The following is a 62,134-nucleotide window of genomic DNA, read 5'->3' on the forward strand; positions in this document are numbered from 1 at the left end:
AGTAGTTCTGTGAAGTTGGTTGAATGTTGCTCATAAACAACGTTACGCATAGAAAGTATTTGTGTATTACATCGAGAATGTGTCCTACGCTACATCTCGAAGAAAAAGCAACTGTGATATCTTGTCTCTTGGAGTGTCGCTTCCAAATTAGGTAGAGCAATTTCATCATTTGCTTCTCATAGTACGATTATCTACTTTGATTTAATTTCTTGATTGATGGATAAATCTCGTTGCTCGTTTTGCTACGCGCTTTCTTCAATTTTCCATATTTGAATGACGTTTATATCAAACAAAAATATTCATACGTTAAAACTAAGTTATGTTATAAAATATAGATGTTTTAAGGAAAACGAAAGCTATATCCACAGTACCTTGCACAAGTCACTCAACTCGAGTGCAAGCGCGCCGCTATTCCCTCGCTGGACAATTCCCACGATGATCCCACGACGATGTTTGACCTACCTTTTGCTGGAACTGCATTTGTCCTTGTTTGATGACGACGCTCGAACCAATATCCGTTTTATCCTCTAGCTTCCGCAACTAATGTTCTTTTCTCACTAGGCTTATGTAAACAAGCAACGGTTTCCTTATATAATCTCTTTTGGATTTATTTTCTTACACAAAAATAATTTCTCTGACCTAAGGAAAACTAGCTGATAAATATTTATTCTAACATTCGTATGCTTCCTGTTTTAACAAAATCAAATGATGAAACGCATCTACTTAATTGACAACACATAGTGTAAAAATATCACAGTCTTTTCCATTTGATGCTAAGTTTGATCAAATAACTGTATGTTTGTTTATTCTTTTAGAAATTTTAATATTAGGTTATGCTAGATCAGCAATTGCTTCTAATCTGCCGCAAATGTTCGTAAACTGGAAAGGGTAAAACAACATTATCGATCAACGAAAAATGATAATAAACAAAATGGTGTTAAGATTCGAGTTTGAATATATTAAAATTGTGATTTGAAAAACCTAAAAACTGCGATCGGATACATGCCTTCTACCTAAGACAAACCAATTGGAAAACAAATTCTCTTCTTCGTTTTTGTAATTTAAACCTAATCGCATTTCATAACTTATTTTTATCTAAAAAAAATATAGGTTTTTTAGTAAAACCTACTGAAAATTGATATTTTTTAGATGCACTGAATTGTAGTGCACGTATTTAAGCATCCTCGGAAGGAGGGACTGAATCTTCTACTGCGGGAGCGACAGGATCAGCATTCGAAGGGGCTTCCATTTGGGGTGGAGGCTCCGAAACTGGAGCTGCTGGTTCTGGTGCGGGTTCAGGATTCGGAGCAGGGGCTTCATAGACGGGCTCTGGGGCATTAACCGCTGCCGGTGGTGGAGACGGCGAATACAATTGTGGCCTTTGTGGTTCCGGTGAGGGCTGTCTTGGTTCCGGTTCTGGTTCCCGAACAACTGGAGGAGGACTTGGATTCCGCATAGTTTCCAGTTGCTGGTCTTGCAGTCGGTGTTCCGGTGAGTGATGCTGCGGTGGTGGATTTTGCTGTTCACCGGAATGCGTTTCATCGAACAGTGGGGTTCCACCACCGCCATGCTTTTTGCCACCTTCGTTCCGTTCTTCTCGTGGCTCATCCCATTCTCCACCTTCATCAATACGTGATTCGGACGGATTACTCTTTTGACCACTATTATCATTCCCGTGTGATTCATTGCCATGTTCCTTTTGGGGCACCTGCTGTTGCTCTTGGTGTTGCTCCTGGTGTTGGTCCTGGTGTTGCTCATGCTGCGGCTCCTGTCTGTTTTCTTTTGGTGGATCAACATTACGCTTCTGAACCACAGGAACCTCGTCATCCCAGTTTTCATCATTTTCATCCCACCGCAATCCTTGCTTATTTTGTGCTTGTTCATTGCGATTCTGTTGCGGTGGTTGTTGTTGCTGCTGCTGCTGCTGCTGCTGTTGCTGTTGCTGATGATGATCATCCTGGTTACCTCCGAAATCATTGTTTCTCGGATTTCTTTGATCATTGCGTCTGTTCCCGAAGCGTCCTCCATCGCCCTCCTCATTATTATCCCTCCAATTGCCACGACCACCGCGGTTACCACGGTTTCCGCCACGATCCATACCTTCGTTCCAGTTGTTCTGACGACGATTATTGAAATTACCACCATCGTTGCCACGGTCGAAAAAGCGCTGCTGCTGCTGTTGTTGATCGTCATCCCCACCACCACCTTGATCATTGTTGTTGTTGTTGTTGTTACCGCCAAAGAACGGATCGATGTTGAGTAGCGACATGATGTTCATGGCTTGCATATTATCGCCATCTACGACACATGAAATAGAAAAATGGAAGAAAAATTCAAGGTCAAATACATGCTCAAACAGTTAAACAAGGCCGGAACATACTTCATTTTCTTCAAATCCTCCTTTTTTTAATATTTCAGGAGGGAAATTCCGACTTTTATTTTATATAATAAATTTGTGGTCTACCAAATGGTCATTATGCCAAATGGTAGCACAATGGCGTGAACCCGGACAAAACCTCAATTTTTTTTTCGTTCGTTACGCGAAACTCGTATTTTTTTAATTTCACACATATATTAAATGAACTGATTCCAAAACTTGATGATTGTAGCTTGTAATTTTTTGGTGGCATGTTGAACACTTGTCATAAGACGAGTTAATACCATCCCATTGAATTCCACCACTTAATTGTATCTTGACAGATACGTATTTCGACCTCAAAGGTAAGGCCGTCTTCAGTGTCTCGTACTTGACTCGACTTGTCGACTTGTCGAGTCAAGTACGAGACACTGAAGACGGCCTTACCTTTGAGGTCGAAATACGTATCTGTCAAGATACAATTAAGTGGTGGAATTCAATGGGATGGTATTAACTCGTCTTATGACAAGTGAAGACATTCCACTAAAAAGCTCAAAATAATTTTCTTATCAAAATGGCATGTTGAAGTTAATGCTGTAAAGCATCTCCCGAAATAAAATGTGTATGGAAAAAGAAAATTTGACTAAAATTTTTTCGGGAAAGATTCGGAACGAACTGGTATCATGTATTGAAACCTATAAACCTAAACCAAAGCTGAAAATTGGCTGCTTCAATGTTAGAATGAGGACGCTGTTAATGCTTTAGACCTTAAGACTTGCGCCTCCAGGAGTACTCGAGTAGCATAGTATATGTTGGATAACAATTCTAACCTCAAAATGAATTTGGCGTCCCAAAATTACTCTTTGGTGAAAGATTCGAGCAACATATTAGGTTTTGTCCGGCATTTGTATGGGGCCCGCCACTGTGGGTCGTTATGCCAAATGACCCTAGAATCATTATGACTATTTTTCTTTATTATGCCAAACGGTCGTAATGCCAAATGACCTCTGGCGGGTCTGCCATTTGGCATAAAGGTCATTTGGCATAACGGCCCAGACAACCACACATCGCATAAGAATGTACGATTAAAATCGTTTACCGATCCAAATTTCATCAAAATCGCATTGTGGTGCAAAGCTCATCAGTTTATTTATAAACTTTCCCGCACAGTAGGCTATTTTGCGAGTTTATTCCAGCTTCATATGTTGACATCGCATATTCCGGCAAACAAACTCAAATGAAATCGGATTATCTGTCAAACAGAGTTTGTTATCACAAACTACATCGCAATGTATAACGAACAAACTCGCATACAAATCGTGCATATCGCATACACTGCCGTGCAACGTCGGATAAGAAATACACATATATCGCCTCCACTTGTGTACGCAAAAAGCGTTTTCGCGACTGGTAAGCGATAAAATTTGTGTGCATAGGCATCGCCTAACAGAAAAACAATTCTCGCTTAACTTTTCAAAAGGACCTAAGTAACATTTTTTTCATGAATAATTATTAATTTAAATACTGCAATCAATAGCTTTCATGTTGTTATGTTGATTGCGCTACTCAAATTAATTCATGAAAAAAATGTTACTTAGGCCCTTTTGAAAAGTTAAGCGAGAATTCTATTATGCATGCATTCTGGTTGTCTGGGGGACATTTGGCATAATTTTAAACTGCAATAAAGAGTGGGTCATTTGGCATAATTTGGAACTTTGTAGGAGAAAGGGTTATTCGATATATTTTTTCTCAAAGATGAAGTAGAACGAGGATATGTTATGGTACGACTAGACTGATGGTAGACATTTTACGAAAGGACGGACAAATGAAACAGCAGAATTACTTCCGAGGAAAAGATCACATCCATCAATCCAGGCAAACGGCTACTTCAAAAATATAAATTTAATATCTCTTTGTTTGATGTCGGACCTACTTTTGAACTAGGATAGGATGTGACAATAGAATTGCAACTGCCTTGTTGTTTCCTCAGTCGATTGCTTTGACGAGGTGGTGGCCAGTGCTTCCGAATATTTTTTATGCAAAATCCGCCTAATAGTACATGTGAAAAAAACATGTTTTCTCGTTATCTTCTTCCATAATTCGTTATAAAGGATGCTACGTACTATCAGAAAAAAGTTTTTACATGGAGATGAAAGAGTTTTACAGTGGAATGGGTAAAAAGTTGGTCAATAATGCGTCTCATCGAGTGTTTTAAATTAGCATAACTCTTAATAATCATGCATACATCATTTGCAGCCTAGCATAAATTAATTTTACCCAAAATATAAGAAAACAAACTTTTCAATTTTGTCAAAAATTTCAATTTAATTACCCAGCAACACGGCCAAGGTAACAACAAACTGCCCTTTTGAAAATGTGATATCGCCGATCGAAGTAATCGATTGTCATTTTCACCCAATCAGCAACCGGTACGATTTTGACAGAAAATCGGTACGATTTTTAATGACTAATTGGCACATCCTATCCTAGCTTTTGAAGAAGGTATTTAAAACCAACATTGCATTGCCTCAATCCAGTCAAACGCCTACTAAGAAGCAATCACATCCACCATTCCCTTATTCTGAGCAAACTCCTACTTTTAAAGAAGATACCACATCCAGCATTGCCTTATACCGAGAAAGCGTCCACGTTTAAAGAAGGAAATACATCCACCAATTATTGCCATAATGTGGGGAAAGGCTTATATTTTAAAAAGAAATCGCATCCGCCTTTGTTATAATACGGCCAAACGCCTATTCTATAAGAATGGATCACTCAACCATTGCCTTAATCCGGGAAAGCGCATACTTTTAAAGAAGGGATCACATCCACAATTACCTTAACTTGGGCAAGGTCCTACTTTTAAAGAAGGGAACACATTCACGATTGCCTACTTGACTGTGAGGACGTGGCCGGCATCGTTATTGGTCTTGAATTAAAGAAACTCCGAAGCATGTACAGCGAGAATAGCTTTCTAGTCCCGAGGAAACTATTCAATTGGTTGTTTCTCGGACAATCACGACTAGCAACTAGGATGGGAACAGTCAATCAAGCTAAGCTAAGCTAATTAATATTCGGCAAATTAAAGAAAAAATACGGCAAATTAATGCTTTCTACGAAATGATTATATCTTTTTAATATTATTATCGACCGGTGTTATTCCGGTTTTTTTCCGCACCACTTAGTCAAGCAATTGATTTAGTGGACACAAAATAAAATTATGCCGTATGTCTGTTATGCCAAACGATCCTTACTTTTGACGCTGTTCACAATTATGCCAAGTGTTTTGCCAATTATTTTTCCGCACCACTTAGTCAAGCAACTAATTTAGTGGGCACAAAAAGAATTATGCCATGTGTCCGTTATCCCAAATGATCCTCACTTTTGAAACCCTGTTCACAATTATGCCAAATGTCCGTTATTTCAATTTCACGCTTAAAATGTTGGATTGTGTACTTTTTCCATGATCTTTGTTCGCTTGAAAAAAAATACAATGCGCGCCGCAGTACTTCCTGTTTCGACGGCATGTTGTAAGCAATGTTGGAGTGAAAGTGTGTGTGCGACAATTCTAAGGATTCATTATAAGGATTTATTCACATAAAGTCATATTTCTGTGAAAGCTTTATTATTCTGATGAGAAAGTATTATAGTCATTCCAATTTTTTAGTTGCCACCCGTTAGATTTTTTTAACAAAAATTACTTTGTTATGGTCCCCTAAAATGTCAAAGATCGCCTTTTGAAGGGATGGTTTAATTGCTTTTTGTAATTTTCAAATTTTCAGATTTTTAAAAGTTTTGGATGATTTTTTTTTGACTCGTTAGTTCACGAATTCATGAACACTTTTTTTGCGGTTCCCCAGATTAGTTTGTTTATCAATTAAACCCACTTTCACTTTAAGTTTAGTTTGAGCTTAATTCGATAAATTAGATGTATCTTAGAAGCAGATAGACGAAACATATGGGAAACACGGTTGAAAATAGATCGTTCATATTGGATGTGTCATTTCAGGTCAGGTTTTTTCTCAAAATATTTAACTTTGATTAGGGAAGCACGAACAATTATCAACTCGTCATAATTTACATTATTGAATGCTTAACTTTTTTTCTACAACAAATATAATTTAAAAAAAAGTATCACCGGCGCGTGCTTACTCGTAATTTTAATGCTGATACATTGACAGCTACATCAAACAACTGAACACCGAAATACACCGCTCGGTGGACAGGTTGAAGAATTGACCACGCGACGCCTCTGCCAAAACGTGTTCAGATCGATTTTGGAAAGCAAAATACAGTGAACTCTCCCTAACTCTATGTTCTGTAACTCGAAATTTTCCCTCGCTCTATGAAATGCCCTTCGATATTCTCTAATTACCCAATTAATTTCCCAATGCATTTTCACCTCGCTAACTCGATGTTGCCAGAATCATTTCACATGCACAATACAGTATTGACCCGATTTATCACGTTTTCAACCCGATTTTAAAACAAGAAAATTTTGAAAATCCTAGTCGTTTTTATTTCTGTAAATAATGCCGCATCAACAATAATTTTAATAACTCAACAATAATAAAAATAACTTTCACCAACTGTGGTTTATTATGAATCATTTCTAAGTTCCTGTTCGACAAGAAATTACGGGTTTCGTTCACGTATAAAACTACACTCTGAAAAATCTTCACGCCATATTTACCTGAAAATAAATGTGGTTCTCATCCACCATACTTTTCACGTAAGAGTGACCTGAATGACAAGTAACCTGAACAAATTTTAGTTCCCTTGAGTTACGTGATTTATCCGGTGACTCTGACTGGATCTTCCAGTACTAATGACGTGAAGCTTGAAGGTAGTTACGTGTTTGATCAGGTGAACCTGACGTGATTTGGTCGTACTGGTTACGTGAAATTTTAGTGAAAGCTACAAGACAGCAGGTAACCACTACATGTTTTGAAATGTATTGAAATATAGTGATTTTGGAATGAACGCAAACATGAACAGGGACTTCCTATAAAAGGGAATCTTTTTCACGTTGTTGATGCATTGATACATTGAAATGCCGTCATTTGGTCATTGCGCTTTGGAGTTATTGCAGAAACACTGTTGAAGAAAAAACAAAGTTATCGGCGGATGTTGAATGGAATTTATCAGATTTATTGAGAAATGATGTCAATGAGAATCGCTGAGGATTTTAAAACCAGTTTTTTGCTCGAAAATTGCTAATATTGCCGCTCGTAATTAACCAAAAAGTAGTGGAAACTATACTACAAATGTTATACTAACGCGACCGGAAAACTGTAGCTCTTGACATCCATGCAGTTTCCTTTTCTTTCACATCATTTTACAACGAATCTAATAAATTTTATCCAAACTCCTTTGATTTTTTTTCCAATGAGGAAAAATACCGGTACGGAAATATCACTTACCTCCGCGAAGCCTCATTATGTTTAGGTTATGTATCATTCATTCTTGTTTACAATGCAGGTCTTCCGCAAATGCCGAAGCTGCAATCACACTAACACAATCTCACTTAAATTGTTTACGTGGGTATACAGTCATATTCACCAAGATTTTTAGTGAAAGTTACGTGAATTTCCTTCCGGTGAGCATTACTAACATCACGTAACAATCGTCGTTTGTTCAAGACAGACGAGTTACGTGATTTTTCACGTGAATATGACGTGATGATTTTTTAGAGTGTAGTCAATGTTGGAAAGCAACCTAATATAGAGAATATTTTTATTTTTGATAGGGTTTCTTACCCCATTCCCGGCCTAACATGCATGCGACTGCATTATTTAATTGATATTTATGACAGGAAGCAACTTTTCCTAAATTTCGTGTTCCGTGCAATACTGCAATGGGGTTCACTTCTGCTTAAAAATAGCTTTTCTTGGTAAACATCGTTTGAAAGAGCTTTTATTTGATTTAAATTAACGAGGTCCAGCACTAATTTCAGTCATAGCGATTTCATTTCCGGCCCACTTACAAACCGGTTCCCGGCCTAAGCAAAATTTCGCTCAATCTCTCAACATCTTACTCTCATTTTCTCTCGGGACGGTAGAAAATGCGACGTAAACAAAAATAAGCACGTTCAACGCCGACATGATGCCAGATGGTACTATTTATAATAATTTTTATTTGGTTGAAAAGATATATTCACTCATCCAAATTACTTCCAAACGCTTAAAAACTATATTTTTGTCACTTTTTGAAATCGAGAGAATTACAAATAACATGATACGGTCAACTAATTAGATAGTTTACCTATGAACGTTGAAGGATTTTGTTCATATTAAAAAAGACTCCTGGCCTTCTGGCAGCACGGTGCGGCTAGAAGTTCTTAGGCCGAGGTGAATTTTTGTTCGGTTTGCGGATACATTTTTAAATGTATTCTAATTTGTTATATTAGTTCTAGTGAAACAAACAAATAGAAAAGATTAAAGTGCGTGAGTTTGGAATTATTGTGTGGTGATTAACAGCTTCAAGCAATATTTGTATCGAGAACTGTGACGATTTTCAGGTAGGTGTTTATATGAAAATACCGTTTTGTAAAAGTGGGAAGATTCACTCCGGCTCAGTGGTGTAGCAACGGAGAGTGATTGTTCGGAATGCACATTTTTATTTTCTATAATTGGACCAATTAGGAGTGAAATAAATGGTTGAAAAATATTGAGTATTGTGCGAAATCAATGGGAGACTTTTTTAAAATTATCAACCATAAGCCTACGGCTTCCAAAAAGTGTAAATCCTTAGTTTTCTGTGCAGTGAGCCGGGAATCGGGTCCATAGGCCCAAGTAGTGATTTACCCTATATACTCGGGATAATGATCGAGTAACACTCGGGGTAGTGCCATTCGGGGCAGTGCTAAGTCCACAATCAAGTTTCAAACCTTAGTAACATCAGCCACTTCCTGGGAATTGAAGTAGAAAAATGCGAAGCCGATTACATCCGGAAAACCATTAGAAGGTTCAACATGGAGAGTGCCAAGAGATCGAAGATACTTCTTGGCTCGGATTACTTACAGCAGTGATCTCCAAAGTGCGGCCCGCAGGCCGCATGCGGCCCTTAAAGCCTTTTCCTGCGGCCCGCGAAGGATTTCTCAGAATACACTACATGTGGCCCATTGATAATTATACGACAGGAAAATCCCAATTATCATTCCCAAAATATTTCGCTGTACACAAGAGCCTGTCAAGTTCTCATCATTATGATTTTGAAGCTTGATTTAGGGTATGTAGATCGACAGCAAATATGTTTGATGTTATCAACCCGGGTTATGATAGTAGCAAATAGAGGCCTGAATAAGAGAAACGCGGATAGAAAATATTACTCTGCCAACACTGAATTCAATCTTCTTCATCAAAGAACAACACATGAAAAGGAAGAAATGCTTTATGTAGATAAAATCTCACAATCCGCTATTTTATGTGTCCACATCACATAACAATAGAATCCAATAAACAATGGAATTAAATTAATTTCATAATCTATAAATGACGTGCATATATTATTGCAAACAAATGTAAAATACATTCAATTTTGTTTATTTGGAAAATTGCATAAAATCGAATTTGGCCGTTTTCAGTATTTGAGCCAACATTTTGGCTGCTTGACAGGTCTCCTGCTCGATTGGCTGCTGTTTTTTGACGGTTCGATTGGCGGCACATACCTATCCGCGTTTCTCTTATTCAGGCCTCTAGTAGCAAATTGGTATTTAATCGCAAATTTAAAGGAACTAAAGGTTGAGCTACAGGTAAAAATAACGACATACACACTGCTCCGTTGCAAATGCAAATACGTCGAATATCAACTATGGATTCTGTTCAAAATACCATTCGAAATCTTTTCAGAAGCGGAATTCTGTTCAGAACCTTCAAACGGATTCTGTTCAGAATCCCAAACGGATTATGTTCAGAATCTCAAACAGAATCCTAATCGGACTCTATTCAAAGTTTCAAACGAATTCCGAAAGGATACTGCTTCGAATATCGATCGGAATTCTGTTCAGAATCACGAACGGATACTCTTTAGAATTCCAAACGAATTTTGTTGAAAAAAATCTGATCGGAGTCTGTACAGAGTCCCGAGTGGATTCTGTTTAGAATTGAGAACGAATTCTGTTCAGAATCTCGAACGAATTTTGATCAAAATTTCGAGTGAATGCTTCTTAGAATCTCGAGAGGATGCTACCAAAAATCAAATATGGTATTTTTTTCAAGAACCCTCCGTTATTTGTTACAAGTTATAGTGCACAATAAACGCCAACCATAGAAAACATAAGATCGAAAATTCAGAATCGATCGACAAATGGTCATATAGGAAAACCGCTTAAATTTGTTATGCCAACTGAGCTTTGGTGAAATTTCGTGTCAAGTGCGCTGCTGCAAAGGGTACTGAAAACTAAAAGTCTGCTACGGCGATGAAACCTGTAGAATGAAATGTCTTTACAAGTACATATTTTATTTGAAAAAGATTCACAGGAATAAAATATTTATTACAAATATACAATATTTTGTAATATGCAATTTGAACTGCAAAATAAATGTTGCAAATATACTGCGGCCCGCTTCAACAGCTCAAAATAGTAAGCATTTATAGTAAGCATGCTGGGGACCACTGACTTACAGCATCAGGCACGGGAGTGACACTTGTATACCTCCACCACAGTTTGTTTCGTAGCCAACATTGAAAATTCCGCACTGACAGCCATAAGCGTAATCACGGGAAGAAAAGAGATAGGTGCGATCCACACTGACAGTTCCATAAACGAAAAGCAGATGAAAAGAGACTGCATCCATACTACGAAAACACAACCAAAACATCAGACCCCCGGCATCAGGAGGAGGTGGATCAGTTGCCAGACAACAAGAACTATCTAAATCTATCGGTCCAGACTAGGCGGATATCGCCTTTTTGGCACAAAATTCGAGCTGTCCAAATCAGCAAGATTGGAACGAGGCGAAACGCTACCCATCAACAACAAGGTGACCACAAGCTGCACCTAGGTTCATCTGATGGCAGGTTACAAATATTCAACAATGTCAACTGGGCCGGAAATTAACAAGGTCGAATCAAACTCTGGCTACCTACTGCTATTTGAAGGCGGTGTCATTGCATAGGGCTCCAGGAAGAAGACTTGTGTTTTACTAAGTTCCGCTTTTCAGCATCCATTGTTCATGAACGACAACTTCCTTTTTTCATATGGACAAATTAACTCAAGATTGCTTTGTTTCATCGAAGGTCACATTTTCCGTGATGTTCACGTTGATATTCCCCATGCTTTCTCATTTTTAAGGATATCCCTTTGATAAATACAAATTTTCTGGTAAAGTTGTTAGGGTTTGATTTGTGTTATTGACAATTGAATCACTTACCAGGGCCGCCTCGATTTTGCATGAATCCACCTCCACGATTATTGAATCGTCCACCACCTCGTTGATTATTATTATTATTGAAACGACCTCCTTGCTGGAAATTGCCACGACCGCCGAAATCGTTACCTCCGCGATTGTTAAAGTCTGTAACGAAAATCATTCCATATTTCAATGAAAACTGTTGATTCCTTTTTATCCTTCCATTGAAACTCACCTTCACCGTCGTTCATGTTATTACGACCGTCGTTCATATTATTACGACCATCATTCATGTTATTACGACCGCCCCTAAAGTTCCTTCCACCACCAAATTGCTGTTGCCCATCGTTGCCTTCTCCACCACGCTGCTGCTGCTGCTGGCTAAAGTCCGCTCCGGCCAACTCGCGCAGTCTCTCGGACAAGGGTCTATCGTCGCGGCCGCCATCATTGCCTCCACGATTTCCAAAGTTGTTCCGGTCATTGCTTCCCCAACGGCTTGGCCGTTCATTCCTTTCACCGCCTTCATTATCCCTGAAGTTCCTTCTACCACGATCATCACGGCCACGATCTTCGCGACCACGATCTCCTCCACGATCACTGCGATCATCACGACCTGCACGGTCCCGATCTCTTCCTCCTCCCCGTCGATCAAAATCTCCTCGGTTCCTGCGATCCTGATCGTGTGGATTGTCATTCCGATTAAATCCGGCGCGATCACCGCCATTATTATCCGGCTGGTTTCTATTGAACGGCATTGCATTTGGCGGCATTAGCGGGGGCGGCGGTTGATTAAAGAAAGCCGCATTTCCTGGGGGTGGCCCGACGGGCGGCATTCCGACAGGTTGATGACCGTGACTTTGGTTGGAGCCCTCGTCTTCCATTTCAATATCCATTTCATCTCCGCCACTCTGCATATGCGGAGGTGCCACTTGGGACGGCGGAGGCGGCGGCAATACACCGAAACCAGCGCCCATCGGAAGCGGCGGTGGGTTGCTCATACCTGATGCCATCATCAGGTTCGGAGGAGGGACGTTAATTCCGATGCCAGGGACAATCGGAAGTCCCATAATGGGCAGTCTACAAAGCGAAAAGAATGGTTATTTTAGTCGTTCGTTGTGTTTGAGGTTAGATTTGTTTTTTTAAAGTTATGGTATCATAAACTAATCATTAACGAGCTTACCGTGGAACGGCACTAACTGCGCCCATCGTAAACGCCGGCATGCTCGTCATCCCGGCCATAATGGCGGCTGTAGGTGGTGGTTGGCTAGTGTCTACTGCGTACAATGGATTGCCGCTTAAACTGGTTTGATCTCCTTCCTTCTTTTTGGAAGCATTCGCAATCTTGTCCTTCATCCATTGTGGCATCGTTTCATCATCCAACATGCCTCCCTCCTCCAAGCTCTCCAAGTCGGTATTTTGATCCAATTTGTTCCACGGAATGTAGCTGCAACCTGAATAACAAAGTGATGTTGGATTACCCCACAATAAAACATGCATAATCCTCTTGCATACCTAAATCAATGTCCCAGTAATCTTTCCATTCCTTGCCTTTGACACCTTTCCCTGTGGCCCAAGAAATGGTAATGGTCCGGCCATGCATCTTGTGATTTTTAAGGCTCTGCATACTCTTGTACGCATCCTGGCGACGGTTCATCACGATAAATGCACACCCACGTGGTGGAATCAAGTCGATGCTAACAATGTCACCATACTTGCCGAACGTGTCGGACAGTTCCTCCTGTTGGACCAGCTTCGACAGGTGGCCAACCCAGAGAGTCGTACTACAAACTGCAAGTTGGGTGCATCAAAGGGGTGAAAGAACACGAAAATCTCTCGTTAGTATGTCATCTTCTCTCGTCTCGTCTCGTGCAAAACACGTTGCAAACACTTTTGTTGCATTCACTACTCTTTTCTTTCAAATTGGAACGATCGCTTCGGTCGGACGGAATTTGATAACCCAGCGCTGGCACTTTCGCACTAGAGTTGGGCCATCAAATCCACCCTTCACTCCAAATCTTACCACTGAGCTGTTCCTTTTTGATCTCCGGCAGTCCTCGCTTCTTGCGCTCCCTCTCGCGCTCCTTGTCACGTTCCTTATCCTTCTGACTGGCGCGATCCCGTTCGCGGTCTCGAGTTGATTCACGTCCTCCGCGGCCACGTCCTCGCGAATGCGATCGGCTGCGCGACCTCGAACGGGAACGCCTACGGTTACGGTCTCTGTCACGCCGATCTCGGGAACGGGAACGGCTCTTCCGGCGGCGGGAAGACGACGAAGACTTGTTGTATTGGTCCGCTGCCGTGCTTCGTGGGGACGAACTGTGTGTGTCGCTGATGACCTGAGGAAAGTACGGATGAGAAAATAAGAGAAACACGATTTCCGATGGTTTCGGAAACCATTGAAAAAGAATATATTTAAAAGTGGTTATTTGGTAATTTGATATGAAAAGAGTAGGATTACTATTTTTGTTCTTTAACGAGAGACGAGAGCTTGCAACGTGTTTGTTCGAGCGAGAGAGCGAGCAGTTTTGATCCTCAGATACGTGTGATGTATACGAATCATGTTTGCGTGTGCTTCATTCCATCTGCAGTTCAATCAATCGAAATAGGAAAAAATAGTTGACTTACCAGTGTTGAAGAACGTCTTACAACTCGTAAGGCCATTCTTGAGAAGGATGCACGTGACAAACGTACGGTGCCGATTCGATGGATTGCAAATTTTAATCTACTTACTTAGCTGCTTGCAATGCGGTGGACTTCATTAAAATAACAAGGTATGACATTTACTTTTTTAAAGATCTACTTGGACATGCCAGAGTCTGATTTCCGGTTGAACATTCATCCGTATTCTTGTTCATAGTTCGAACGGATGGTGATTTTGCTCGCGAGGGTGCGCTTCAACTTTCGTTCGAAAAAGCATTTGAACATAATCAAAAATATGGGTAATTGTTACAATTCGGATGATCATTCAAATCATTAAGTAATTTTGCATAAATGTGGAGAAGATCTGATGTGATGTTACAGGTCGTCGATAAGATGACAAACATTCATAGTTAAATGTGTGATAGTCGTTTAAATCAATATAGTTGGCAGAACTGACCCCACCTTGTGTGTGTTACTGTTTAACAGTTTTGTGAACCTTTCTTGGAAGTACCCGACAACTACTACAGTACTTTAATCGACGAGATAATCCAGAGTTTACCTCTTGAAACAAAACTCGGTGGATGGAGTACCTATTATGACTGTTCTCGGAACCTCCGTGCTATGAAAGAGCGCTATAGGCTGATAAGTTGATCACTGTAAAGAAAGCTGCTTATTATTTGCCGTGGCAACCGCTCACTAATTTAGGACCACAGCATGATGCTTGAAAAGGCCAACCCCAACATTGTCGCATCTCGCACGTACAAGTTTCAATGAAGATGCTAGAATTATAATTTCTAAAATGTCGAACCGAAACAAAAAGTCATATACAGAACGCCGATTCGTTCTTACACCCTGACTGGTTTCAATAAGGAGGTCCAAAAACAAGGAAGAGAATATCACAATTGGAAGCTTGGAACATTGTAAGTGACAGTAAGTCGCACGGCTTCGCTGGTTGCGATTGGATAATCTACGATGCCTTACATCAAAGTGTGGAAAAGCAGACATTGAGCGGCTACCTTCTACTAGAGCTGTGACAACACCAACGCGTTGAAAACCGATTTCATAATACTGGACAAGAAGCGCCAACGCTTGATTGGGCGACTGCCCATTAACACAAGAAAGTGTAAGGTGAGGATCAGAGGCCGTTTCTTCAACTATTATCGTATGCTTCGCAGCCTCCCGTGGAATGTCCGGTAGTACGGAGCACTTTCATCCCCCTGCATGAATATCCACAAGGCCATTTGAAGATCATCTACCCACCTTCCTTCGAACACCCTTAACGTGGATGATGCACGTGTTGTGTAGAGCAAAGGTTGTTGTTGAGCGTTTCCAGAAGTCGCGCTCAATAGAGAAAGAACAAAGATAAAAGAAAGGCGAAAACTGTTCCGAATCATAACAAGCCATGAAAAAAATTTATCAGGACGAATCCATGTAAAAATAACGAGAAGACACACGACGGTGTTAACTTTGACAGATCCTAACAGCACAGCATTGGAAGATAACTTTAAAATGCTTAAAATCTGATTGATGTATGACACGGAAAACGTCCTGAAGTACATATTGAAAGCTTTTTATTTATTTTTTTTTTGTATATTTTGCAAAAATGTATTTATCATACAGTTTGGAACATTTTCCGTATCACACATCAATCCAATTTTAATTACATTTTGTCTAGAATTCATTACAAGCATTTTAAAATGATCCTCCAATGCTGTGTTGTTGCTGTAGGATCTATCAAAGTTAACACCGTCGTGTGTCTTCTTCTTATTTTTACTTGGAGTTTTTTTTCTGAAACTTCTAGACTAACATTTGAAAAGGGGGTAACAGCCAAAATTTATTCCTTCTGATTTTTTGTCCACATATATAAGGACTGTTCATTAAAGTAAGTGGACACCTTTTTATGAATGGTTTAAGGTTAAAACTTAACGAAAAATTGGTAATTTTCGCTCTGTGTGTAAAGAAATTGCTTACTTTTGCAGCACACCTGAACAATTTAGAAAAACCTTAGAAATTCCGAACGATAGGTCGGATCAGTTTATCAACTCGCAGATTAATTCTGCCAAATTGGTACAGTGCATTTTGATGGACGACGAGATATACGTCAAATTGAACACCAGTACACATCCAGGGCCACATTTTTTCAACGTTCAACGCTGAACAGAGGACAGATGTGCCTGATGACGTATGACATATCCGAACCGAAAAAAATTGGGGAAATGTTTTGGTATGGCAAGCAATTTGCTAATGTGACTCCGAATTTCAAAAACAACGGTGAAAATTAAAGAAAATAATGTATCAAAAAACGACTTCTAACCATCTGCCGAAAGCATACGGATCCTCTATTGTTTTCGCCGGATCTGGCATCGGCTCACTACGTTTCTGCTACGTTGGAGATGCTGAAGAAGGAAAAAGTCGATCTTGACGAAAAATGCCTGAATCCACCAAACTGCCCTGAACTGCGTCCTATCGAAAAATACAGGGCAATAATTACGCAGCATCTTAAGGTAGATGGGAGAGAAGCAAGCTCTGTTGACTGCTTCAAGAAAAATTGGTCTGCCGCTCAATGAAAAGTTACGGAAGAAGTTGTGCAGAATCTAATGGGAGCTGTCAAGAGAAAAGTTCGAGCATTCTTTAGAAAAGAGAAGTATATATTCAAAATCATGTGAATTCGTTCATATGCTTGTTGATTGTCATTTTTATAAAGCAACCTTATGAATTTGTTGCAAAATAAACATGTTCCTTTGAAAAACCGGTGTCCACTTTCTTTAATGAACAGTCCTTAGCTTTATATGTAGACGAAGAATCAGAACGAATAAATTTTGGCTGTTACGCCCTTTGCAAATGTTGGTCTAGACTTGTCCGTAACAACGTAAGATCGGAAGATAGAGTATTACCACCACAAGACGGCGTTGCAATTGAAAATGTTCGTGATTCTGCTCAAGTCAACGGTTCTGGCAGCCAGAGGAATGTGGACGGTGGAGGAAATCAGCAAGCAAGAGTGTGCGAGCAGAGAATTCCGTTCAACAGCGTGTCCCATCAATCTCTGGAGAAGCTAAAAGGCCGTGACGATTATGCGGCGTGGGCGTTCAGAATGCGGATGGTAATGATAAAGGAAGGAACCTGGCGTGCCATTAATTCTCCGGACAACGTTCAGATCAGTGACGACCTCTCGGAAGGTATCGAAAGGTATAATAACAATCTGGTCCAGAACGCTCAAACAGCCAAACAAGCTTGGACAAGTCTCCGAACGGCGCTCCAGGACAGCGGGAAGTATAGGAAGATTAGCCTGCTGCGGAAACTGATGAGATTGCAAATTGAAGACTTGAAGAGTATGTGGACGAAATTTAAAGAAACTTCAAGAAATTGGTTTCCCGCTCTCGTCGTCGATGTCGTTGATTCTCATGATGGGACTGCCGAAAAGATATGAGCCATAAGCATGGACGTATCAGGAGTCAAGTGACGGCAGATTGGGTAAAATCGAATATTCTCCAGGACGTGACGTTCGAGGGCTGGTGGAGCAGTGACAACGTCGTATCCGTCACAAGCAGTCAAGAAAAAGGACAAATCAAACATGAAATGTTTCATGTGCGAAAAGCTTGGGCACTACGTGTCGGAATGCCCACAGAAACCAAGTTTCAAGAACGAAAAGAATTTCCGAGGCTTTAAGAAGAAGGCACGGCAAGCATGTAAGAAGCATAATGGACCAGTAGGAGAATGGATACTAGATTCAGGAGCTGTAAACCATATGTGTAGGAACGAGGCTGCTCTTGTAGGCATGTGTCGCAGTCTATCTACGTGGCAGACGCATCCAAGATATCGGTTGTGGCCGTAGGCAATGTCGAACTAGACACTGAAGTGGATGATGAGTGCTGTAGCCTAAATATCACTAACGTTTTATGTGTTCCAGACCTAGCTGATGAGATGCAACATTATATTGTGCACAGTGATTGGGAGCGCCCAATCCAGTTCAAGTAGAATCGTTCCATCGATATCGAAAACTATCTCTCGCCGGAATTTATTCCACAGATGACCAAGGACCCTGAAACAGTGCAAGAAGCGTTAGAACGAGGGGATTGCGATCGATGGATTGAAGCAATATTCAAATACCACGCATTGTGTGCTAACGAGACATGGTGTCTTGTGGTTCTTCCAAAGGGACGGAAGGCGTTGAAAAATAAATTGGTATTAAAGATCAAAACCAACGTGCCGTCCGGGTTCCGGTACAAGGCAAGACTGGTGATAAAGGTTTACACACTAGGTGAAAAATGTGGACTACAGCGAAACTTACTGGCCTGTTGTTCGCTTCGCAACGATTCGTCATCTGCTTGCGCTGCCCGCGCAGTTGCACTTCATCGTTTACCAGATGGACGCTATGACAGCATTTCTGCAAGGCGATCTGGACTACGAGGAGATATTCATGGGACAACCTGAAGGACTCCAGTGCAAGACAGCGTCAAAGAAAGTTTGCCGATTGAAGAAAGCTTTGTACGGGCCTAAGCAGGCAAGCAGAATTTGGAATATTAAACTGGACAAGAAACTGAAGCAAATGAGATTGAAGCGACGACTTTCTTTTGTTCTCCAATGACCAAGGGTTGGTCGGCAATGTGAAGCGTCAGTTGTGTGCCGAATTCCAGATGAAGGCAAAGGAGATTCTGGTATTGCGAGTCATCAGGGCAAATGGCACAATTTTGATCGATCATAAACGGCACATTGATGAGCTACTCGAGAACTATAATATGAGTGATTGCAGCCCGGTATCGACTCCGCTGGATGGTCAGTTCGTTTTGCAGTGATCCAAAAGAATTTTACGATATCTCCGAGGTACCAAACAGTGCAAGCTAACGTACAGACGTGAGGCAGATTCGACGTTTTCCGAACACAGCGATTCTGATTGGGCAAACGATCGAGAAACGAGACGGTTGGTAAGTGGATATGTGTTTCTCCAGAGTGGCGGAGCTGTTTCATGGAGTTCCAAGAGACAAGCCACGGTGGCTCTATCAACCACTGAAGCAGAGTACATGGCTCTTTCAACAATTACTCTAGAAGTGGAGAGGCTTTCTTCGTGAGCTGTACAACATCGACGATGCCTTGGTCATAAAGTGTGATAACAAAAGCTCGATCTGTTTGGCTGAGAAAGAGATGGGTTATTCGGCCAGAACAAAGCACATCAATGTCAGACACCATTTCGTTCGTAAACAAATTGAAATTAAGGCGATAAAACGTGGCTACCAATCTACAAGCAGCAGATATTCTAAATAATGCGTTACCTGAACCGAAACTGAACGAAATCCGAAAGATTTAAGGTTTTATTGCAAAATGGTGGGCTGCAAAATGGTGGGTTGACATCAAGGAAGGAGCGCCCAACAGAGCTCTGGTCCCCACAAGTCCCTATCTCACGCTTCCGCGGGTCGTCCGATGACAAAAGACCGCCAGCTGAGGGTTGTGTACTTAGCTGGTAGTGCAGCCTGGGCACTGTTGTCCTTCTGACATCAGCTAGAGTGAGAAGGTACGCCTCGAGCGTCTGTTCACCAGGAGGTGCGGCTCAAACAGCGTCTGACTGGTACTCAGCGGCTGACTAACGAAATGCTGTATCGCGTCAGCTATACCTAAGGTGGCAGCCCCATCATCGCGATGTAGGTAACGCGACCCCGGTAAGGTAGCTTACTGAAGCCTCTCAAATACCACGAAAAATGGAGATAGAAGAAAAAGAGAACGTTATTTTTGGCAACCGACCCGGCAACGAAATAAGGACTATGATTGGAAACTCGGTACCTGGAATGTCAGGACCCTAAATGAACCTGGACGAGTGAGCCTTCTGGCTCGTGAACTGCAGAAGGTTGGAGTGAACGTGGCTGCTATTCAAGAAGTCCGATGGCCTAGATCCGGAGAACGTGAATTCCGAGCCGTGGACCCCACGACCAATACTGCATTCAAGTATAACATCTATCACAGCGGCAGTGAAAAAGCAGAGCATGGAGTTGGTTTCGTAGTGATGGGCAAGCAGATGAAGCGAGTGATGCGGTGGAAACCCATTAGCGAACGAATCTGTGTGTTGAGGATACGGGGCAAATTTTTCAATTACAGCCTAATCAACGTTTACGCACCGACAAACGATAAATCCGACGACGTGAAGGACACGTTTTATGAATGTCTTGATAAAGCCTATGGAGAGTGCCCAAAGCATGACGTGAAAATTGTTATCGGAGACGCTAACGCTCAGGTCGGTAGAGAGGACTTTTTCCGTCCCATAATCGGTAGGGAGAGCCTTCACTCCGCTACCAATGACAACGGCCTACGGTTAGTAAATTTTGCTGCTGCCAGAGGGATGGCCATCAGTAGCACCTACTTTGCACGAAAGAACATCCGAAAGCACACCTGGAGACACCCAAATGGTGAAACTTGCAACCAGATAGACCATGTTCTGGTGGATGGGCGCCATTTCTCGGATGTTATCGATGTGCGGACATTCAGAGGTCCGAATATTGACTCTGATCACTATCTCGTTGTCAGTAAAATTCGATCACGGTTGTCAACTGTATCGAACGAAAGATCACAGCTAACGATGCGTTACAATATCCAGCGATTGTCGGCGGAAGGATTATCGGCTGAGTACCGCCAGAAGCTCGACGAACGGATAAGTGCAATCAACGTTAGCGACAACATCAACGATCTATGGGATTCGATCCATGGAGCGGTGAGCACAACAGCACGAGAAGTGGTAGGCACTGCACAGAGGCGACCCAGGACGGGTTGGTTCGATGTGGAGTGTCAGAGAGTGACAGACGAAAAGAACGTTGCCAGAAGCCGGATGTTGGTATCAGGTACCCGATCGAATAGAGAACGGTACAAGGAAGCAAGAGCAGCCGAAAAACGAACCCACCGCAGGAAGAAAAAAGAGTACGAAGAACAAGTTATTAGTGAGGCGCAGGAAAAAATGGAGCAGAACGATATGCGGAGGTTTTATGAGTCTGTCAATGGCGTGCGGAGAAAGATAGCGCCATCTCCCGTCATGTGCAACGACCTACAAGGGAATTTGCTGACAGATAAAACTGAAGTGGCTGCCAGGTGGAAGCAACACTTCGAGACTTTGTTGAATGGAGGAAGTGACGGCGCATCGGTGAACAGAATAAATATTAGCGACGATGGACAAGCTGTGGAGTCACCTACACTAGATGAGGTTAAAAAAGCTGTCAAAGAGCTGAAAAACAATAAGGCTGCGGGGAAGGACCAGCTCCCGGCTGAAATTCTCAAACATGGCAGTGAGCAGCTTTATGAAGTTCTGCACCATATTATGTCGAAAATATGGGAAGACGAGGAAATGCCTGCTAGCTGGTTGGACGGCCTCATTTGCCCCACAGACTGGAGTGCGCCAATTACCGAGGAATATCCCTCCTTAATTCGGCGTACAAAATTATGTCCCGTATTCTGTTCAACAGATTGAGACCGCTTGAAGAGTCCTTCGTCGGCGAATACCAAGCGGGTTTTCGTGAGGGCCGATCAACGACGGATCAAATGTTTACCCTAAGACAAATCCTTGATAAATTCCGGGAGTACAACTTGCAGACACATCATCTGTTTATTGATTTTAAGGCGGCATACGATTCAGTGAAACGGAATGAATTATGGCAAATTATGCTTGAACATTGTTTTCCGGCGAAACTGATACGGCTGATTCGTATAACGTTGGACGGATCAAAATCAAGTGTAAGGGTTGCGGATGAAATATCGACGTCATTTGTTACCTTAGATGGATTAAAGCAGGGTGATGCACTCTCGAACCTACTGTTCAATATAGCACTCGAAGGAGCGATTAGGAGAGCTGGTGTGCAAAGAAGCGGTACCATTATCATTGCATATGCTCCTGGGATTTGCGGACGATATCGATATTATCGGAATTGATCGCCGTGCCGTGGAAGAGGCTTTTGCGCCTTTTAAGAGGGAGACAGCGAGGATTGGACTCACGATCAATACCAGCAAAACGAAGTACATGGTCGCTGGCAATCAACGTGGGTTCATTAGTGGTGGTGGTAGCGAAATAGTGCTGGATGGTGAAAAATTTGAAGTGGTAGAATAATTTGTGTATCTTGGAACATTAGTGACGTGCGATAATGATGTTACCCGCGAGGTGAAAAGGCGTATTGCAGCTGCAAATAGGGCTTATTACGGACTTCGTAACCAGCTTAAGTCCCGTAGTCTGCAAACGAAAACAAAACTCGCGCTGTATACTACTCTGATTCTTCCGGTGGCTTTATACGGTCATGAGACATGGACGTTAAAGGAGGCTGATCGGAGAGCTCTTGGAGTGTTTGAGCGTAAGGTGCTGCGGACAATACTCGGCGGTAAACAGGAGAACGGTATCTGGCGGCGTCGCATGAATCACGAATTGTACCAGGTGTACAAAGGGCTGGATATTATAAAGCTTATACAACACGGCAGACTACGGTGGGCTGGTCACGTTGTTCGTATGCCGGAAGAACGTCAAGCGAAGATAATATTTAGTAGAGAACCCGGAAGAGGCCGCAGGCTTCGTGGAAGGCCGCGTACACGATGGCTTTTTGCAGTTGAAGAGGACCTGAGGGCGCTCAATGTTCAGGGCGACTGGAAGCGATTGGCCCAGGATCGAGTCCAGTGGAGAAGGATACTCCATTCGGCGTAGGTTCATCGAAGAGCTGTAGCCCATCAAGTATCAAGTAAGTATTAATGAGGTTTTCGGCCCTGGACCGATTCGCCTCGTTAATTTAAGGTGTTATACAAATACCAACTGAAGGGGAGATGTTAGTGAGCATTGTATTTTTGTGTATAAATAAGTTCATACGTTGATAATCGCTGTACCTGCTCAGACGTTTCATTTCTATCAATTTATTGGCGAAAAAAGGTTGCATGAAAAAGAAGAAGTCGAAGGATGATATTTTATTTTACACAGCTGTGCGAAAAACATATGATCCCCAACATAAAATGAGCGAGAACAAAGCGTTTTATCAAACCCACTCGGTGGAGCCCGCCTATCTGAATCGGATTTTTTTAACTTGCATACAAGTGCGATAGTCTTGTTTTCATGGCTTGTTATGATTCGAAGAGGTTCTGTTGCCTCTCTTTTATCGTTGTTCGTTATCTATTGAGATCAATTTCTGTAAACCCTGGCGATGTATAAAGAGCAATATTACAGAACAAAATTTAAAATCTAAAAGATGTGTTTATTATACAATATAAGAAAAGTTCAACCCCGTACTATCAACCGTTTTTAATTAAATTGTTCCTAGAATTTTAAGGAAGAGTTTTAAGATATTTTTGTATACTCCCATTTTTTTTTTTTCAAATATTATCCTTCGACTTCTTCTTCTTCATGCAACCTTAATTCGCCAATTCCAGACGCTTCGCTAGAGTGAGTCACAAAACCTCTTGTCACTTTGTAGCATCAGATAGCAAGCGACAGGTAACATCAACGTGTTTCGTACATAAGGTGAAGCGTTGTGACCAGGGTAGAAATATTTCACAGTCAATGCAGTGAAAAACATGGATCTCAGTAAAATCTGCTGTCGCCTTCATCGCCGCCGTGGTGAGTGCGACTGGGTGCAGCCGAAAAATCATTTGCAACACCGACTAGTCAATTTCGCATTCAGCCACTCACAAGTCGCTCTGACATGCTGCTCAGTTCACGCCTTACCGTATGACTGTGAGTGGCCCATTTAAACGCGTGGTGATTTTTTTCAATTTGCTGGGTGAATGTGTACATTTTGCTGTGGTAAATTTCATCTTCGCGGCGCTGTGGGTGATGTGAGTTCTGTTGTTTACTTTTCTGCTTCTCCGGGAATGTGAGGTTGATTTCAAAGCAGGAAGAAAATAAAAAAATGATATAAAAAAACATCACCTTCATCCAGTGCTGCCGAATATTTACAACCCTGGTTGTGACACTCAAATTTCTATGTGATTGTGTCATAAAAATCATCAATCATGGATTTGTAGTGGTGGAAACTTCCAATACCAATTCAGTAAGCATACACGTGGGATTAATTTTTTGTTAACATCCGACAACAGTAAACATTGCACTTATTCGGAAGAATTCAGCCCAATTTAGACGCAGTATTAATCAATACAATCTAAGGATGGGAAACTGTTGGAATTTGTCAGAAAAGCATCAGTTTTTCTTTGGTTTAGATGAATATTTATGAATTTTGTTTTCACGATGCTGGCTGTTTATGTTTACATCTTAAACCGTTGTTGCCAGCTGCTCAAACACACCAATAACAAGATCATTTTTTGCTCCGATTTTTCAGTTTTTACAATGCACTTCAAAACAGATTCAATAAGATATTATTACTGCATCAATACATAATGCGTTAGGAAAAGATTGATTAATTTTATAGATATTTTACATGTTTTCGCTATGATTCCACAATAGTTCATATCGACATCACTGTCTGTTGCTGATCAATGATTGCTTGCATACGACGCTACCGACGACGTGCAGAGTGTTGAAACCGGCGACGTCGTTGGCATGGTGCGTTACTGGGGGGAATTTTTTCACTTTGTTCACTTGCTTATATATCTTCCCTAAATTAGCGCTATGTGATGATATCATCATACTGTCGCGTAGATTGAACTTCGAACTAAGTCCAGATTTACTTTTTTAGTGAGAAGATGGTCAGGTATGTAGTCAGTATATGAATTAAAATTATCGGTGCATATCCGAGTGGGTGGGGTGGGTGATTGTTTGACTGTGTTGGTAAGCCGCAAGGCAGCCATTCTGAATGACATGTCATGAAGCCATAAACACGCAAAATATTCAGTTTTACTTCTACAGTCGTCATTTTTAAATGATGCAGTTGGAATGCTTATTATGCCTATTTTGGTTCATAATACAGAACATCGAATTTATTTATTTACGTATTATAACTCCCTATTTGATTTACATGTTCCAGACCTACCGTGTGCTAGAAATGGACCCTTTAGCGTGATTACATTTATAAATTCGTTAATAAAACTAAATATCAGTATCTCAATTTTGGTCGGATGTGCATGCAAAACAAGCAACAAAAGAGAACCAACCAACGACAAAGCTTTGTTTTGTCGGAGATAATAATGACAAAGATCCGAAAAATTTGTTTAGCAATAAAAAAGAAGACAATTTTGTTGCTAACTTTTCCTTCCGTTATTGTGCATTATCTGTACAGCAAATTTCGGTTTTATGCTATCATAGTTTCTGCTTTTATGAAAGTATTCGGGAATCTAACTCTGATCTAATATCAGAGCATGCAATGCAAATGATTGTCAGATCCATTATTTACGTATAACGCAAAAATTGGGCATTTTCAACACCCCACCCCCCCTTTATCAAACTTTTTGTAAGAAACATCTGAACCGTCACATTTCGCCCAACGGGGTTGAATAGGAAGAGAATCCTCCCTTTAAGTGTTACGCAATTCACAACTTTCGAAGTTCGCATTACGCAGCGTTAAACTTTGGTTGTTATTCAGTTCAGGGGTTATACGCACTGGGTCCATTCTTGGCGCTCACTCCCCAATAAAAAAAAGAGAAATTTTTTGCAACAATAGCAGAGAAGAAATATGAAATAATAAACCAAACGGAGCAGTAAGAAGTTGTATACAACCTGGAAGCAGATCCAGAGATTTTGAATCGATCGGAAATGTTTCTCTGCCTATGGTGAAACGTCTCAAAGACCGAGAGAATCGTAAATCGTGGGCTTTCGCTACCATCCAGAGAGATGGTCAGAATCTAGCTGATGCGTCGTCGCTGGAGGCATTGGCCACAATCTCCCTTAGAATCGAACCCGTCGATGACAATTGATAATTTACAGTAAAAAACGACATAAAAGAAGCCTGGGATAATACCTTAACGGGTCGATCTCAACTAGCCAGAAGTTGTTTAAAGTCGGCTTCAAAGTCGACGGCACTTGGCTGTTAGAGCTTCCCGAGGCATACGAGCATATGATCATGACTCGTCAGTCGCTCGAATGACGACGAATGCAGCGAAGGCTAGGATTCTTCAAGACGTCAAAATTATTCTAATCCCTTGACCACAAGAAGAGCAGCAGGACGTTTTTTAGTATAGATTTGTAACGCCCTAGCTTAGAAAGAAACAAACACAATCAATCATAATTCGTATAAGCATTCACGCTGCCTCAGTATATAAAGAACAACTATAGTGATCATATGTTACCCATATCCATTTAAAAATTACCTCAGTAACTATGTCATCAGCATCAGCATCTTTAGAGGACGATAGACCTGAAATAAACACAGAATGGTAAAAACGAAACATTATTAAACACCACACAACAGTTGAAGCCTCATTCGCGATCCAGAAAACTCACCTCCGCTGAGATCGATCGTCGGCTGGCGGCTCAGGTCACACTCGTTGGCAAACGGAAGTTTCTGCGGATCCGGCACCATATGTAATGAACAAAAGAAGAAAATCCCCACGTAATAAACGGAAGCAGAAAACGATAAAAAGGAAGAGAGAAAAAACACACATTAGAACACACAAATCCACACGACAGTCGCTTACGTTCATAAGCTGCTTGTGATCGGCAGTATGAATATTGCTAGCCACCTTTAGTACACTGGCCAGATGCTTCTCGAACTTCTCCTCCTGCAGTCTCATCTCGGTCAGTTTCGTTTGCTTCTCCTCCATTTCATGCTGTTTCAACTTTTGCAGATTCTGCAGCTGCTTCAGCACGTTTGGATCCGACAAAATCTGGGCAATGTTGTTCCCGTCCGGTAGCGACGTCGAGGGAACCGATGGGGAGTTCTTGTCATCGTCTTCTTCGCTGCCGTAGTCAAAGTCCAGCAGCTTTTTGTTGAATTTGACTTGATCTTTTCCGGATCCGTGCGCTTCACCTCCGCTAGTTTGACGTAACAGAAGTTGTTGGAACTGTTGCAACTGCCGAATGGTGTTGGGATCGAGACCCTTCTGCAGACATGATAGCATGAATTAAGACGTACCGAAGCTGGTGAGGAAAAAAAATCAAAACTTACTGCCTCCGACGGTTGCGACGCACTACCCATATCGTCATGGGACATTGGTCCCGGGGAATCATGCGACAGAGCTGAGGTATTCATTCCGTTGGAGCCACCGGACGCGTCGGCAGCACCACCCCCAGCGGCAGCCGCCGCCTGCGATGCATTGTACTGCTGGTGCAAGGGGTGCTCCGGATTGGCCAAATCGAACAGGGGTTGAATCACTTCCGGCGCAAACACCATGTTCTTCTGCCACAAGTTCAGCACGCGGATGATTTTGCTCTGCGGGAGAAATCAATTATTTTGTTAATACATATTATGAATAGTTTGGGTTTCTCTCTCTTATGAGCAAAGGCATATGATTGTCAATCTGGTGATGGCGAGTTCGATTCTCGGTCTGGTCTCGTTAGGATGTTTTCGGGTGGGAAACATTTTTGACTTGTACTTGTCATACAATATAAAAACAAGATAAGTACTTATTCATAGGAAAGGCAATTGATATGCATAGGAAAGCGATCAATTAAGAACAGTGGAAATGCTGATAGAATAATAAGTTGAAAAGGGGAAAAGTTCCAGTTGGAATGTAGAGCCATAGAAAAAGAATGAATAGCAACACTTTGAGCATTTCAGCAATAAAAAACGGTCGGTTATATGAAAGCACCGGGCCTGGATGATGTTAAGACTTTCAATGAGCTGAAAAGTAGTAAACTTGCTGTGGAGAAAACCTCAAATTTCTCAGATTTAATCAGCATCGTTAGTGCCAGGTGGAATATAGTGGTACCGGGAATCGTTTACTCGGGAAAAGTTTCGGGAGCAACAATCGTAACAAAAAGGTCGCGTCGAGTACACTGATTCAAAAGTGTAATACTTTGAAAAGTAAATAGTCCGAATTCACAACAAACAAATTTGTCGGCGTGTCGCCCACTGCGCAGAACGAGGCACGAGGCAGTTGTGAACCAAAGAAGGAACGATAGTCAACGGTGGAATTCCAGATCCAACATATCGCCGGTAAGCAAAATTCAAACAAAATATGCCGATGATGATGCTAACAGAATCATTCGAGCAGGGACTATCGACGATCCTCAAGCGACTGGTCCTCGAGCCTCTGGAACCGAACGCACGAGCAGTCACGGCCAAGGAAGCGCTCCAAGTATCTAACACCCGAGAAGATTTTAAAAGGTAAGACATGTTATAGAAGGGGCAGCAACATGATCTAATGAAACCTTCACTGTAGGATCCATTCTGGCACCAGACCCCTTGGCGGACACTGCGAATTTGTCAGACAAAAGAGCCTTCTCAGGAAGTGTTCGGACTCGGACTGTTAGCGGACTGTATAGATAAGGTCGGAATTAATGCACATAGAAAAACGTGAAGTTCAACTTTCAATCTCACTTTTGTTTATTATAATTAATAATTCTCGGGTACTTTTTCAAAACGACGTATGTCGCAAATTGTAAACAAACCCGTTTTCAACAGCATATGGCATCAAATTCATCTAAAAATGTGTATATCTTCAAAGCTACATGAAAATGTGTTTTTAAAAATGTAAATCAATATTTTGCAAAACGGTGTAACATCATTGTTGAAAATATTGCACATACACCGCTTAGCAGAAAATGTACTTTAAAAAGTTTTTTCGAACAACTAAATAGTTTAAAACGTGCATCTGCTTGTACTTTTTCATCACTGATTTCAAAATTAAGCATGTCGCTTAAATATTCTGATTTTCGTTAAGAAAAACATTTTACGTTGTTTTTCTGCAGCAAATGTTGTTACGTCGTGTTGTAAGTGTTGCAATTTTTTTGTCGCATGTGCGTGAAACGTTTCAACTTGACGCAACATTTCGACGTATCAACAATGCAGCGTACGGAGCAGCGTAACATTTCGACGAAAGTAGCATGACCTCGGTCATACTGACGTATCAAAACGACGTATGTGATTTATCTGTTGCAAAACGTTGTAACATATATTTTTATCAAAATAACTGAAATGTTCACACGCAGTGCAGATTTCAAGGTCAGTGACGATGAACCTTTTCATAATGTATCGTTGAGGTGTATTCAATTGCAATAAAATTGATTAGTTTCTAAATAGGAATAAAAATGAAATCTGAAAACTTTCAAGCTCATTTTCTCAGCTTGATCAAAATGTTACATACGCCGATTTGAAAAAGTTCCCGAGAATTTCACTTTCTTCTTCTTAGGATCATCTACTTGCTGCTGCGTGTTGATCGGTTGGTAGTCGCGTAGAAACTGAAACCAACGTCCTGTTCCCGCTCTTTCATAGCTTGAGAGTGGTGTCGCGCTGCTCTATTTCCGCTGTCTCAAGTTAGCTGACTGTGAACGTCATCAATCAAATTGTCGTCGTCTGTGGGAGCAACTCTACGGTGCGGCGCCGAACATCTTCCCCCCGGTTGAGTTACCTCAACAACTGGAACTGGATCTGAGTGATTGTCTTCGATGGGAAGGACGGATATTTTGGTTATTGGACGTCGATAAGTTGAACCATCAGCGACCACATCGACCGCTCGCACAAGTCCATCGTCGCCAGGATATACCGCCGAAATTCGCCCTAACTTCCAGTAGAGAGGAGGCTGATTCCTATCGTGGAGCAGGACTACCATATCGGTACGGATGTTTGGCATGGTTCGAAGATTCTTCTTTCGCGGCTGAAGCGTGTTAAGATAGTCTCGGCTCCAAGCACGCCAAAAGTATTCACGTAAGAGCTGCAAATGATGCCATCTATCCAAACGATTGGCGTTTAGATCTTCCAGTGATGGTTCCGCCATTGCGGTAAGTGGACGGCCAATAAGGTAATGCGCTGGAGTTATAACCAACGGATCGGCGGGATCATTGGATACGACGAACAACGGGCGTGAATTCAGCACGGCTTCAATTTCGGCTAGTACTGTAGCGAACTCTTCAAATGTCAACTTGACGTTATGCGTTTAAGATGCGTCTTGGCAGACTTAACCGCCGCTTCCCAAAGTCCTCCGAATTCAGGAGCGTCAGCTGGTATGAAATGCCACTCGACTTCTCGTGCATGACAAAACTGCTCGATACGCTGTACTGCTTGCTGGGAACGAAACTGATTGTAGAGCGCATGCATTTCGTTGTTGGTACCCTTGAAATTGGTAGCGTTGTCTGAGTGCAATTGTTGAATACACCATCTACGACTAATGAATCTCCTCAAACACGCCAGAAAGGCGTCCGTACTGAGCTTCGAAACTGCCTCCAAATGTACGGCCTTGGTGGCCATACAGACATATACAGCTATGTATGCCTTAACGAGCGCGGGTCGTCGTAAACCTTGCTTAATCCAGAACGGACCGGCATAGTCCACACCGGTTACAGCAAAATGTGGTGACGGCACAACTCTGGATGTGGGAAGGTTACCCATTAGCTGGGTCGCGTCACTTGGATTGCTTCTAAAGCATTTCACACATCGCCGAGTAATCTGTCGTATAGTTGAACGAGCATTAAGCAGCCAATATCGCTGACGCAAAGCGTTTATCAGACCTGTCTGACCGATGTGAAGTAACTCGATGTGCATTTCAAGAATCATTATCCGCACGATACGATCCTTATCAGGCAAGATGATTGGGTGACGACTTTCGAATGGCAGTATAGAGCGATCCAGACGACCACCCACTCGAAGTAGCCCATCATGAAATATTGGTCGGAGGTTCCCGATCCTTTTGCAAGGCTCGTTTCGTACGACACGCTGGATCTCGTCGCCTAGATGAATATGCTGGATCACCTTGAGAATAGTCTCGGTTGAAGAGCGTATCTCGGGAACCGTCAAGATGCGTCCGGTTCTACGGTCATTCACATTCTTCTTGCGACAGTTGTTTACGAATAGGGCTGTGCAAATATCGATAAAATCGATAATATCGATATTATCGGATGAAATTTATCAATACGATACCCGATATCATTGAACTCAGATATCGCCGATATCGAAAATTTTTTGTAATCGATGTAATGATGATACCCAGAAAAATATATTAAGCTCTTTTTAGTGGAATGTATTAAACCGTCTAAGACGAATTAAGTACTGTCCATTTAATTCCACCAGTTAATTTTCGTTATCTTTGCAGATACGTATTTCGACCACAACTGTGTGGTCGTCTTCAGTGTCTTGTACTTGACTCGACTCGACTCAAGTCGAGTCAAGTACAAGACACTGAAGACGACCACACAGTTGTTGTCGAAATACGTATCTGCAAAGATAACGAAAATTAACTGGTGGAATTAAATGGACAGTACTTAATTCGTCTTAGACGGTTGATGCCCAATTAAATCAACTACATACACTGGCTCACTGACTACATCCTTTAAAACATATGTAGCTAGCCAATCACATTTTTTAAATGTCCATTGTGTCTGGTGTTGAGAAATTGGGCGCATCAGTACCCACTAAGACGAAAGGCAAAACGCATGAACGATAAAGCTTACAAAACCCTCGACAGGAAATCTAAAATCATTCATTAAGGTCCGAGCTCTATGACAGACAAAGAAAAAAAAATCATTCATAATAAACCACAGGCGGTGAAAGTTATTTCATCATGTTTATTGTCGTTTGCGGCAAGATTTAAAGACATAAAAAAAATCTTGGTTTGCGGTGTTTTACCAAGATGAATAAGAGCGACTAAAATTTTCAAATGGTTTTTGAGTGACAGATTTTATAACATTCCCCAGAAAACCATACCCCAGAAAACCATTCCCCAGAAAACCGTTCCCCAGAAAACCACTTCCCAGAATGTACCATTCCCCAGAAAACTATTTCCCAGAATGAAACATTCCCCCGAAAACCATTCCCCAGAATGCACCATATCCCAGAATTTTTTTTCATACATTTAAAAAGATTCTTGCAATGAAGAAAAAAGATTTTGGCAACTAAAAAACTGGAATGAAAAGAATGTCTCGGGAAAAAAAACTACAACAGTACAGTTCAATCTGATATAATATACTTTTCCCATGATATTGGTTCACTTGATAAAATGTACAATCCGCGCCGCAATACTTTCTGTTTCGACGGCATGTTAAGCAATGCTGGAGTAAAAGTGTGTGTCATATTTCTGTGAAAGCATTATTATTCTGATAGAAAAGTATTGTGGTCATTCCATTTTTTAGGTTGCCACTCGTTATAAGCCTAACCCAATGGACCTTATTATTCACGCCAATTTTCGAATTACATGAATGATCGCTCTTAATTGGTATAAGCGAACTTTGCAGCAGGGTGGCCAGTGAATTTTGAATTTCAAATTCCCGGTTTTTCCCGGTTTTCTCTCGGTATTATGGAAAATTTCTCGGTATTAAAAAAAAAGGTATTAGAAAAAAAAATCAAAAACACACAAATTCATAAATATTAAAAATAGAAAAAAAATTTAAACAGTTATACTGCAACTACAAAATTAAATGTAAAAGAGTGATTTTTGCTGGCTAATACTATTTTTTCACTTAATTAGTTTGTTTTTTTTTTTTAATCTAGTAAGTATGAACTCATGACAAATTATTTAGACAATGCGATTCTGCCGAAAAATATCGAAAAATATAAAAAAAAATCTCTGTATCGCAATCATTCAAACCATTCCACAATTTGATAATAAACCTTATTTTCTAGGAACATGTTCTATTAATCGAAAGTCCATATTCTTGTGAACGTTTGAAAGTATAGTTTGTCCGTAAACAAGAATACCGAACCTAAACCTCAAATGATGTCACGAACTAATATAATGTGTAACTGTGAATCAAATTTCCATCGTCAAAACTCTTTGATGCATCATGAGGATCGTGAAAGACAAATTTGATTTTTTGTTTGTTGAATACAAGATTTATTGTTGAAAAAGGTGTTTTTTAGGTTTTTTGAATGGTTTTGGAAATGTTTCAATATTTGGAATAAAAGAGGAGGAATACCAAATATATTTATTTGGACAAATTGGAGAACCTAAAAGGAATAGATTGAGATAATTAAAAATTAAGGAGAGCTCAAATCAGATTTAATACAAAAAAAAATCGGTGCAATCAAAGTTGATTGCTCTTGTTTCGGGTATAAAAGTAACCCGGAGTTGTAATTAATTACTATGTCTAAAAATCAACTTTGGTCAACTTGATTGAATGGGGTATCTAGAGTCTTCATAAATACGTGAGCTACTTTATAAATGTGTAAACTCTGAAATAGAATGGAATGAGCGAATGAGTCTACCAATTCTCTCATGATGTTTGACATTACTGCACTATTTTTTTACAGAGAGACAAATGCAGATTAGAAAATTTTCCCGGTGGTTATTAAATTTCCCGCATATTTCCCGACATTTTCCCGGTGATTTTGAATTCACGGTTTTTTCCCGGTTCTCCCGGTTTTCCCGGTTCGCTGGTCACCATGTTGCAGGAACAAATGTAGAATCTGCAATGAGATACTAAACGCGTGCTGTAAAAAGTAAGTTTGAGCAAATGTGTGCTTTTCTAGAAGCGTTAAATTATGATTTACCTTATTCCCGGAAAATGCCTATAGTAACCTTTATGTGGATTCTCCTATGCTGCCATCATACGTATATTTGTCCCATATTTGATGGGATTACTATTTACATAAGACAGTTATGCGTGTAACGACAGTATTTGAAAATTATTTAAATTTTATCCAATGAACCTGTGGATTATTATTATTGCGGGTAAATTCATATTTCAAAAGAAGGCATCATCCACTTGTTTGCTATACTCCGGGCAAACGCGTGATTTGAAAGAAGGTATTTCAGGAAAGTGTGTGAGTCGAAAGAATGTATCACTCATTTGCCCTTTTACGAACAAATGCGTAGTTTAAAAGAAGGAATCATTCGTTATTTCGGGCAAATTCGTGCCTTTAGAGAAGGAATTATTTACTAATTTTTATATTCTGGTGCTTTATTTAGGACAAACGCGTGCGTAGCACACATAAATTATAGACTTATTTGTCTTGTTCAGGGAAATGCGTTTTAAAAGAAGGAATCATCGACTTAATTGAATCATCGACGGGTAAATGATCCCTATTTGTTTCCTCAATCAAGGCGTGCTTCAAAATAAGAAGAATTTATTTTCTGTTTTGGGGTGAAGCCAGAATAGACGTGATCATATGCAGTGGCGTCGCGTAACCTCACTTTTTACCTGTGCACCGACCCAAAAAGTGAAAATTTTGACATTTTGACAGTCTAAATGGAAAAGAAAATTATCAGAGTCGTTTATACTAATCAAAATCTAGTTATTCTAGGCATTTTCACACACCAATTCCTTAAATTTAAGTTCAGTGCACAGGTAGATTGAGGTTAGGGAAACGCCACTGATCATATGCTTTGGCTATGCTAAGCCAGAATAGCCGTGACCATGCGGTGCGACGTGACGTGACAGTGCAGTTTAACAGTTCATTGATAATAATTGTTATTCCTTTGCGTGAGTCGGGTCGCGTCGCATCGCACGTCGCGTTTACTCTGGCGGCACCTTCCCGAGCAGCACCCATGTTTCAAATAGAACACTGCAACATCTATACGACCAGATTCAGTTACAGATAAGTCGCAGCAACCAAATTTGCATCAATTATGCTGTTTGGGTTATGTTCATTATGCCAACAGGCACATTGTATTGGAAACTATAGGTTTAACAATTGCCACAATGGCTCTTGCACATCCAACTCATCAAGATAAATGATTTTATGTATGCGATGATGTTTGTAAGAAACCAAGAAAATGAAATCATGTGCATCTATATATTCTGTTTTCTGGGGAACGGTACATTCTGGGAAATGGTTTTCTGAGGAATGGTACGTTCTGGCGATTGGTTTTCTGGGGAATGGTACATTCTGGGGAATGGAATTCTGGGGTATGGTTTTCTGGGGAACGGTTTTCTGGGGAATAGTATAGAACCGAGTGACAAATTAGAGTTAGAAACGTGATAAAATCGATAGTAGACAAACTCGGGTAAAAACTGTATTTTTTTATTTTATCGGATATCGATCCGATATCCGATATTTTCAAACCCGATATATCGCCGATACCGATATATCACCAAATGAATATCGTCGATATCGACAAACCTCCATTATGCACAGCCCTCGTTACGAACCGTAAAACGTAACCGACGATTCGTTGCAGTTTTCGGAAGCTACTATATTGAGTAAAGAGGGGAAGTAATTCTATACTCACAATCGTTGCAGAAACAACCGCATTCATGTCTGGTAAGTCGTCATCAGGAATGGCTTCGGGACGAAGTACCACATATTCTCCATTGCCAAGGAAATCAGGGCTTTGCCACCAGAGTCGGTTAGCTTCTAGAACCCTTGGTATTTGGCCGCGTGAAACGATGTCAGCAGGGTTGTTTTCAGAACTGATGTATTCCCAACGGAAATTGTTGGTTTCGTCTTGGATCACGGTGAGCGGCTTCTTGATCCAGGCTAGCACTATAGTACTGTCGCACCACAGCACGATTTCTTGAAATTCCATTTTTAAATCGGCAATCACCTTTTTTATCAAGCGCGTTAGCAAAAGTGCGCCACATAACTCCTTTCGAGGAATTGATAAGTCGTGTAGTGGGGCCAGTTTGGACTTGCTGGTCAACAGCGACATCGTCGCCGTCTTGTCGAGAAAAATGCTTCGAATGTACACACAGGCTCCGTACGCCACGGAGGAAGCATCAGAAAATCCAAGTAATTTTCGTTTGGTAATCGGCGCAATCGAAGTATATTCGATCTGGTTGGCGAGGAGTAATGTATCTGCATCTGGATCCCAAAGCAGACCCAGAACCTTTATGGTCTTGTTTGCTTCATATTCCGATTTCGATACTTGGGTTTCCCGTTCTTCTGGTGGGACTTGCTGGAGGAATTCCAACGAATTGGAGCACCACTTGTGGTTTGGGAAGCCACCGCGTGCCAACAGTTGCTTCAGTTGACGTTGTGCTTCAATAGCTTCCGATACCGTCTCGGCACCAGAAAGCATGTCGTCCATGTATACCTCGTGAGTGATTATTCGAGCTGCAATTGGGTATTCACCTCTTTCTTCCTCGGCTAGTTGAGCGAGGCATCGCGTAGCTTGGTACGGGGCCGATGCAGTACCGTACGTAACGGTGTCAAGTTTCAGTACTCGCAACGGATCCGATACTTGCTCTCGCCAAAATATTCGCTGATAGTGACTGTTGGTGCTCTGGAGTCATCAGCATCTGTCGATACATTTTGGAGATGTCCGCCGTGAATGCAATCTTATGAGTGCGGAAACGAAGCATTTTAGAGAATAATTCGCTTTACACCACCGGACCGACGAAGAGAACGTCATTGAGAGACAGGTTGGATGGACAAGATTTAGCGCTGGCATCAAATACCACCCGACATTTTGTGCTTGAGCTGGAGGGGCGCAAAACAGTATGATGCGGTAGCTGGTTTCTGCTGGTTTGGTGGGTCATTCGTTTCACTCACTTGATGGCAGTGATTGAGTTCTTCGTACTCTCTGATGAAACTCACGTACTGCGCCTGGAGAGATGGATTGCGCAGTAATCTTTTTTCTAGCATCAGAAACCTTTTCAATTCTAAGTCTCGGCAGTCGTCCAGTTGAGTGACGGTTGGTTTAAACGGCTGTTGCACTACGAATCTACCAGTCGAATTACGTTTGTAGGTTGAGAGGAAGTGGGATTCACAGGCTACTTCTTCCTTGGATAGTTTAGGAATATTTGGCAGCTCCTCGATTTGCCAGAAACGTTGCATTTTGGATTCAATCTTTTCTATGGTTGCCACATTGGAGTGCTGTATCGACGTGTTGGAAACGTATGGCTCCTAGATGACACCTGCTACGATCCATCCCAGATGGGTTTCTCGCAGCTGTGGTTACTTGTCGGACAGGCTTAGATGTCTTGGCTTCAGTATGTCGAAAAACAATTCTCCACCGATCAGCATGTCCACCTTATCCGGTGTGTGGAACGCTGGATCGGCTAGCACTACTCCTTCTGGAATACGCCATCCATTGACGTCTATTTTGCTGGTTGGGATTTTTCCAGTCACCTTTGGTGTGACCAGACACTCGAGACTGCAGTAGAACTTAGTCACTTTGGATCGGATCTTTACCAACACCTTGTCGCGAGCGTGGCTTCGCAACTCGTTGATGCCAGTGATAGGAACATTTGCTCGCTGCTTCTTGACACCCAAGCAGTTGCAAAATTCACTAGGGAGCCACTATCAAGGAGGACGCGGCAGGAATGAGGTTGGCCATGCTTGTCGAAGGCATCTATCACTGCGGTGAGCAGCAGTACGGTCCATGCGGGATCCCGGATCGTGTGGCCTGTTGAAAGATTAGAGGTGCGAAGCGAGCCGCCCAAAGGACGACGACGATTGTGCTGAGGGACAACCGAGAGTCAGGTCCGAAGAATCCGAGGCGGTGCGCTAGGATCGCAGTCGATTAGTTCCCAGCAGTCACGGCGAGGCCAAACGGGCTTTTCTTTCGGCGAAAAGGACGCTTCAGCATAAAAGGCACCCGCGGCTTACCGAGCCCTTTGATACGGACAGGGGTTCCCAAGTCACCCTCGGCAGACAGCAGGTCGGGCTGATGACAGGTATGCGGAAGGATGGAGGAAACGACAGATGCAGCGGACGTGAGTGTTAGATGTAAGACGTGAAGAAGATGGAAAGAAGCATGCACAGTGAGCAGGAGAGTAGGGCCGCAGAAAGAAGCATGAAGGGTATGAAGCACAATAATAAAATGTTTGCACACTAAGTCTTGTTTTGTGGCGTTTGTAGTTGACTAGCCCGGCCGACTAATCCCCTTTTATCACGGAGAGGTCGTTTCACAACAGCGTATAACGGCAGTATAGGTCTTGAGGTCAACCCGCGTAACCGAAGGGCTGCTATCCAGCAAACCAATATCAATATGCCTTAAGCAGTCGTTACTTTCCAGGTCATCCAAGAACTCCCTAGACGCCGTAGTCGCAGTTTCATCAAAAATATGTCCTCCGAGTATTTGTCTTTCACTAGCGTCTCAAAGTGTAGGCAAATGAGTTGTTCTAAGATCTCCAAATTATCCAGTAGTTTGAATCAAATGGTCTACCGAATCAACCAAGTCTTCCATGATGTCCCCAGTCGCGGTAACTATCCAATTATGTCCTCCAAGAATTTGTATTAAGCTCGCGTCTCAAATCCAGGCATATGAGTTGTTCTAATATCTCCGAATTGCCCTTGAGTTTGAATCAAATGTTCTGCCGAATCCACCAAGGCTTTCATGATGTCCCCGGCCGCGGTATCAACCCAATTATGTCCTCCGAGTATTTTTTCTTTCACTTGTGTCTCAAATCCAGACATATGAGATGTAGTAAGATCTCCAAATCGTCCTGGAGTTTGAATTAAATGGTCTGCCGAATCAACCAAGGCTTCCATGATATCCCCAGCCGCGTATCAATCCAATTATATTTTCCGAGTACTTGTCGTTCACTCGCGTCTCAAATCCACACATATGGGATGTTGTAAGATCTCCAAATTATCTTGCAGTTTGTATCAAATGGTCTGCCGAATCAACCAAGGCCTCCATGATGTCCCCAGCCGCGGTAACAACCTACCTATGTTCTCCGAGTATTTTCGTTCGTTTGCGTTCCATTTGATTCAAACTCAAGGACAATCTTACAACACCTCATATGTCTTGTTTTGAGACGCAAGTGAAAAACAAATCCTCGGAGTATATAATTGAGTTGATACCACGGCTTGGACATTATGAAGGCTTTGGTTGATTCGATAGACTTCTTGATTCAAACTCCAGAACAATTTGGAGATCTTACAACATCTCATATGCCTGTATTTGAGACGTTAGTGAAAGACCAATACTCAGAAGACAAAATTGGGTTGACATCGCGGCTGGGGACATCGTGGAAACCTTGGTTGATTCGGAAGACCATTTGATTGAAACTCCAGGACAATTTGGAAATTTTAAAACATCTTATATACCTCGACTTGAGACGCAAGTAAAAGACATATACTCGGAGGGCATGATTGGGATCATACCGCGGATGAGGACATTATGCAAGCTTCAGTAGCTTAGATAGACCATTTGATTAAAATTCCAGGACAATTTGGAGATCTTACAACACCTCATATGACTTGTTTTGAGACACAAGTGAAAGATAAATCCTCGGAGGACATGATTGAGTTGATACCACGGCATGGGACATCATAAAGGCTTTAATTGATTCGGTAGACCATTTGATAACATCTTATATGCCTGGATTTGGAGAGATATTACAATACCTCATGTAAGACGCAAGTGAATGTATTTAAAAGTATCCAACAACGTTCAATAAATTAAGTGAAATACTAAAATTTTTAGCAAAAATCCTTTCTACGTCACATTCGGTTTACGTCCCCCCAATAAGTGACGTAAAAAGAGGGTTGTTTTCATCATCTTCTCAAAGCGTAGGATTATCACAGAACCCTAAACAATTGTGAAAAGAGCAATAAAATTTTTCCACATATTTTAAAGTCCCACCTCAGTCACATTTATCGGGATTACCGTTCTTTTTGAAATTCGCGTTCTTACACTCTGAAAAATCTTCACGTCATATTTACCTGAAAACAAATGTGGTTCTCATCCACCCTACTTTTCACGTAAGAGTGACCTGAATGACAAGTAACCTGAACACAATTTAGTTTCCTTGAGTTACGTGATTTATCCGGTGACTCTGACTGGATCTTCCAGTACTAATGACGTGAAGCTTGAAAGTAGTTACGTGTTTTATCAGGTGAACCTGACGTGATTTGTACGTACTGGCTACGAGACATTTTAGTGAAATCTACAAGACAGCAGGTAACCACTACATATTTTGAAATGTATTGCAATATAGTGATTTTGGAATGAATGCAAAAATGAACAGGGACAGGGAAGCTTTTTCGCGTTATTGACAGGGAATGCCGTTATTTTGTCATTCCGCTTTGGAGTTATCGCAGAAACACTGTTGAAGAAAAAACAATGTAATCGGCGGATGTTGAATTAAATTTATCAGATTTGTTGAGAAATTATGTCAATGAGAATCGCTGAAAATTTGAAACTAGTTGCCTGCTCGAAAAATGCTAATATTACCGGTGTTAATTAACCAAAAAGTAGTGGAACCTAGGCTGTAAACTGTAGCTCTAGACTTCCATGTAGCTTCCTTTTCTTTTTCACATAATTTTTCAACGAATCTAATAAATTTTGTCCAACCTCCGTTGCTTTTTTTTTTCAAAGAGGAGAAATGCAGGCACGGAAAATATCCGCCTAGATGCACCTGAAATATCACTTACCTCCGCCCGCGAAGTCTCATTATGTTTAGGTTATGTATTGTTAATTTTTGTTTACAATGGAGGTCTTCCGCAAATGCCGAAGCTGCAATCACACTAACACAATCTCACTTAAATTGTTTACGTGGATATACAGTCATATTCACAGATATTCACCAAGATTTTTAGTAAAAGTTACGTGAATTTCTGGTGAGCATTACTAACGTCACGTAACAATCGTCATTTGTTCAAGACAGATCAGTTGCGTGATTTTTCACGTGAATATGACGTGATGATTTTTTAGAGTGTAGATGTTAGATAAGATGCAACAAAAAAAAGTTGTATTGTAATATAGAAAAGTATGCTTGCTGAGAAGGTATTCAGTACCATTCTTAGGGTGCTCATTTTGCCCCGTCCTACACCTTTATTTATTTCTTTATATTGCCTATGACAATAGGGGAGAAAAGGGTAAAATGGACCGCTTGCTGAAGTCTGGCCAACATGAACCCATCTTTTTCTTCTTCTTATCGGCATAACATCCCCACATTGGGACAGAGCCGCCTCGCAGCTTAGTGTTCATTAAGCACTGCCACAAGTTATTAACTGCGAGGTTTCTAAGCCAAGTTACCATTTTTGCATTCGTAATATCATGAGGCTAACACGATGATACTTTTATGCCCAGGGAAGTCGAAAATTGCCCAGACCGGCACCAGGAATCGAACCCAGGCACCCTCAGCATGGTCTTGCTTTGTAGCCGCGCGTCTTACCGCACTTACCGGATAGTCTCAGCGCCCTTGAGGCTATTCGTTCAATGAGGCCGGTACAGCACTCATCGTATTTTCTGAGCAAAATACGAACCATATTGAGTGCTCTAACATTGCTCAATGTGATGGGTGATGATGGCGGATTCACTTGGCAAGGTGGGCGCTATGAAAAGCGATATATCGGGTCAAATTTGCGATTTGGTCGTAACTAGATTTGTAAACAGACATTGGATGGTGAATTCCTGCTAGATCAAGCTTTTCCCGATAAAACCACGGTGTGTATCGGATAGAATAAGCTGAACGCGCATTCCTATCGAATAGGGCTTGCAGACAGTAATCAATGCGGCTGCGGTGATAGGCTATCAAAGACCTCAATCACGTTGTCTGGAACTGCCCGGAATACGGTAAATAAAGTAATTGGTAAGTAAACTTTCGGAGATTCTTCGACGTCATGCAAAGTTTTGATCAAATCAGCTAAGCACAATTTGACTTGTCAAATGTTGAACATATTCGTTCAAGTGAACTACATGAAGACATCGACTTCCTTAGTTCACTCACTCACTCAAAATGTGGCATAACGCTAAGTTTAGATTAGGTAAATGAATTATTAAACAAGTCGCTGGGCATGAACGCAAATTACCGTCAAAACTTTTTCGTTCAACTCACTTGAACAAAAATAAAGTTAATTAAACCAATTGACAATTCACTTATTCTAAACTAATAGCTTCATCATTCTACCTGCTTGCTGCAGCACATTAATTACCTTATAACATAAGGTAATTAAAGATCATCCACACTTCTTCAAGTGATCTTCAAAACTTTTTGATGATAACTTCCTTCTGGCAACACTTTCTGCTGTCTTCACCAACCTAACGGGAAACCCCCCTCTTTCGCTGCAGCAGCCTACCTCTCATTCCCGTTACACACTCACCTTATCTTCCGGGGGACAGCGGAACAGGTGCGCAAACGTTTGCTCCATGTTCCGAGCAAACCGGGGCGCAAACACATCCTTTTCCGGGCCGAATTGATGCCGCGACTGTCGCACGATCGAGTCGATCACGTACAGACCCGGTATTTTGTATTCCGACTTGCACTTGGAGATGAACTTTTCCACACTCTGCACGACGTGTTTGTAGAACTTGATGGCCTTCATCGCACTCCGGGTAATCGAGGCCATCTTGGCCTTGGAGATCGGCGGCTTGGCCTCATACAGCCCCGAGAGCTGTAAGCACACAACAAATAAAAGCCCATGATTAATCACTTCACTTGGACAACACCCTAATTACACTTTCGTAAACATTCTACGCTAATAATGACGCATTTATGTAACCAAAAACGGCACTCGACATCCATTAGATGCAACCATCAAGGCTCGAAAGACTACGCGGCGGCGGAGCACCCATTTTTTCTCGTTTTTAGGTCATCGTAGCGCAGATTGGCGAATTTTTCCAAACACTTTTTTCTCACCTCCTGATTAAAAACGCGAACCGTTTCCATGTTGCACTGCTTGCGGATGATTTCAACACTCTAATTCAGACACTTTTAGCCATTCAATGGCATATTTCGCACCAAAAAATTGCAAATTTCGCACAGCTTTGACCAAGGTTTCCGTCCTTCACACACGCACATTAATTCGGGTTCAAAATGGCTGCCGCCCGAACTGTCGTCGCCGATGGTCGACTTTCGATGTTTCGATGGAAGTCGACATAAATTTGACAGTACTTTGACAGCGCGGTGACAGGTTGTTCATCATTTTTCAGAGGGATTTGTCCAAAATATGTCGCCCAGGCGTTAGGTCAACAGAAAGCAAAACTTTTGAACACCCAAAAAAATCTGCACGTTGTTTCCACCTGAAAAAGTACGTAGATTTTTTCCACCTGAAATTCACGTAACTTTTACCTGATTTTTCGATAGAATTTTCATTCTACGTGAAAATCAGGTAAGTTCTACCTGAGTTTTGGATAGAATTCACCGGACACGTAAGTTTCACCCTCGGTTTCACCTGAATTTTTCTGAAGCATTTGCGGCTACGTGTGCACGTAAAATGTGTTGAAATAATTTTGAAGTGCAATCGCCAACCCTCATAATCGAGACAACTTTTATGTTATAGTGAAACGGATACACCATGGTTGTTGTGTTGTCGAAATGATCTGTTTATATTTGTTTATGTTCTGAATAAATTGTATAATCGTTCGTGTACAGTCCAACTTAGTGGTTGATACTTTTCTTCTGTCCGTAAAATCTGGTTCACTTTCTCGGTCCGCTGTTTGTTGTTTTTTTCACTGTTGCTGCTCCCAACAAAATGTACCTGAAAATTCAGGTGGAAACAACGTTTAGATTATTTGGAGTGAAGAAGTCTGTCAAATATCTCGCTTAACATTTGTAAAAGACCTAATCCAAAACGTAAACATTGAGAAAAAGCCATTTGAAAAAAACCTATCTCAATTTCTATTCTCATTTCGCAGGTTTATGATATTTTAAGTGGCAAAATCTTTTAAAAGCACGTAATTAATACTGTCTATACCGAGGTCTATATATTCATCCATAACCTTAATTAGATCGAAAATATCCAAAAAAAAGTGTCGAAAAGAAAAATCTATTTTCATTTTTTCTCCGTAATATATTATATTTGTTCCACAGGTAACGAATAAAGAATGCAATTTCCGAACTTTGAACGATTATATTTCATGAATACGTTAAAATTTCCTATAATGACGGGATATACAATTAAGCACATTTTTCTAAGTCCAACATTTTCTCGTACTTACGTTTATTGAAACTTTAGGAGCCCGGATTACAATATTGTTCTTGTGCATTATATATAGCGACCCTGAGCAGATTATGGTTTGGATTAATTGAATGATTTGATAAGGATTATTTAAAGGTACCTGCGGGACTCTGCAAATGATCCAATATAATTCAACGCGAGGCCAGGGCTCAAGCTATAGCTGTTACACAGAGAAACAGACGTCTCACTTAGAACAAAATGCAATCAAAATCATCGTCACGATAACATTATCGCCCAATGCTAAATTCACTGTGTGTGGCCAAGCGGCAACCAGATGGCGGTAGTGCGCAAACGTCAAACACAAGAAAAATCGATGGAAGCGCCATCGGTGGCCGATTGACCACCTACAAAAAATTGAATCCACCGTTAAAAAGGTGAACGATGGAACATGCGTTGAGTGAGACGTCTGTTTCTCTGTGGCTGTTATATAGCCTATCATATTATATAAGAAATAATTCAACCAATTGGAATACGTGGATATTTAAGGTAACTTACTAGAAATAGGACTAATGCATGTAATAATGCTCTAAGGTAAATTAAGATACCAATTGAAAATTAAATAACTTTCACGAGATAAATTCACAGCGTGGTCTCATTTGTGCTCAACCTATCATTGTCCCTCTTCGCTGTTGTCATTCGTTATGCATGCCAAACAATATTGTCGCGCTTATCTTTTTCTAGAATGCTGCGGCGGTCTTACACTCGCAGGCTCGACTGCGAAGGTAAACGTCAAGATAGCCGCCGTGTTAAAAGATAGGCAGAGTTTTCCCGCTCAAAACAAAACCACGTGCTTTTCGCGAAATGACAGCAGTGTTCGATTGTATTAGTGAGAGGCAACCGGAGTCACTGAGTACGTGGAGAGTGTTTATCATGGCAAGTGCATATGGTGGGTGAGATTTTCATTGACTCTGTTGTGTTTAGTGACCGCTGCGATTACCTGAGAAGTAACCAGCAGGAAGCCGCAGTAGGGACGTTCCGATACTTCCGATATATCGGAATCGAGGGGCAATCAACTGCATAAATCAGTTGAATTGTAAATACATGCATCTAAAAATACATTAAAAAATACCTGAAAAATACAAAAATTCTTTTTATTACTTCAATTCGAAATAATTCATTAATACGCCGACAATTCGTCAATACGATATAAAGTACAATTTTAATACCTGATTAATACGCCGACTGACCAAATACGTCAATACCTATCAATACAAATCTGTTATTTTGACAGATGTGGACTTCTTGGTTTAAAGAAGAAAATCACGCACGCAAATAACTCGCGAAGGCATGTAATCTTGATTCCACTATTATTACCAGGATTATAACCGATTCGATCATCGGTATCTGCACCAAGGAAAATGGACACAACTGAGTTGGACATCGATAATTCCTTTTGGAATATTGTGGAGGAGGTCCTTGGGGAACAAATCCCCAGCTGCGGATCCGTTGCTCGTAAAAAATAACAATGTATGAAACATCATTCATCCTAAAACTTTTATATTGTGTCCGTTTGCCGTTTTTCATACTTTTGCTGAAAATGTTTGATATATCATGAATTTTATCATATTTTTAAGTTTCGGCCATATTGATTCACAAAGTAAAAAATGAATTTTCGGTAAGAAATTATTATTTGAATATCTTTCTTATATCATGCAGTGACAGGTATTCTCTGAAAGTCTCGGTGGCAAAATAGGCACCGGACTTTGGTTGAGAAATTATTGTCTATCCGGGAGAAAGTTAAACCGCCTTTTATACCGAAGTTGGATTTTTCTCCAGATACAGTCAACTTTCCCAACTTTGGAAATAGTGCGCTAGATTCGCCTAAAGATGCGCTAAACAACGCATCAATTAGTTTGACAGATAAAACTTCGGAAGAAAGTTCGATTCGGAAGTCCCGACTTCCGAATTCTAAGTTACGCCGACAATATCAATATGCTACGCCGATAATATCAATATTTTTTTTTCGTGCTTTGTTTTGGAAATAATTTGAGATTTTTCCCTCCCTCCCTTCCATTGCTATTTGTCAGCTTGAGCAAAGCATAGCCGCTATACCCTCCTCTCTGTTCCTCTACTGTGGAAATTCATAAAGAACTGTCTTTGGATGTATGAAGGATTTTGCTTCAACTTCGCGAATAGCCGAAACGAAAAAAATACCTTCAACAATAGACTAACGCAAAATGAACTCTCCCAAGAAATTATGACGTTTGAGCGGGTCGCATAATGAACGCAAAATGAATTTTTGTTCGAGAAGACGACCCGCTCAAATGTCAAAATCCATCGGGTGAGTGAATTTGATGAACTCCTGCACAGGTCTATACGCAAAAAATACAAATCATGGTGAAAAATACACGTAAAATACAAATGATGATGAACTTAATACACTACAATACAAAAATACACAAAAATACTTCAATACGTGAAAAAATACGGAAATACAAAATAATTCCTCAATACGCCTTGTCAATTCAGGCAGATGAATCGTAAATACGTAAGTTGACAGCCCCTCGATCGGAATATCGATATTTTTGTTTCGATATCCGATATTTTTGTATCGATTTTTTGCTTTCAATATATCGGTCATATCGATATTTTGGCTTTCGATATCGATATATTGTCATATGTGTCAGAACAAAGTACTTCAAAAAGCATTGTATTTTGAGAAAGAAAATACTTCAAATTGAATCTTTAATGCTGATTTTTTAATGGCTATTACGATTTTTCACGGTAGCGCGGATGATGTTAGGTGTGCGCTGCCATCACAAATGGTTACGGCAACTCGACACTTTGTATTGACGTGCCGTTGTGCAACATCTCTCATGCCACTGTACCTCGAATCCTTACGCGATACATGATAAATTGGATAAATTAACTTTAAAAATTGGGAAGAGATTTTGAGAATTTAGAAGAATTGGGAAACATGGAAATTTCCTTCCGAAATTCAAAAGAATGCCCCGTAGAAATAAAGAGAATTTTCTTAAAATATTTCTATGGGTTTTCTGATGAAAATTTTGATTTTTTACGTAAATGAAGAATGTTTAAATCGAAGAGAATTTCCTGCCGAAATTCAAAGGAATTTCATCTGAAACAAACAGAATTTCTCGTGAATATTTCAATGGATTTTCTAGTGAAAATTCTGAATTCTCTTTGAAAATAAAATTAATGAAGAAAACTTAAGTGGAAATTCTGAAGAGAGAATTTTCTGTTGTTAAGAATCAAAATAACCCGAGAAGAAATACGAAAAAACTCTCAGTGGAATTTCAGCAAATTTTTCAAAACTTCAGTTGTTTTTTTTTCGAGCGAACGGAAAATAGTGAGGTCAGTATTATGCCGCCGCTACCGGTTAAAACTACGACGAACGCCGCCGCTGGTAATTGTTGGACTAGCACACTCTAGAAGCAGATTGGATTAAGTAGCTAATAGAAAAAAAAGTCATCTCTTCTCTTCTATCTTTCTATATATAAAAATGAGTTTACATTCCCTTTAACGCAATATAATTCACAAACGCATGGACGGAATTGCAAGCTTTTCTCACTAATCGATTCGTATTGAGGTCCGCTGTGTTTATAAATACAAAAAGTTTCCAAATTTGACTCGAAAAGCTGAAAAATTGTCAAAGTACGATATTAGGGATAGATGGGAGAAAATTTAATGCAATCGCACAAAAAAATGATCTAGAGTGCGGCGCTGCAATTGATAGTTAGAGTGCAAAATAATACAACCCCGAGAAAGATCGAGTACGTTCAACTAGTTATTGTAAAAGGGTAATAAGGTAATACGATAGTAATAGGTAATGAATAACTTCAACAAATACGTTCTAAATTTTACATTTCTGAAATATCATATGATTTTCCGATATATCGATATTTTTATTCCAATATATCGGTGATATCGATACTTTGATTCGATTATCGTATCGAATCAAATATCGATATTTTGATGTATCGGAACGTCCCTAAGCCGCAGTATTCTATTTTATCTCGAGATGCATAATATCAGTTCGTTTAGTAGAAACAGTGCTCACCGACGAGGGGCGTTCGTCACAATATTCCTACACACAAAAAACGAATATTGTTTTACAGAATGTTTATTGCTTTTGGGGCTTAAGGTAGCCTCACACCTCGGGAATTTGGTCCGCGGATTTTTTCCCCATGCATTTTTACATATGCGATGTTTTCGGGATTTGGGCACGGAAAATCAAAATCCCGGCCCCATTTAAAATGCACGGGGACCAAAATCCGGCAGAAAATTTTCCCGAGGTGTAAGGTAGCCTTTAAGAAGATCCTCTTTCACGGAGATTTGAGAATACTCATTAAATGTTTTAAAATCACCCACCTCTAGAATCTATATGAAGCTGTCAAAAAGATGGGTGATTTCAAATTTTGCTAAATGGGTGAAAAAACCCCATCTTCTAGCAGTTCCATTCCGTCAACAAAGAGGGTGATATTCATCCGTTTATGGGTGAAAAATCTGTTAGCAGTTTTTCGAGAAACTTCTGACTTTAGAAAATGCAATGCCTGTAGTGATATGGCAAATTATACAATAAATTCGAAAAACAGAGGACACACCCTTGCATCCAAGTCTATAAACAAAAACGTGAGTAAAATTTGAATGTTTCTAAAGTAACGAAATGTATTAGAACATAAAAAATAGTTTACAAAACCCGTTTCAAAATTGTTCCAAACTCTGATCTGCGTTTTGCTTTTTCCAGTTCACTTCGTGATGGATTGCTCGTGCATAAAAACAGTACAGCAGAGGACAATATAAAGGAATTTGGCTGCCAGAAGTCTATCAAATTGCCTTCTACTAGAACATCTTTGGACTTTCAAAAATAAATGGCTGACCTAACTATTTTATGTGATTTTTAATAGGTTCAGCGGGTTTAGTATCTTAAACTTGTGTCATGAATAAAATAAGTGGAGTAATAAATACGTTTTTTGTTGTACGCCCATTTTTTTTTAAATTATTTAAATCACAAGATCAAGATCAGCGCTGAAGTTATTTGACTGCAGATGGGTGTTTTTCAGCCATCTAAAAGATATTTTTGATTCGAAAAGATGAGTGAAAAATAACATCCTTTTTGACGTACAAGCCGTATTTCCATTTATGGGTAAAGCCACTTTACCCACCTTATGGGTTAGTCCACTTATCTCGAAGGTGGGTGAAAAAATACCCATTTCTGGGTGTTCCCTGGGTGCTGCGGATAGAGCCGTTTTTCTGCGCTCAAGCGAGTAGAGGAATATTTTGAAATCACTACCATAAACAAAATTATATTGCAAGTTCTTGGTTGTCAAACATTTCCCGCTTTTCGAATTTCTCTTTCCATGCTGCATGAGGTCGCACAAATGCTCTAGACTCTACATGACTTTACCATTGTTTACATACATTCCTGCTCCAATCAGCTGCTGAATCTCGTGAAATTTCGTAACGAGTGCTTTTTATCTGGGTGGTGCGAATAGAATCGATTTGGTTGTCAAACTGAAGCCAAACTTTTCTATTGTGCCGGAGCCAAACATTGAAGATTGTGGTTATGTTTGTTTCTGATCTTTTATTGAGAAGTATTGTTATTATTTGGGGAAAAAGTTAAAATAAACTTTGTTTGAGTTTTGTATTTTTAGTAACAAATATTTTCACATTATATTTCGAGTGGAAAATTAGTAGGAATGCAGATAAAAGCACTCGTTACGAAATTTCACGAGATTCAGCAGCTGATTGGAGCAGGAATGTATGTAAACAATGGTAAAGTCATGTAGAGTCTAGAGCATTTAAAGGACCTCATGCAGCATGGAAAGAGAAATTCGAAAAGCGGGAAATGTTTGACAACCAAGAACTTGCAATATAATTTTGTTTATGGTAGTGATTTCAAAATATTCCTCTACTCGCTTGAGCGCAGAAAAACGGCTCTATCCGCAGCACCCAGCTTTTTATCTGCATTCCTACTAATTTTCCACTCGAAATATAATGTGAAAATATTTGTTACTAAAAATACAAAACTCAAACATAGTTTATTTTAACTTTTTCCCCAAATAATAACAATACTTCTCAATATAAGATCTGAAACAAACATAACCACAATCTTCAATGTTTGGCTCCGGTACAATAGAAAAGTTTGGCTTCAGTTTGACAACCAAATCGATTCTATTCGCACCACCCAGGGTGTTCCTATTTCTCCGTGTTGCGCAACTTTATAATCAGAAACTTTCACGGAGAAAAAGAAATACTCAGAAATGGGTGTTTTTTCACTCATCTTCGAGATAAGTGGACTAACCCATAAGGTGGGTAAGTCTGCGATACTCACAAATGGGTAAAAGGGTTGTACACTCAGAATAATATACTTATTATTTGCATTAGTTTTGCACTTAAAATTTGACCAGTGAGTTTCGATCTTAAAAAGTATGTGCAGAGCTGTTAGATTTTTGTCGATTTAATCATTATATATTATATGTGCGTCGCGAGTATATTTTCATTATTTCGCACATAAAACGCATTACGAATTAAGGTTAGTCATGATTAGTATTGCATATAATTTTCAATATTGAACCTACTGGTCGAAATATATTAACAACGCACATTTTTTTTCAATTTTGTTTATATTTTTAGAGTAATTTTGTCATTATTCACATGGATTCACATTTATTTATAACGTAATGCAATAAAACGATAACGGAAAAAACAGGATTCGGAGGATTATATTGTTAAGCATCCTACGCAATGCAGCGGTATGGACGGAAACGGCCGGATCGACATTTGTTTTCATCACCGATTCGTTACATTGCGTCCAAGGCTTAAGAATTGATATCGGATGGTCAAAGTTGTTATGTAAAAATGCAGATTACAGCTCCAAATCCACCTTTTGACACAGTTCATCCCTTCTGATTTCGAGATCGAATTTAGCCGCACCAAATTCCGTACCCACATCCGCGGTCTTCTCGCCAAAACGTGTTCTAGGTATCCGATGGCGGGGGATGATCGAGCGTCAGCGTCTATTTGGTGTGTGCTGCATAATTTTCTTTACAAAGTTTTTTTCTGCTGCGGCAATAAGCTGTAAACTGCAAGAATCAAATAATCATGAATCATTCGGAATGATTGTTTAGGCGGTATCATGAACGTTATTTAACTTACCTTTGAATCGATATCAACATTTCAGATGGTTTTCCTTTGGTATCGTTTCCAAACTTCCGTTTCGTTGCTTTGTTTTTTTTTCAATTTGTGTTGTCTATAGAAGCAACTCTATATGTAGCATGTAATAACTATCAGAACGTTGCATATAAAATGCTTGCAGACGGTTTTGTTATCCAATACGATTACATATAATTCGTATAAGTTGCACTTAAAATGGGAAACAAGATCAATTTTCAACTTCTATGCGAGTCTCGCACATAAAAATAATCATTACATTAATTTGAGTGTACGTCAAAATGGATGTGTATTTTTCACCCATCTTTTCAAATTCTGGACCTGTGCAGGTGGGTGAAAACTACCCATATAAATTTGAAATAATTTAGTTAACTTACACTCTGGAAAAAATCTATACTATATAGATTAAAAGTCATTCTAATTGACTATTCGCCTGGTTGACCCCGCCTTCGTTTAGGTGCACACTATACTCCGTTAGTATAAGTTTGATTTATTGGGAGTATAGTATAAGTTGACTTTAATCTACATTAGTTTTACCTCATTCGGTTGACATTTTAGATGGATTCTGCATTGATCGGTTGTTTTGTTTCGCTTTGTAGAAATGAAAGAAAATGGAAAAGTGATCTCCGATAAGCTTTATTTCGTGTTAACATATTTTTTGGAAACAATTTCAAGATAAATCTCACAATAACACAATAAAAAAAATTCGGGCCCATCATCACATTTTTCTTATAAGTATACTTAAAGCACAAACATAGCTGAAAGTCGCCATAAACTGCTGCTTCCATTGAAGGCACCGTAATCCGCCGCGTTTCGGGATCTGAAGCATTTTTGCATACCATGCATGTCAATCATGCCACGCTATTAGTAGTCCTATTTTATGAGCGTTCTGTTTAACTTATTCCTTGTTTTTGGAAGCAGCATCTTTAATCTACCAGCCGAGCTTCCGGCCTGGCACCCGGCATTACCTGCAAAGATATGTTTCTAAGTTATGTTCTGCGGAATATCAATAAATAGTGGAATAGTATGATAACATTTGTTCAGAAATCTTACCATTCATGCTATTTGCGTTATTCCTTATATAATTATTTATTTGCAGGCAAAACATAAGTTTTACTTTTATGTTTTCGGATTTTTTCGTCCAGATTTTTTTTCACAACCTGGAGTTGGAGGCAAACTGTCAACACCTTATACAATGGAGCAAATACTTTAACGTTAATCGGTGTCAGTTTATTTTTTATTCTATGATAGAATACATTTTATACTAAGCAACACTGGCTTAAATAAAATATGGATATTCATAAGTTCCGCCTTATGAAACACCAAAAGTTCATTCCTTAATCGATTCATAAGGCTTCTATGAAACTCATAATCAATAATATTAATTTCATACATATGCCTTATGAATCGCAATACCTTTCCTTATGAATAAAAATCGTAAGATAATCTTATGTCATTTCATATGTTCATCCAGTTCATCCACCGAAAAATGGTTTGTTTTGTTTTTTTTGCATTCCGGCCGACTTTTTTTAATTAAATAAAACTATTCGGGCAGTTCTTGTCTATAGACAATATATTAAACGCTTCATATTTCGACCGGAGCGGCTCTCTGAATCAAGAATGTGCAAGTGATGTCTTACGAGGCCGGGAAAGTTCGCATCTGTGGAACCACGAAACTACCGATGCGTTATTTGCGGATTGGTGGTAATATGTGCGAAAACGATGACGAAAATTTGAGCGATTGGTTCCATTTTGCTTGGGACAGGACGCGCGGTACTCGGAAGGGCATAATACTGGAGTTGCACTGAAAAGAATCCGGTATTCGAATGAAGCGGAGTTCCGGGCTTATGTGGTGCTGCGTAATTTGAACGGTGGAAGCTTCCAGTGGCAGTTGGGCCAAGGATTCGCGCTCCCGGAAAAAAATAAATTCGCGCTATTTGTTTGTCCTGTTGGTTGCTGCTAAGGATGTTACCATTAATGGCCAGGGTAAGGAGAAGGAAACCAAGTGTTTTGGTGTAATGTCGATGGGAACAATATGTGTGGCCTGTACCCCGGCGGAATGCGGCCGGAGGTTATGTTGTTTCATTGTTTTTATTTTCTACTGTCGAGCCAAAGCGATAAATCCGTGGGGTGAGCTGAATGTGGTTGTCCTAACCGGGGGCGGATGGGTGGTGGTTGCCGGTGCTGGAATGTAAGTGATGCTTGTGATGTTCGATGTTGTGGCAAACTTTGTTTCGGCGTAGAGTTGGGAGGATGGTCAGTGCTTCAGTTGTAGTTGGGTGATGATTGCTTCGGTTGTTAATTACGGAATGATGTACAGTGGATATTGTTGATGTGTTGAAGGATTAGGGTTGCGTCTGCGTTGCTTCTAGTGGTCTTTCTTCGACGTTGTACTAATGGTTCTTTGTTTTTGTTTTTTCTTTTCAGGAATCAGCTATCCTAGTGGAGTTCTCATCGAGTGGAGTAGAGGCAGACGTTGCCGAATGCAGTGCCTTGACGTGACATGGAATTTCGGGTGTCCGGTGAAAGTGGTTGAGTGTCATCGTTGGGGATGCGTACGGTGGTCGCGACGAATTGGTCGGCTTCATCTACCTTTCGAGGGGCTGGACCACAGTTGGCGTAAGCCAACGGCGTTAAGCTCCCCCTGGCGGTGCGGCGTCTGACGACGCAAAATTCCGCAGATCGCCCTTGTGGTGTAGTCGCACCGGTTAACTAGGGGGGCCCTTCATCAACGCAAGTTGGTTTGGGTATTAACGCAGGCAGTTGATGAAGTCGATGAAAGTGCACTGTCCGACTCCATCCTCGGACGGTGTGATAGATGGTGAGTATCGTTCCAATCTAGATAATTTGTTGACTAGGGACTAATTCTTTTTTTCTTTTTTAGGTACTGATTGACCGATGCCGGATGTCAGATGAAGAATTTCCTGGCAAAACTTTTTTGGAAGATGTTGTCTTAAGTGATTCCTGTTTTTTTGAGTGGGAAGGCGAAAACACTGACGCAGCTGTCCGTTCCTGATTGCAACGAACTTTGGACCATAGAGTCAATTTTGATGAACGATCACCAACGCAAAACCAGTTTTTTTTAATCCATAATACTTTCAAGAAGATTTGCTTCACGTCATTTTACATTCGATCAAGCTTTCTGGACTATAGAGCCCCGTAAAGACCGACGAAGACAAAATGTTCAAAATGGCGACGTAAATATCTATCCCACCAAAACCACCCAAATGGACAATCAAAGTCAAAGCGAACTCACCTGTTATTTTGGTCGGCTTCTTCGGTCTTTTCTCAGTTCCGCAGTGAATCTCAAGGATACCGCAAGCAATGCATTGAGATTCCGACGATCTGCGAAAAAACCGAAGAAGTCGACTGAAGTTGCAGGTAAGTTTGCCTTGATTTTGATTGTGTTTCTGGTGGGGTTTGAAAGGAAAACTTCAGGGATTCCGAAGGAGATCCTTCAGAGATTCTGACGAGAATCTTTTTGAGATTCCGACGTGAATCCTTTAGGGATTTCGACGAGAATCCTTCAGAGATTCCTATGAGAATCCTTTATAGAGATTCCGACAAGAATCCTTTAGAGATTCCGACGGTAATCTTTCAAGGATTCCGGCGCGAATCCTTCAGAAATTCTGACGTGAATCCTTCAGAGATTCCGATAAGAATCGTTCAGGGATTCCAACGGAAATCCTCTATGGATTTCGACGGGAATTCTTTTGGGATTTCGACGTGAATCTTTTTGACATTACGACGTGAATCCTTTAGGAATTCCGACGGGAATCCTTCACAGATTCCGACGGAAATCCTTTAGAGATTCCGACGTGAATCCTTCAAGGATTCTGATGGGAATCATTCAGGGATTCCGACGGGAATCCTTCAGAGATTTCGACGGGACTCCTTTTGGGATTCCGACGAAAATCCTTCACAGATTCCGACAAGAATCCTTCAGGGATTTCGACGGGAATTCTTTTGGGATTCCGACATGAATCCTGTTGGGATTCCGACATGAATCCTTCAGGGATTCCGACGGGAATCCTTCAGGGATTCCGACGGGAATCCTTCAGGGATTCTGACGGGAGTCCTTCAGGGATTCCGACGGGAATCCTGAGATTCCGACAAGAATCCTTCAGTGATTCCGACGGGAATCCTTCAGTGATTCCGACGTGAATCCTGTTGAGACTCCGACGTGAATCCTTCAGAGATTACGACTGAAATTCTTCAGAGATTCGGACGAGAATCCTTCAGAGATTCCGATGGGAATGCGAATCCTTCAGAGATTCCGACGGGAATCCTTCAGAGATTCCGACGGGAATCCTTCAGGAATTCCAACGAGAGTCCATTAAGGAATCCTTGAAAGATTACGACTCAGATTCTTCAGAGATTCGGACGAGAATCCTTCAGAGATTCCGACGGGAATGCTTTGGGGATTCCGAAGGAAATTCTTCGGAGATTCAGACGGGAATGCTTCAGGGATTCAGACGGAAATCCTTCAGGGATTTTGCCCGGAATTCTTTATGGACGGGAATCCTTTTGGGATTCCGACGTGAATCCTTTAGGGATTCTGATGTGAATTCTCTAGGGATTCCGACCGGAATTCTTGAGGGATTTTTTCATAGATTCCGACGAGAACCCTTCATAAATTCCGATGGGAATGCTTCGGCGATTCAAGGCCCAAACTGTTAGAGATTCTTATTCTGGGGGACTCTTCTTTTTGTCTCACCCTATAATCAGGGTCGTTAAAATTGCTCTAGGGAGAAATTGGATGGAAAAGCTTCCCTTTGTCAAATAAAACCGAGAATAGCAGAACAACGAATGTAATTGCGAATGGTAGAAAGGAGTGATGGTGTGCAAGAAACGTTCACGCTAGATGTAATTTAATTTACATACACACCAGTATAGCATGTCTCAATACGACAGTTTACAAACACGTACCAGACTTCTCGGAAGCCTACACACTTAAAATAAATCGCCGAATTCGGTAAAATTTTACCGAAATCTCAACAGCAGAACTGTTCGGTAAATAATTTAACTGATTTTCGGTGATTTTGACAGTTGAGCAATGGAAAAAATTACAAAAAATCTGTAAAATAAATTACCGAACAGTTCTGCTGTTGAGATTTCGGTAAAATTTACCGAATACGGTGAAATGAGTTAAGTGTGTACAGGGCCTTGTGGAGAACAATGCCGCGCATAACCAATTGAAATAATGGTGTTGGTAAATGGTCAGTCTTCTGCGAAGTTACTGTTTGGACCAGAGTGTCGAGAACATCAACGGAATGATGAAAACCCTTGCACTACTGGCTCTGCGCCACGAATTGACACACGCTCTCGAATTGACAAACGCCTAACAGATCTATCAAGACGTGACCGAGAATCATCCTATATAGATCTACTTGGCAATTCTCATCAGCACATGGCGCCATTCAGTGTGGCAAACATGTCACAAAAAGTTAGAAAAAATTCGATTACTGTTTAATGACCACCGATCTTGCCACCGATACATAGAGGTTGTCCTATGTCTACAGCTGATTATGCTACTGTCCCTCGATTGTCCCGATAGTTTGACACGTTACAAATCCTTCAAATCCTAAGATTAGTTTGACAATAGCAGACAAATACTTCGCACGTTGACCAAAAACTGATTGCTGGAGTTCGAAAATGCAGTTGCAAAGCTGATCAAATGTCTCTTCACCCCGCCGGTCTCTGGTTATAGGGTTGCCGCCGGTCTCTGGTTATAGTTTCACCCAGCGAGAAAATCAAAAATACTTCAAGAAACCTAAATCGATAGCAAAATGGCAACGCTAGAGAAGTCCAAAATAAAAGTAACTAACCATCAGCGTATTTCCAACCACAACATGTTTGTATTTATATAGCACATAAGACTATTACCTATTACTATTTCTTTGTATTTATTTATAATAAAATTAACAAAAATTTCCTGTTTTCGTGGTTTAGTGCTAGCATTGAATGAAGCTTAAACGCAAACTAAAACCATTAGTTCTGCCATACAGTCGATGTCCACGATGAAGAGGATTCGGTGAACCCGTGGTCGGTACCTATTTTCGACGATTTGAAATTGAACGTGCGAACTTACCCAGGAAGGTAAGTCACGGTTTTAGTTTAGATTTAGTTTGCTAATTTTGGAAGCTTACATAAACCTAATCTGCAAATCATATTACATATATTTTTCTCTCTCCGAAGCGCTGCAGTTCTTCAGCAATCCACTGAGTTCAGCTCCAATCTAAAGGATTCTATTAAGCAGTTGTACTCCTAGTGCGACCCATCCACACAATGCTCGTAACCCGAATTAAATCTAAAATCTACGAGACTAAGCCTACACCCACTGCTCAGCTGTCTTCCGCCCAATGCGCCCGTAATACTGAATCCTACGTTTGACCCGACTCAACTAGCCCATTTATATCTGCATTATGTTCACATTCCTCCGAAAAGTCATCACCGACAAGCGGTTCTTAACGGACGCTCGTAGCATGATGGTAAAGTTGGCTGCCACCCAACTAAGCATTACAACAAGGCACGATCATTTGTTTGTATGCTGTTACACGACCTGCGATAGGACCCGGTAGGACGGGAGAAGGAAACGAATTTCTTAAAATGCTGAAACTGGACATGATCCGGGTGAACATGAACGGATCATTCGTTCAGGAGAAGAAGTGGATGATTGTGGACAGCGATGGGGAAGACATCCTTCGATTGTGGAAGATCGGTACGTGGCAGTACTTGACAGGGTTTGCTTGCGATAAACTACCAGACTAAAAAAACTAAATAAATGCTATTTATGCTTCAAAAAATACTGTATATATAATCATTTTTTTAATTCAAATTTTATTTTCAATTGAAACCTTAAAAATATTCATATGCTGAAAGTAATTATTTCATAATGAAACTTATGAAATTTCATAAGGTTAATCAATGAAAATTTTAAGGTAACTTTAAGATAAACATATGCTTCATTATCGGTATAATTCATTTCAGGTTCATCCAGTTTCATAAGACAACCTTATGGTTTTCAATGTATTTTCTTGTGGAGAAATTTCATAAGGCAAGTTAATGAACTTTGCTAGGTTTTTTTCGGCAGTGAATGAATAAATTGCATAAATAAGAAAATAGTATAGATTTTATTCCATCGATGGTTTCTTAAATTTCTGAGTGTAGACGATCCCCACCCATGCGTTGACATATGCGTGTCTAGAATGAGTACTCAATGTGGTTTTATTTTAGCTACTCACTCATTTTCGCACCGGTTGTCATTGTTCATGTTTTCAAAATACAATCTAGTGTCCGCACCGGTTGTTGCTACATATAGGTTGCTACATAAATATTCACGTGTAAACAAACACTGTTTTCCATTATTTACCTTTATTTGCAAACAATTCTGAATTGCAAACTAAATCACTTAAAATTTACTGAACAGTTGTAGAATGTTAAGAAATTATAGTGATGAATAATTTAAACTAGTACACAAAGTACTAATTCATGTACGGCAATACGCAATGGAAGATGCTGAATCAACACCGCAGTTTGAAGTATGCCGTCCTACCTGGTAAGCACCCAAACATTATTCGGAATGCAGAGGAAGGAGCTCAATATTTGTACAACGACTATTTCGTGGAAGAATCGGTTTACACGGAAGCAGCTAGTTCAAAAAGCGTTTACGTATGTCCAAGTGTTAGTTTCTTAGGATTGCAAACGCTATGGAACAAAACGAATAATATATTCCCGGTTTCTACAGATACGTAACGAAAATTAGCTTGGCGACATTTCAAGAGCGTTCCCCATGCCTCAGTGTTTTGATAGGAGCACATGCTGAACGACCAAGGTTGGCCACTGAAGGAGCGTTTCCGCGTACTATTCACGTTGGGAAATATTGGCGGACAAAAACAAGACATCGAAGCCTGATTCGGAGACTATTCGGCGTTGCTTAAGCACGAACTAGCGTACTGTTAGGACAGATGCAAGACCAAGCGGCTATTCCCATTCTGACGAAAGTACTGCAGGACACTAAGCAGGAACCAATGATGCGACATGAGACTTGTAAGTATAAATAGCTACAGGTTGCACAGTGGGTCAAAGTTGTTTAAAAGTTTGTAGGTACCTAACATAGGTATACCTACACTGCTAAAAAAAAGTTTACACACAAAAGATTTTAAAGTATGCATTTTTTAATATAAAGTGTATGTAATTATGTCTTCAAAATACGCTCTTTAGGTGAAGAAAGGGACTACTCACAAAAACAAAACTTTTATGTATAAAAACAGGAAAATATGTAAAACTTGTGCGGTTTATGCATCAAATTTTACTCCTTGTGTGGGTAGTCCCATTCTCCCACAAAAGAGCATACTTCTCCCCAAAAGAGCATACTTTCAGTTTGTATAATGAAAATATAACGATAAGACGGATAAGACTAGCTATTTTGATGTTAACTATGAAATCCATTGCAATCGAATACAATCACAAATTGTACAATGATTCAATTTAGGTTCTTATTTCAGCGGAAGCACTTGGGGCAATTGGCACATCGAAGGTCGAGCAGATTCTCATCAAGTATTCAAAAGACCCAATCGTCGAAGTAGCGGAAACATGTGAAATTGCTGCGGGTTGCGAATTTCACAGAAAATATGCATCAGTCGATCCGACACCTCTAGCAGAGACGACATTTAATGTGTAAAGCTGCAGAAGGTTCTGCTGGATGAAAATGAGTCTTTGTTCAACCGGTACCGCGCTATGTTCATATTATGAAACTTACGAAACGAAGAATCTGTTCTGGCACTTGCCACAGGATTGCTTTTTTAGACATGAAGTTGGTTTCGTATTAGGACAATTACAAGAGCCATGCAGCATTCCATTTTTGGCCGAAAATTTGAGAGATAGTGCCGAGAACGAAATGGTACGACATTAATGCGCCTTGGGAGTCATTGCCACCAAGGAATGCACTGAAATACTAAACGAATACCTGAAGGACGAGACACGAGTTGTCAAGGAGAGTTGCGAGGTTGCACTACATATGTGCGAGTATGAAAGTAGTTCGGAATTTCAGTATTTATATGCCGACATGTTGGGGAAGGTAACCCACTAAGTATATTGTAATAAAAGGATTTAGCTTATGTATGTTTGATTCAAGCATTTGGTTTATTATTATCTTGATAGGAAATATCACAATCACAAACTTGAAATAAAATTGATTCATTGTCAGAATCTATCTACCATAATGTTGGTTATCAGTTGCAGAAGCGTCATCGAATCGAGTCCCTTACTATTTATTGGTAATCACCCGTTTAACAATCAAAGTGCTTTAAAGTGGTTATTTCTTTGAAGAATCAAAATCTTATTCCCTGCACGAAAACAAATTATTTCTTTTTAGAACGCCGCTTGATACCCTTGGGGTATAGCTTGAACTTCCACCGACGCTCCGGCAATTTTGTCCTAATATTCCAATATTGTAATACATATTTTCATCCGTTCCTTCACATTCCATGCACACAGCATGGTCTCTGATGCTGTTCAGGTGTTTGAATACACCGACAGACAGGGCATGTTGAATCCCCCACATCCTGGGTGGAAGGCGTGATTGCACAATATCGTAAGCACGAGAGGGAAGATAGTTGCTGGTCTAATCATATCATGCGTGAACTAAAATAAAGAGCCAATATCTAGAAAACACATACATGTTGTGGTCTCTGCATATATAAAACGAATGCTTATAAAATCTCTCGTCATTCTAATAATTCTCTTTGATAAACAATTTTATTTTTATGAAATTGTTTCATAAATTAAACAATTTTATTTTTATGAAATTTATGTTTTATTATTTAAAACTTTGTTTCAGAACATGTTAAGGAACATTTAACAATTTAAAACAGAATATCAAACATAGTATCAAACGTAAAAGTATTCAGCAGCTGAGAAACTTGTATCAAATATTATCGATCGATTGTAAAAGAAAAGTAAACAACCGGATTACAAGCAACTTTCACTTATAAATTATTAGTTTAAAGAAATGAGTTAATCTTCTAACTCTTCATACGGCTCTTCATCCACCAGGTCGAGGCATTCTATTTCTCCTTCCGCCTCGTCGAAGCTGAGGTGCTCAGCTTCCAGTCCTTCAGCTTCTTCTTCATATGATTGCTCTGAAAATAGAACTTCAACTGACCGTTCAGGAACTGAATCTTGCGCTTCTGTTAAGGAACATTTAACACTTTAAAACAGAATGTTCAGGAACTAAATCTTGCGCTTCTACATCAGCTATCATAGGATTTTCAGGTGCGGGAGCTACTTCTTTCAGTGTTTCTTCCAAAATGCGATGTTGTTCAAGCTCATAGTATCTCTTCGCAACACTATTTAGTCCACTGAAATCTACAGACATAATAGCGTGGTTTGCTATTCTTGTAAGTGCTTTTGTCCGCTTGAATCCATCCTCCACCTTTGCGCCAGCCGCTGCCGCCAAAAGCCTGCCCGATTTGGCGAGTTCGAGGGTGGCTGAGTCTGTTATTTTTCGTGTTTTGGTAGCGTCTCGGCCTCTTGGACGGATTGTTTTTGAACAACTTGCATCCGCATCCTCTTCTTCAACGTCGTCGTTTGAGATGTGGTCACCGGATCGCTTCACAGCTGGGCCCTGAGAATAACAAAATAAAAATCAGATGTGCTTTCAACTCAAGTATAAATCTCAATTGTTACCTTTACGTGATATTGCTGCCACTTTGGGGCACTTTCCATCAACCTGTAGCAGCTGATCAGTGTGAATGGTGCCTTTTCCTTAGTGGCGTACAATGCCAGTGCTTTCTTCAGGTTATCCTCGGGAGAAGCACCACATTGTGGGCGAGCATTTATTTGAGCCAAGCATCCGGCAAACTTGCTAGCACATT

General features: G+C 40.5%; 2 protein-coding genes, 2 long non-coding RNA genes and 1 pseudogene across 5 annotated transcripts in view; 3 read left to right on the forward strand and 2 right to left on the reverse strand.

Moving 5' to 3' along the window:
* Nucleotides 1-937: 937 nt before the first annotated feature.
* LOC134228096 (SR-related and CTD-associated factor 4) lies at nucleotides 938-42,980 on the reverse strand. 2 transcript variants are annotated; one of them, XM_062709880.1, is made up of 12 exons: nucleotides 42,803-42,980; nucleotides 42,267-42,557; nucleotides 27,345-27,608; nucleotides 26,875-27,279; nucleotides 26,681-26,741; nucleotides 26,548-26,594; nucleotides 13,730-14,045; nucleotides 13,222-13,497; nucleotides 12,890-13,160; nucleotides 11,945-12,786; nucleotides 11,731-11,874; nucleotides 938-2,298 (listed from the first exon to the last, which is right to left on the reverse strand). In XM_062709880.1, exons 1-12 carry the CDS (start codon nucleotides 42,830-42,832, stop codon nucleotides 1,175-1,177), a joined length of 4,071 nt encoding a protein of 1,356 aa, XP_062565864.1. In that variant the 5' UTR covers nucleotides 42,833-42,980; the 3' UTR covers nucleotides 938-1,174. The 2 variants fall into 2 exon arrangements, with proteins under 2 accessions (XP_062565864.1, XP_062565865.1); XM_062709881.1 differs by having other exon boundaries at nucleotides 26,920-27,279; nucleotides 42,803-42,979.
* LOC134228098 (uncharacterized) lies at nucleotides 28,036-28,630 on the forward strand. The gene is made up of 3 exons (XR_009983834.1): nucleotides 28,036-28,334; nucleotides 28,393-28,505; nucleotides 28,561-28,630. It is a non-coding gene; the product is annotated as an uncharacterized LOC134228098 (long non-coding RNA).
* Nucleotides 42,981-54,814: 11,834 nt separating the features above from the next.
* Nucleotides 54,815-58,046, forward strand: LOC134219438 (uncharacterized). The gene is made up of 3 exons (XR_009981564.1): nucleotides 54,815-57,076; nucleotides 57,210-57,356; nucleotides 57,456-58,046. It is a non-coding gene; the product is annotated as an uncharacterized LOC134219438 (long non-coding RNA).
* A 160-nt stretch (nucleotides 58,047-58,206) lies between these two features.
* LOC134220110 (deoxyhypusine hydroxylase-like) lies at nucleotides 58,207-60,386 on the forward strand (annotated as a pseudogene).
* Nucleotides 60,387-61,324: 938 nt separating this feature from the next.
* LOC134221629 (uncharacterized) overlaps nucleotides 61,325-62,134 on the reverse strand; it is a 1,212-nt gene continuing 402 nt past the window's right edge. The window contains exons 1-3 of the mRNA XM_062700818.1: nucleotides 61,947-62,134; nucleotides 61,510-61,884; nucleotides 61,325-61,447 (exon numbers count right to left, since the gene is read on the reverse strand). The exon at nucleotides 61,947-62,134 is cut by the window's right edge and continues 402 nt beyond it. Of these exons, the coding sequence (XP_062556802.1) occupies nucleotides 61,325-61,447; nucleotides 61,510-61,884; nucleotides 61,947-62,134 (686 nt within the window). The remainder of the gene's footprint in view (nucleotides 61,448-61,509; nucleotides 61,885-61,946) is intronic.

The sequence above is a fragment of the Armigeres subalbatus genome, chromosome 3, assembly GCF_024139115.2.
Source record: "Armigeres subalbatus isolate Guangzhou_Male chromosome 3, GZ_Asu_2, whole genome shotgun sequence".
Lineage (NCBI taxonomy): Eukaryota > Metazoa > Arthropoda > Insecta > Diptera > Culicidae > Armigeres > Armigeres subalbatus.

What these genes read in the sequence shown, in the direction of transcription:
- LOC134228096 (XM_062709880.1), bottom strand. Translation starts at nt 42,832, where the DNA reads ATGGAAACGGTTCGCGTTTTTAATCAGGAG. An exon ending in GCTGTCCCCCGGAAGATAAG is followed by an intron (nt 27,609 to 42,266) that starts GTGAGTGTGTAA and finishes TTTCTCCCGCAG; the next exon opens with AGCAAAATCATCCGCGTGCT. An exon ending in CTGATGACATAGTTACTGAG is followed by an intron (nt 14,046 to 26,547) that starts GTAATTTTTAAA and finishes TACTTTCCTCAG; the next exon opens with GTCATCAGCGACACACACAG.